The 72089-nt window shown below is 40.5% G+C and overlaps 2 protein-coding genes across 4 annotated transcripts; one reads left to right on the top strand and one right to left on the bottom strand.

Annotated features, from left to right (window-relative positions):
- Window positions 1-33419: 33419 nt before the first annotated feature.
- On the top strand, window positions 33420-41736 carry MRPS22 (mitochondrial ribosomal protein S22). Of its 3 annotated transcripts, none has more exons than XM_038415254.2 (8): window positions 33420-33712; window positions 34683-34846; window positions 36168-36332; window positions 36873-37016; window positions 37596-37679; window positions 39561-39706; window positions 41224-41332; window positions 41617-41736. In XM_038415254.2, the coding sequence occupies exons 1-8, from the start codon at window positions 33583-33585 to the stop codon at window positions 41707-41709; spliced, it is 1035 nt and encodes a 344-aa protein (XP_038271182.1). In that variant the 5' UTR covers window positions 33420-33582; the 3' UTR covers window positions 41710-41736. The 3 variants fall into 3 exon arrangements, with proteins under 3 accessions (XP_038271182.1, XP_043348783.1, XP_043348784.1); XM_043492849.1 differs by having other exon boundaries at window positions 33538-33683; XM_043492848.1 differs by lacking the exon at window positions 36873-37016 and having other exon boundaries at window positions 33533-33712.
- Window positions 41737-42671: 935 nt separating this feature from the next.
- Window positions 42672-68296, bottom strand: COPB2 (COPI coat complex subunit beta 2). The gene is made up of 22 exons (XM_038415251.2): window positions 67969-68296; window positions 65467-65604; window positions 64492-64578; window positions 59177-59303; window positions 56819-56967; window positions 55553-55699; window positions 54393-54492; window positions 53378-53520; window positions 52935-53134; window positions 52661-52771; window positions 52271-52359; window positions 52049-52155; window positions 51608-51751; window positions 50705-50835; window positions 50182-50389; window positions 49789-49899; window positions 47899-48113; window positions 45893-45985; window positions 45632-45812; window positions 45449-45517; window positions 43557-43655; window positions 42672-43026 (listed from the first exon to the last, which is right to left on the bottom strand). Exons 1-22 carry the CDS (start codon window positions 67969-67971, stop codon window positions 42934-42936), a joined length of 2745 nt encoding a protein of 914 aa, XP_038271179.1. The 5' UTR covers window positions 67972-68296; the 3' UTR covers window positions 42672-42933.
- Between the last annotated feature and the right edge of the window lie 3793 nt (window positions 68297-72089).

Here is a 72089-nt window from a genome sequence, read left to right as displayed (position 1 = left end):
CAGTACCTTACATCCTAAGTGGTCTCAAAGTCACTGGGTCCACTTGTGCAGTAAGGCACTGCTCAGCCTGAGTAAGGGATCACATCACACAGTGAGTAAATGGTAAAGTACTAGCAGACCTCATGAATACTGAGTCCTAGTCACTAAAAAACATTGTTTGCAGATGTACAATAAAATCCTGGAACTTCAAACTACACTATCTACCTAAAATAAAGCTGTGTCTTCATTCATGTCTAATACCATAGGATAATAGATAGAAAATACATTTCTATATTCAAAACCTTGGCTAAGGCTTATATGTTACCAGACCAAAAAGAAAATGTATTACTGTATCTCTTCCTATATTTTTTCAATTTTGTATGTAAAAGTACAAGGATGTAGCAAAACTTGTATAATGCTCTCTAGACCCAAATGGGAGGGAGTAGGTGCCTAAATATCTTTCAGGATTGGGGTCATAACTCTTGGATTCAATAAAATGAGAGACAGTGTGGTCAAGAGGAGGAAAGCCGAGTATCTCAGGGCCAAGGAACTTGGTGCAGACATTTGGCTCCACTGGTACTGTTACCTACACTCTTTGGGGCATTAGACAGCAGGATCAGGAAGCCAAATATTTCCACTTGTATTTATAGACCTGCCACTCCTTCTCCAGCACCATCACTAATATACCTGCTATGCTAGGGCTTCTTAGGAGATCCGTTGAAGACAGCCATATCACTGTCTTACCCAGTGCCTACATTAGGGGAATACTCCCCAAGCAAGCTATGATACTCTGGCCCTTTCATTTTTGCCTATATAACCTATAAACGTGGTTGGAGATCAAGGTTTGGTTGTTCAGGGCGGCGAAATGTGGTGGTAGAAAAGGAGGTAATTGAGGTTGAGAAGGGCAATAGGTGAGTGAATTGCAGATTGGGTTTTGAATGAGTTAATTGCTTATTTCCTTGCCTTTTATATTTTGCATTAATATCTTATGTAGTCAAGGAACTTTAACTCAAAGGTAACATAGTGTTTGTTAGAAACATGCATACATATGTACTCACACATGCACCCTTTGGCCTCTGATGTGATTTATTAAACAAATAATTTCTTAATATTTTTATCCTTGAAGAGGACTCATCAGAAGCTGACAGACAGGATCCCTCCCTCATCAACTCTAAAATTAATCAAGACACAATTCCTTATTCAAAAGGACACTCAAATTTAAATTATATCTTTTGTGAGATTACTTTCCCTAATGCTTTGTTGCAGTCTAAATTTGATAACCACCTGGTTTAGGAACCTTCAACTTTACACTGTTTTAAGCCTGTAGTTCCATATCTGGATTTCTGCCACTTCATTTCCACATTCATCAAAGCTTTGTGTGGGGGAACAAGATACACCATCTCCTCCAACTCTTCAGTCCAGTAAAAAGCAGATGGCTAATTAAGTAGACTGTCATTTTTTAAACATTTATTTTTTATCTTCTGAAGCATTAGGCCCTGATCCTGTGCAGGGATCAACCCTATGGAGCTCACTGAAGGATTGAAGCCTTCATTTTCTTTTTAATCTATGAGCAGGTAAGGTTAATCTCTTTCCCACGAGGCATCGGATAGTTCTATTCACTTACCTACATGGAACATATTTAACCCCTAAGAGAATGCATATAGTATAAAATATTTGCTATTCTAACTCTGAGAGAAAGGGTATCATCCTGCCTCCTGTCCACATGGAGAACACTGAAGTCAATGGGAATTCTGGGCACAAAGGGGTTGCAGGTTGGTGCCTACCGATTGCAATAAATGTACTGTAACAGGTGTATTTGGGTTTGTTATGGAGATTGCCAAATTCAGGTATCCCACTTAACATAATAGCAATCGCTGCCATTTATGACTAAGTATGTTAATAAGCAACTTAATTGGCCACATTCCCTAGACTTTAAGGCTAGGCGTTTCAAATGTGCCTAACTGCCACTGGAGTTGGTGTCAAATTCCTTTAGGCCCCTTTGAAAAATCCCAGTCTAAATACTGTTTTGTGCTACTTTCTAAAGTCTTTTCACACGTCAGTGCAATCTTTATTTAGCTGCAGGTCTGACTGACATTACAATGAGTACACTGAAAAGATGTATCTTCACTGTCCCATTCAGTTCTGGAATTTAGCAGTCAGGTTACTCTACTCTCAATGCTTCAATACCCTCCCGCTTTCTGAGCTGAGAGTTTTTGCATATCACCACTGCATTCCAATGAGTAAGCTCACAGTACAAGAGATTCAAAACTATTAAAAAAAACAAACCCAATTTATTTTTATAAAAAAACACAGTTTGTAAAATAAATTGGTTTTATAAACCTACTGCTATTCTATAGTTCTGTTTATTTTAGCCCCAGTGGTCTCCACTAAACAGTCAACTTTTACCAAAAGTGGTAACACCAAGTGGCTTCTGCAATACTGTACTTAGGTCCTGCTCAGCAAGAAACTTAATCACGTGCACAATTTTAAGCATGTCTGTATCTCACTGACTTTCAGGGAACTATACATGTGCTTAAAGTTCCATATATTCTTAACCATCTTGCTAAATCAGAGCCTTACTGATTTGATCCTGCTCCTCTCAAAGGCAATGGCAAAACTATTGTTGACTGCAGTGAGCACATGCAGCCCCTAAATTTTTACTTTAGTTATAGATACAGATATCACTGAGTGGTGATTGCTGGCCTTTTTTGGGGGGGAGGGGAGAGAGAGAGAGAGTCATCCTTGTATCTAGAAAATATTCTGGGTCTCATCTTCACTTCCTTAAATACCCTTAGAACCAAATCTTTCAAACGTTCAACCAAGGTTTATAAAGATTGTGCAGGCAAGAAGATTGCAGATTTGGTCCCAGATTTTTGTTTTATATATGCTTTAAGTATCATCCTTTATGCATATAAGTGGGTATTTAGCACAGCCCATTTCCCACGGAGTTACTAGAATATCTGTTAAGTTATTTGGGAGTAATTTAGAAAACAAAAAGGTAGAATGGAATTCCATAGGCTTCATTGCATTATAAATGCCATCAAGACAGGCTGAAAATTACTGATTCTGCTTCAGTTGGAATTTGTACAAGTAATGTTATCTAAAGAACAAACATATGATGGCAAATTGAGCAGTACAGAATGAAAGCTATGAAAGTTGAAGCTGGAGGAAAAGTACCTAAAAAATATCACACATTCAGCCATATACCTCAATGTCTTTCTAGATACCTTTTGAGTACACTACTATCTTATTTCCCTATGATAAATCACAGTAAGTATCCATAAAATGTTACCACTCAATTTTAGCTGCACAATGACATATGATGAAGAGTGCACCAGTCTTTCATGGTACAAAATGCCACATGTGCACAAGCAGATATATGTTGTATGAATCAAACAGGCACTGTAGAAGTATATTTATGATTGCAACTTAGCTATTTATAAGCTGATTCATACCAAATTTCTCCACAGTATGTTGTTTGGATTAGCAGAAGTATGAGCAACTGTGATGTTGGCAGGGAAATCAGGCAATGAATTTCTGTGTATCCAAACTATCCCTGGTTAATTCAAAATATCTGCTTTTATTTAGTACTACATTTGCTCAAAGCATGAACAGTATAGGTATTGAATGGTAACAGTATTTCATACAGTATCTATTGCATGTGTGTTGGACAGCACATCATAAAGTGTTTGTGATGGGGCTAACCTAACACAGAACAATATGATGTAATAGTAACTGTAATGAAAGACTATCAGAAAGAGAATATGCTGTGTAATGTCTTCCTCAGCAAACTAAGAGAGGATGGGAGGCCTTGTGGTTAACGTACAAGCCTGGGAGACAGGAAATCTGGGATTTATTCCTGGCTCTGTCATAGATTTCCTGTATGCCTTTGGGAAAGTCTCTTTGGGGTAAATTTCAGTCAGGTTGCCTGTCTTTGGATGGGGACAGGGGTGACACCCGCACCTCATTGTGGGCTGAAATATTCACACTTCAACAGATATCTACCTGATCTGCAAGCATTGTGAATGCAGCTTTTGGGCCCATAATCTCTGAAGCTAGCAGAACAAGTCTCACCAGCTTTGGCTTTTGAATGATTGTTTATGAAGAGCCAAATAAAACATTTTGAGCAATGGAAAATTTAGATTTAGGATTTTAATTGGCCTTGTAAAAAGAAGCATTCATTGAACTTCTGAAGTTAAAAAAATGCTAGTCCCTTTAATACCAGAACTAACTCCTCAGTTTCAAAATAACTATTCAATCTTTTACTTTTAGATGATGAGTACTTGTGGCACCTTAGAGACTAACAAATTTATTAGAGCATAAGCTTTCGTGAGCTACAGCTCACTTAGCTCACGAAAGCTTATGCTCTAATAAATTTGTTAGTCTCTAAGGTGCCACAAGTACTCCTTTTCTTTTTGCGAATACAGACTAACACGGCTGCTACTCTGAAACCTGTGATTTTAGATAATGAAAACTGGAATCTTATTCCAGCTTGAATCAATTCTCTTGGTTTCAGCTCAATGGGATTTGGATCTGGGAGATCTCCCTCTGCTCTAAAGCACTTATAAAGAGGCATATGTGAACTGGAATATCTAGGCACAATCTCTGGCTCCTTCTTTCTGGTCTAAAGCATTTTCACAACTGAGGAATCACATATTTTGTTTAATAAATATATTTACAGACTGGGATCAGGTTTTCAGAAGACCTTAGCACTCATTTAAAAATTTCTATGAAGTGTCCAGTTTCTCAAAAGTACTGATCATCACCCAACAGCTCCCATTGATCTCACTGGGAGCTGCTAGGTATGGATGAGTACTTTTGAAAATATGGACATTTATTTAGGTGTCTAAATGGGAGCTGTTAAGTGCTGAGCTCTTTTGAAAATCTGAACCATAAATGACTGCTCTAAGTAATGGCAGCTGGTTCCAGCAGCAGAGTTCTCCAGAATGTCCATAAAAATATATTCTGCACTCACACTCTTGGCACGTTCCATCTGGCCCCTGGCCCTAACCCTAAAACGTCCCCTGCACCAGGATTTGAAAAGGGACTGCACATAGTGCCTGTACTGGAGAGATCTTCCCCAGATGGCTAGGGTGGCATACAGGGACCATAGCAAAGATGACATTATCTATTGAAGTGAGCTGGGAAACATGTAGAAGGCCAGAGTTTATGCCAAATAGGTCAATATCTCATAGAATTTGTAGTAAAATTTTTCATGATTTTTTTAAAAGAAATGGACTTTAGCAATAACGTTTTTGTTGAGTGATAATAGGGCTAGTTTATCTCACTGCTGTAAGTCAAAAGAAACTATTGCCTACTATGGAGATTTGTAGCAGCACAGCAGAGCACAATGTGCCCATACAGAATGTCCAGATTAATGTCGTTCATAGAAAGAGGATATTGTATCTATGAATGGATCATATGAACAATAACTCTACAAATGTATCCTAGACATGTACAGCTCTTCAAAGTCTTCAAAACAGTTGCACTGGGATGGAGGCATGTAACTCAGCTGATATGTACAGTCCACACTGGTGGGTGTCTTGTGGGCTTGGGGTAGAAATACATTCAGAATAGCATTAATCCATGTAGGGAAGAGAAGCATGGTGGTAAGTAAGTGAAATTCCAACTTGGGTATTTACATTCTGCCTATCTAAGCTCCCTTCTGCAACTTCCATTGAATAAGGTGGTCCCAACAGTCATGTAGTTTTACACTGGACTTTTTACCCCAAAACTGTCTGCATTTTACCCAAGTGAAGTTATTTCTGCATACTGTCAATATTGCGTAAACTACTTTGACATCCTTCTAGATAAAATAAAATGTAAGATACTGTTATTACTTTGATACTACAAGGACCAGAAGTCTCATTTTGGGTCAGCCTGCTACTTTCTAATAAAAATAGAAAGTGAAAATGAAAAGCATATTTATATAATTTCCCCACTACAGGTACATCAACTATAGGCTCAAGAAATTCTAGGCCTTCATACTAAGACATTGTCAGCTTAATTTGACAACAATAAGCCCTGACATGTAGCAGCAGGCACATGTGCTAGTGGATGACCCAGCCACCCAACTGTTTTTTCCACTGCAGCCTGACCATAAAAAGATACTCAGTGTTTGTCTCCAGCAATTCTGCAGGACTTTCTTCAACAATGAAACATGAGGAAATTCCTCATAATCAAAGCAGACTTATGGAAAAATGAAATGCACAAGGACGTGACAGCCTAGCGGAAGACTAACCACTTATCAGCCCCAAAGGCTGTTCAATAGCTAACAGCCAACCTAAGACAGAGCGCTGCTGACCCCAAATGTATTTACTGAAGAGATGTGACCTGAAATGTGACATGTAGATTTGGAAGCTGACAAGGGCAAACCACCTGGAATAGGGTGCACACTGGCATAAAACAAACCTTTTTTAATCTTCTGAATGCTTTTAAACTCCCATGACTATTAACAAAAGACCATAGCCTCATTTTGATAAGCATCTATGTTGTATTTGAAAGGTGGTATGTTCAAATCCTATTAAGGATGAAGTGCTATTGACTTTTTCCATCAATTATAAATTAATTCTCATCACTTTTTAAGTGACTAAAAGAAGCAATGAGAGCTGATGAAAAAACCCTTCATGTTAAAAAAAACAAGTTGGAATATTAATGATTTGATTATGTCATGATGTGAGGCGAGAGACTTGGGTACATTACAGATGCTTTGCACATTTCAGTTGCAATAGCAAAGAAAATGGCCAAAAAGGTTGATCCCATTCATATGCCACTCATCTTCCTTGCTGCCAGTAGAGCAGAGAGTGCAAGGCACAGTTACTAAGTGGGCTTACTCAGGGTGCAATTCCACACCACACTGATCTTGAGCTAGGTGTTTGTCCCCTTATCTGGAACTAGCACTATTGTCATACAAATCACATTTGTAAATCTGCACCCACAAGCCATCTTTGTATTGCACATTTTGTGAAGGGCATCAGCTACAGACAGAGACCCAGATCCAGAAAAGTATTTAGAATCATAACTTCCACTGAAATCAATGTTTGCAGTGTTGTTGCAGCTGTGTTGGTCCCAGGATATGACAGATAAGGTGGGTGTGCGGAAATATCTTTTATTGGACTGTAACGGGGCGGGACTCACCGCTGTGGTACCTCCTGCTGGTTTCACAGGGAATTAGTGTTCCCAGCCTCTGGAGCACCCTCTGCAGGCCGGTATCCTGCTTGCCACTGGGCCCCGACTCCCTCCCAGACCATGGTGCCCCTTTCACACCAGAGTGCTGCCTCCTGGCAGTACCCCCACAGATCGGGGTCTACCCCCGGCCAGGGAACCCCCACCCTCTATTCCCACTTCACCTCAGTCTTTGACTACTGCCAGTCACCATCTAGCCCCCGCTCCCTGGGGCGGACTGCGGTATAATTGCCACTCATCATCGGCAAGGAGGGTCTGGACCTGCTGCTTCTGCCTACCCTTGGGCTGCCCTCTGAAACCTCAGTACCCTTTTCCTAGGCCTTCATCAAGGCCTGCAGCCTGGGGGTTTCTCAGGCCAGAGCTTCCCAGCTCCTCTGGCCTTTCCCCAGCCCTGCTCCACTTTAGGTAACCTGCTCAGCTCCCAGCAGTTAGGCCCCTCCTCTCAACATCTACAGTGAAGCTGTACCCTTCTGGCCCACTGTCCTCTTATAAAGGCCAGCTGGGCCCTGACTGCAGCATGGACGCAACTGTGGCTGTTTCCCCAGTCAGCCAAGGCTTGCTGCTTTCCCTAGCAGAAGCCCTCTTGCAGCCTCAGCCCTCTCCTAGGGCTGATTTCAAGCCCTTCAGGGCAGGAGCAGGTGACCACCTCACTACATGGACCAACTTCTGTTACTTCAGCAATTGATCCATTAAAAGATATTCCCTCACCCATCTTGTCTCTCTCTATTGAAATCAGTGGATGTTAGGAGCCTAAATACCTTTGTGGATCTGGTCCAAAGTGTCAAATTCACCACTTGCTTATACAGGGGAAATGTCTTGGACTTGGCCCAGAGTTGGATTTTCTGCTTAATAACTAGCACTACTGTAAAGTGACATACAGAAACTTACTTTATTTAATGTGCCCTTTCAAGCTCCTTTTATCATGTGGTATATGGCATAAGCCCTTTTTTATTATTCTGTAATTCACCTTTGACACTAGTTTTGCTGTTATAAAGGATATGAACAAGATCCTCAGCAGGTGTAAATCAGTCTGTCCCTCAGCTTCAATGAAACTATGTCAGTTTACACAAGCTGAGGATCTAGCTCTGGTTTTGTATTTAGAAAAGTGCAAATAATCTATCGTTTATTCTGAAAAGAGAAGATGACAATTTTCCCATTCTTTCTAATTACTGAACTTTGACATCCCTAGATGATTCCTTCAGCATCAGGGTTTGTTTATAATGCAGTCACTGTTACATTGGTTTAGTTTATTATTCATTCATTTGAATTTTGTGTTCCAAGGATGTTTCACTGAACATTCACTGTAAGACCTTCAACTATGACCACCCACATCCTGAAATTCTCTCTCACATAATCTGAGGTTCTTCCTTTTGTTGGGACAGAGTAAATAAGTAATAAATTCAAAAACTTTTACAAAAACAGACCACATACATTTTTTCCATCCAAGTATATTAATCCTACAGAATACCTTATGGTATTCTGAAAGTTTGTAGGCTTTTTTGTACTGAATACCTATATGTGGACCTATTGTTGAGAACTTTAGTTCAATCCACGTAGAGGAAATCCAGCTGCCACAGCTCAGGATGTCCTGTTGCTATGAAGGATGTTGGCCACTGCTTGGCCATTCTGCCATTGAAAATATAGCTATTTATGAGAGACACTTTTGTCATTTTACCACTACTAAAGAACAGCTATTTCTAAAATTCATTTTGAGAGGGGCTTTCTTTTAATAAGCTAAGAAGTATTGAAGGAGACTCAGGGGAGATACAGACCTTGAGGGTCTCAGTAGGAGAGCACCCTGTCCTGATTTTGACATTGTGTAGGGGGAAAATAAAACAAAAACAATTAGCTCTGTAAATAGCAAAGGGATGTTTTCAGGTCACCAGTGGTGATCCCAGAAACTTATTGCTGCTCCCATGGGATCTCTATGGACCAGGTTGTCTTCCAAACCAGATCCTAGCCCAGTCTTGTGTGATCCTGGTAACAGAATTCCTGTAGAGTGGGTGGGTTGGAGTTCTTACCTCCCCACCCTGGCCGGACTGAAGGGAAGCAGCTGTGCTTCTGACTAATCTACTCAGTCAGAACAGGTGGACCTCATTACTCTGATAACCCATCAAGGAATATAAACGGCTGGTCTCCTGTCAGAGGGGAGAAACAGAAGGTCTTTTGGGGGAGAGGCTCCTGATGAACAGCTGGCTTGTGAAGGCAATGTGGACATAGCTTGGGGTTTAAGGTCTCCTTAAACCCAGTCTTTTGCTTGTATTAAAAGGTTGGTTGCTACAGAAAGGATGAATGCAGTTCAGTAATTAATCTGGACATTGTTTGTTAAATGACTCAAAATGAAGTCAAATAAATACAACTCCTAAAAAGGGAAGATTCTCTTTCATGAGCAAATACTGCAGGGACTGTCTCTTCAGTGCTGTTGTCCCAGGCCTTCTACAGATATTCAATATTAACTTGAGTTGATTTAGGTCTGTACTAATCTTCCTTTAGGAGGGAGCTCTATTGCACTGATGTCTTTACTAACTATGTTCTTGGAAATAACAGCCCAGTTCATCAGGTTTAGCCTTATCTTGCCTGCAGACATCATAGGGTGATGTGATCTGTCACGTATGAGCACAAATCTGATGAGTGCCCCAAATAAGAGGCAGGGTTGCAGGCAGCAGTATGCTCTCTGGCTATGCCTCCCAAATTGGTTGTATCTTCAGAATAGAAAAACTGGGAAATTGTTCATATGTGTCACAGGGGAGAGTATTTGGGTGGGGGATAAAGAAGGATGGGGAAGGAGAAAGAAAGAGTGCCCTCTCCTACCCCTCCCTTGTAGAGTGAAAGACTAGGACATGCTAAAGTGAAGGGTAGGGTAGGACAAAGTTGTCTTTGTCCTTCTGTGACCTCTTTACTGTTCTCACCTATTCCCATCCTCTCCTCTACTATATCATCCTGCTATTTCTCTCTCGCACACACGGTCCTCGAAAGCTTGTATTTCCCAGTTTGTTTCCTCCGTCTATTGCCTGAGACAGATCTGAGGCAGGGCCAGAAGTCTCCTGATGTACTGTAGCCTGAAGATCATCCACCCCATATGTGCAGCTCTGACACAATGCATCCAATATCGTGCAGAGATACACATCCAAAGACACACAAAGTGCTCTTACATAAATGATTTCCCTCTACACCTCTTCAAAGCAGGACAATCCTAGCCAGAAGTCAAATAAGTTACAGCAAAATTTTCTGGAGAAACAGGAAAGATATTATATTTAGCCCATTTGGAAAAAAAATGGTGACATTTTATATTTATTTTAAAAGACATTTTATTTTTTGTGCAAAGTTATAATAGAAATTTCAAATAAAAAAAAGTGTTAGCCACCTCTATAAGCTTGTCAAAATCAGCCAAACTACTTTCAAAAAAACTTTCATCATAATTTTAATAAGTCCTAATTAAAATGAATAAAGCAACATGAAGAAGAAGTGATACCCATGGTGGAGTTGGAAGATCCATAAGCAAGATGGAGACAAAATATAGATGGGGAAAGGGTTCCGGGACAGCAGGAAAAGGGTGTATGTGAGTGACAGAGAGGTCCCCCTAATGAACTAAACCTACCTAATTAGGGCCTGATTCTGGATCCAGCCGTTGAGGAACTTTTATGTACTTCTGCATACAAATGAAGTGATTCTGAATACTCTGCTTTCTGTTTTAAGCCATCCAAAATAAAATGCTAATTAAATAGAAGTAATTGCACTCAGTTCTATACAACATATTTCACCACAGAATAATGTTTGTTTTCCAAACAACTTTTGTTTAAAATATTAACATTTTCTCCTCTCTTCAAAGCCTTGCATTGTGTTAAAGGTCATTTGAGGGAAGATGGGAGGTTGGCATACTGGCCACATTATTTCTTCCTGTTCTACAGTAAGGAACATTCTGATGATATCAGGAACTGAAAATTCCCCTTTTCTGTAGATTTGTCAACGTGATAGGCTTACAGTAGATGAAAGGAGAGCAAATGATGTACTCACTAGTCTGACAAAGAAATGTTCCCCATTAATCACACTGCAGGAAAAAAGCGTCTGCAATGCATTCGTACTTTTGGGAGTGCAGAAACAGAGCATTTCAATGTTTTAATTGTTTTCATAATAAAGACACAATATTACAAATATTTTTGGAGGATGGAGATTCTTTCACGTCTGAAAGTTCTGCTACTGTAGTTTTTGTGAGACAAAGCCGGACAGTGCCATCTAGCGTTCCTTTGTTGATAAAGGGAATTGTATTTGTGTTGAGGATTTAAGCTTTAAGATTGTAGCAATGAACGATGACCCAATTTGAATTGTCTGGTATATAGTACTACCAGTTACTACAATCCCAGCTATTAACAATAAGACCACGTACTATCAGGAACTGGTATTCTCATTTGCGAAACATGGGAGAAAATACGAGGTTTTGTTCTTTAGAAGAGTAACTGAATGTGAACTCGGCCTGATTTAACTATAATCCAACCAACAGCACAGCTGGTATAAGATGAACAAACCAGCTGTATCTACAGCACACAGCGCAGTACGTACGATTAAGTATTCTGAAAGAAGCCAGGATTTAGAAGAGGTTTGCATACGTGTGCAAGGAAAGAGCATGAAACAGGGACTGAAGAACTGCTACTCCCGGGGGGAGTCTGCACGACTGCGTGCCCGCAGAAAACGCCCCGTCCCCCACCGCAGAATTCCTGTGCTTCCCGGCAGAAAACAGCAGGGAAGCGCAGGGGCAGGTTTTTGGGGGGGAAAGCCCCCCTCCAAACAAAGGTGAGGCATGCAGGGGGGCACATGGGGTTATGTGCAACTGCCCGCACCCCTCATTTCTGCAAGTGCAGAGCTTCCCAGCTGAAGGAAGCTGTCTGGGCTCCGCTGACTCCGCAGCCGAACGCCGCCTCCTGGGTCCTAGTGCCGGTTGTGCTCCCCTTCTGTGTGCTGGGAGCCTTCCTTTTTGTGTGTGCAACAGCGTGTGCCCGCAGTGAAGCAGGTAAGGAGGGATGGAGAAATGGAGGGGGGGGAAGAGATGCGGAAGAGGAAGGGGGGTGGAATAGGGCAGAGGAGGGGAATGTGACAGTGAGGGGAGGGGGATGGAGCAGAAAAGAGGATGGGGAATTGCAGGGGGAAGCGGGAGCCTGGCATGAGGCATCCCCTCAGCAGCAGCTGGGGCTCCCCCGTTAAGCAGGCCCATGGAACCCTCACCCTGACAAGCCCTACCTCCCTACACATGGGCCCCTTGACAAGCCCCGCCCACACCCCACTGATCCCCAACCAGCTGCACCTGGACCTCCTCCGAATCAAGCCCCACTCCCCCAGCACCCAGACCCACACACACCCAGCCAAATTCCCCTGTCGAGCCCCAACTCCCCACACCCAGACCCCACCGAGCCCTAACCACTTACACCTGGATCCCCTGCAGAGTCCCATTGTCTCTGCAGCCGGAACTCCTCAATGAGCCTCTGTGCATCCAGATCTCTCACTGAGCTGCCTGCATCCAGATTGCTCTACACAGAAACCTCACCCCTCACACCTGGATCTCCCCATACTAAGCCCCTCCACACTTGGATCCTGCTGGGCTGAGCCTGTCCACCTACACCTGGTATAGAGGGGCAGGACCCCCAGGTGTTTCTGGGGCAGGCCCGGCCCTTGCACTGTGTCAGGGTCAGGTACAGCCTTACTGCCGAGTGGGGAGGTAGGGGCTTTAGGGTGATCTCCCACCTCTGTGCAGCCAGTGGCCTGTGCTCTACACTGCCATGCTGGAGCCACATTTATTTATTAACAAATACAATTTGCAGAATTTTAAAATATTGTGCATATAATTTTTAATTTTTTGACATAGAATTCCCTCAGGAGTAAACTGCTGAGCAATACCAATACTAAGTAATAGGGGGCAGTGGAGGGAGGGAAGTGAAAAACTGGTTTTGATAAGATAGTCACTTTAGACCAGATTCTCATCTGTGATGTCCCCTTTGTGCTGCTGTGGTGCTTCAAAGGGGATGGAATCTGGCTTTCTCCCTCTTGCTGGGGATTAAAGTTATTTAAACTTTAAGTCTTTGTAGGATCAGGGCCTGAGTTTATAGATGGTACTGTCATGCTTTTACTGCAAATTGAGAGAGGAAATTTTGAGCTCTATTTAATGGCTGTCATGGGAACATACTGTTCCAGTTGTAGAAAAAGTTATCTAAACTAGACAGCATGTGAAACATTAAAACTGTATCCAGGCAGAGTCCAGCACTTCCAACTTTGAAATTTAACTTGGGTCTACCAGCTACAGCATATGAAATATCTCAGGTTCTGCACATCTCCAGAATTATGCTTGCCTTAGGGATGCCTTCCATCCCCTAAATAAATATATCCCAAACTTGGACTCCTCACCTTGTACATTCATCTCTGACAAGTGGGGGCAGCCAGTGTGGAGTGTGTGAGGCAGACCTGGGCCTGCAATTTTTACATTCCTGTAAGTGATATTTCTTCTGGAGTACTGGCAGGGGCTTTGTTTGTTTGGATTTTTTATTATACTTTTTTTTTTTTTTTTAGAAACTCACTGCCACATCTCCCCAACTGCTCCAGCTGTGTTATTTATTTTATTTAAATATGTAGAATGTCTATACTGAGCACTAGGCATTTACGCTAGTCCAAGTTTAAAAACAGACATGTTAATGATCATATTGTGCACTGTATAGCAGAATGTTTAAGCAATAGAAAAAAAATCACAGATATACTGGATGAGACAATAGATTAGCTAACAGATTGACTAGTTTGATTACAGATGTCTAGCTACACACTTGCTTTCACAGAATTAAAGCCACCTATGATTCTTTAATAGCCAGTTTTAAAAATGGGCTTTGCAGTATATCTATAGATCAGATTCTCACCAGTATAAGCTGAAGTAGTTTTCTCCTGATATGGCTCTCCTGGAATCAGCTACTGACATCTTATCTCTGTACTATGTGAAATTCTGCTTTCAGGGCTTGATCCAAAGATACTGGAAAGAAAGACTTCCATCCAGCTTTGGATCAGGTCATTAGCTACACCTAGCAATTCACCTGATATCAAAAGAGTTACATGGCTGTAACTGTAAGCAAAAAACTCTGCCCAATAATTATGTTTGGTTAAAACAATTATATGTTTATTGTATTTTTTATTTCTAATATTTTGACTTGCTGGGTTGGAGTAAAATAAGCACAGTGAACATAGCCAGGGGACTGATATTGTAACATGAAGACTGAAACAAGTAGCTGACTATTTCATTTAATTTTGGGAATAAAGGCAACCTTTAGTTCTGAGTAGTAGACTCAAAAATACATTCTGCTTAAAAGAAAATGGAAGCAAGTTATACAATCACTCTTTAAAACAAAAAACACAAAGTTGGCTGAGAATTTAAACTGATGCTGTATCTTCTGCTTCTATGTGATAAAAATATCTGACTGCATGAGCAGTTTCTTTCATTTGAGTATGGAGGGAAGATAGTGTAGATTTATTTGTTGTTTGTACTGGAGAGCGCAGCTGGTTTAACTTCCCTGGCAGCACCCAGAATCCTGACTTCATAATGACATTTTGAATTTGGATTGTATTAAGTTTTGGATCAGACCAAGACATTAGCACTGGGATCCTTTTTAAAAAAAGGAGATACTCAAAATTGGGGGGGGGAGTATCCTTTAGCCTCATCATGGAGGCTATTTAAGCATACATTAACAGTCACAAAATACTATTATAGCCCTGAACAAAATACAAAAATAAAACAAAAAAAAGGCTCCAGAAGGCAAGGGAAAAAATTCACTGTGGTTAAATGGCAAAATACAAAAGTTCATTTGAGCCAAAGAAGGTAGGGGGGAGAGGGGGGGGGAAAGGAACAAAATTCCAGACCAATAGAAGCCAATATAAAATGGAAATTAGGAAGGCTAAGAGGGAATGTGAAGAACAATTAATCAAAGACATTGGAAAAATGCATCAAGGATAGTAGAAGCAAGAAGTGTGTGAAATCAAAAATTACTGTTTGATGGAGCATCAGAAGGTAAAGGGAGCAATTGAGAAGGATAGTGCAGAGAAACTAAGTTTCTTTGCATCAGTCTACAAGGAGGATGTTGGAGAGATATTTGTTCTTTTCAAGTGAAAAAAGGGAAGTACTGTCAGACACAAAAAGAAAAGGAATACTTGTCGCACCTTAGAGACTAACAAATTTGTTAGTCTCTAAGGTGCCACAAGTACTCCTTTTCTTTTTGCGAATACAGACTAACACAGCTGCTACTCTGAAACCTGTCAGAGGTGGGGTTGGAAGAAATTGGTAAATTAAGCAGCAACAAGTCACCAGGAGCCGAGGGTATTCCTCTGAGGTCTGAAGGAATTGAAGAATGAAGTGATTGAGCTCGCTAACAAGATTACACAATCTCTTATTAAATTCAGCGAACTTCAGGATAACAAATATTGCACCTAACAAAGAGGTGGTAGAGTGATTCTGGGAATTCCTGACTAGTAAGTTATAGTCTAATATTGGGTGAACTGGTTGAAACAATTATAAAACACCTAGATGAACTGGGACAAACCAGCACAGCTTCTTTAAAATAAAATCATACCTCTCCAGTCTACCAGAGTACTTTGAGAGTGTCAACAAAATAATGGCTAAAGGAGAACAAGTAGATAAAATTGATTTGGGTTTTCACAAGACCTTTGGCAGAGTCGTTCACAAGAGGTTCATAGTGCAAGAGGATAAGGTCAGAAAATGGGCTATGAGAGAAGACAAAAAGTAGGGTTAAATAGCTAATATATATTGTAGTAAAGTTACTCTGCGACTGAGCTCCAGCTTATTTTGAATGATACTGAATCATAGAATCATAGGACTGGAAGGGACCTTGAGAGGTCATCTAGTCCAGTCCCATGCCTCCTAGCAGGACTAAGTATTATCTAGACCAACCCTGACAGGTCTTTGACTAACCTGCTCTTAAAAATCTCCAATGGCAGAGATTCCACAACCTCCCTACACAATTTATTCCAGTGCTTAACCATCCTGACAGTGAGGAATTTTTTCCTGATGTCCAACCTAAACCACCCTAGCTGCATTTGAATCCATTGCTTCTTGTCCTATCCTCAGAGGTTAACAAGAACGTTTTTTCTCCCTCCTCCTTGTAATAATCTTTTATGTAGTAGAGAAGTATTATGTCCCCTTCCCCGTCTCCTCTTCTCCAGACAAACAAACAAACAAACCCGTGGCTCCGCGCGGCTGCTGGAAGCAGCAGCATGTCCCCACTCTGGCTCCTACGTGTAGGGGCAGCCAGGGGGCTATGCATGCTGTCCCTGCCCCAAGCGCATCCCCTGCCACTCCCATTGACTGGGAACCTCAGCCAATAAGAGCTGCAGGTGTGGCGCCTGCGGACAGAGCAGTGTGCAGAGTCACCTAGCTGCGCAGGAGCTGGAGAGGGGACATGCCATTGCTTCTGGGAGCTGCTTGAGGTAATCACTGCCAGAACACCCTCCTGCACCCCCAACCCTTCATCCCCAGCCCTACCCAAGAGCTCACATCCCCAGCTGGAGCCCTCCCCCCCCGCACCCCAAGCCCCGGCGGAGCCCCCTCCCATATTCTGAATTCCTAATTTCTGGCCCCACCCCAGAACCCTCACCCCCTCCCCAACCCCCAATTTCATGAGCATTCATGGCCCACCATACAATTTCCATACCCAGATATGGCCCTCGGGCCAAAAGGTTTGCCCACCCCTGATCTAGTGCAAACATTTTACATTATTTCAGTTGTTGGGAGTCAATATTTGTATATAAATGTATAATTATTAATGTGAGATAATGGAAGCTTTGTGAGGGACAAAGACAAATTGAGGTCATTAATGTCAGTAGTTAATAAATTTACATTAACATCCATTAATTTTAATTCTCAATAGATCTTTGAAAACTCAATCATGCCCTCTTGTGGCCCAGAAATATAATAAAAGAGCCAAACGTTTTTAAATCGAAGAGTGCATACATTTTTTCTTAATGTGTTTTGCTTTTCTTTCAGCTTTCAGTGTAAATTACAAACAAGTATTATAATTTAGGCACAAGTAAAATACTAAGGCATATTTTCTCGTCTATGTTTACTAATAATCCTTGTCAGAGAGCAGCAGATAAGGAAAACTTAGAAAACCATTTTGTGTATTTCACCGTTTTTCATCACTAACAATGTATACATAGATTATAGGAGACAGATGAGAGAGACCTGTTAGATCACTGATGCCATCCACAGGACAGAATGATGCACTTGATATCAGGGTCATTTAATTTCTTCAGACATCTCCATCACTCCTGCAGTCTAACACTGGTGAATAATCTCTAGTCTGGCATGAGTGAAGCAGTAGTGAAATGGTTATTTGTCCTGCTGTTGGGATAGTCACAGTTCAGTTTGGTAATGTAAACAGACAATTCCACATTTGCCTTGGGGTCTCTGTTTCAAGTTACATCTGAGCAGGCTCTGGGTGCAGATAGCATTCCTTCCCTTCTGTATCCAGGCTGTCAAGTCCCAAAATTCAGAAGCTGGACCATGGAGCAGCTTCAGTGCCAGTGAAGTCTCCAGGATGCAAAATGGCCACTGTTACTCCCCAAAACAGGAGATTATGGGGTTTTTTTTTGTTTTTTTAAAAAAAGAGAGTCTATAATCCTCAGTGGAAGTGGGACAAAAATTGCCTTTGGCACAGTCATCTGCTGCTGTGTGACTGTGGGACAGCTGCCTAGAACGTTTCCAAGAGCAATGCTAAAAGATGGTTAGGCAGAGTGAGAGGTGAATTTTGGGCAAATCAGCAATAATTTTCCTTAAACTGAAGTGACAGATATGTAGTAATTTATTTGGTACTATTGTCCACTTTCAAATACTGATCCAGTTAGTTCAGCAAGTAAAACAAAATTCAGCAATCAAACCTGTACCATAGATGGAGTCCATATGGGGGAAAAATGCAGGCAATTAAATGTACTATTTTACCACTGAACTATATTATTTCATTCAAGACATTTTTCACAAGATTATTAACCTTTGTAAATGCCATCTCCATCACACTTGAGTACTCTGTCTCCTTAATAAGAAATAACTTCTCATCAGACTAATGTATGCAGATCTGATGGAAACAACTTCCAACCCAGTCCAATGTGTCCCTCGGAAAAATGTTCCACACAACTGCCAGATTCTCTCTTATCAGGAACAAGCAAAACAAATTAATTTTTCAAAAGTTATGCCATCAAACGCAGACACACAGCACACTTGCATTGGGCCTGGTCTGTTTCCTCTTAAAGAGCAGCTGAAAATACAACTATAAAGCATTACATTTTGCATTTTCCAGTGTTTATGCCAGAGAAGAATCCTTCCTTTCCTGAAGTTATTTCTCTTGGTGATTTTAGTGTTCACAAAAGATGTCAAATTGAAGCCTTGTAAATTGAAGACCTCAATTTATCTATCTATCTATCTATCTACAAAGCAGGGGGTTGGACTAGATGACCTCCTGAGGTCCCTTCCAACCCTGCTATTCTATGACACTAAAGAGAGCAGCAACGCAGAGTTTTTGTCCACACTCTTCCTCAATGAGACTCCAACCAACCCAGGAGAGACAATTCAGTCTCCATGACATTTAATCCATTTCCCCTCCTGAAAATGCCAACAAAAAGGCCAATTAACACGAACTGTTGAGGTAATTTTGTGTTGTTGACACTTCAAAGTTTGGATTCTCTTGACCACCAATGTGTTTCACGTGGCACACCAAGCAGCCATCAGTTGGTTATAACTTTTTGTCAGCAACTCTCCTGGGCAGAATTCAGAACACCAACAGTCCATATCCCATTACTAATTGTTAGACTATTCAGTATCCCATCCTGGTGAAATACTTTAAGTGTGACAGAGCCAGAAGAGTACCCAGAAGTCACCTTCTACAGGACAGGCCCAACAAAGAAAATAACAGAACACCACTAGCCATCACCTTCAGCCCCCAACTAAAACCTCTCCAATGCATCATCAAGGATCTACAACCTATCCTGAAGGACGACCCATCACTCTCACAGATCTTGGGAGACAGGCCAGTCCTTGCTTACAGACAGCCCCCCAACCTGAAGCAAATACTCACCAGCAACCACACACCACACTACAGAACCACTAACCCAGGAATCTATCCTTGCAACAAAGCCCGTTGCCAACTGTGTCCACATATCTATTCAGGGGACACCATCATAGGGCCTAATCACATCAGCCACACTATCAGAGGCTCGTTCACCTGTGCATCTACCAATGTGATATATGCCATCATGTGCCAGCAATGCCCCTCTGCCATGTACATTGGCCAAACTGGACAGTCTCTATGTAAAAGAATAAATGGACACAAATCATATGTCAAGAATTATAACATTCAAAAACCAGTCGGAGAACACTTCAATCTCTCTGGTCACTCGATTACAGACCTAAGAGTAGCTATTCTTCAACAAAAAAACTTCAAAACCATACTCCAACGAGAGACTGCTGAATTGGAATTAATTTGCAAACTGGATACAATTAACTTAGGCTTGAATAGAGACTGGGAGTGGATGTGTCATTACACAAAGTAAAACTATTTCCCCAGGTTATTTCCCCCCACCCCCACCGTTCTTCAGACGTTCTTGTCAACTGCTGGAAATGGCCCACCTTGATTATCACTACAAAAGGTTTTCTTCCTCCCTCCCCTCCTGCTGGTAATAGCTCATGTGTATGATAACACCCATTGTTTCATGTTCTCTGTGTATATAAATCTCCCCACTGTATTTTCCACTGAATGCATCCAATGAAGTGAGCTCACGAAAGCTTATGCTCAAATAAATTTGCTAGTCTCTAAGGTGCCACAAGTACTCCTTTTCTTTTTATAAACCAACACTGGCTACTACACACATTTTCTCAAAATCATTGCCTTACTCTGCCTCTGAACTAAACAAAAATCCAATCCACCAACCTGGTATAATCACTTATAAAAAAAAAAACCCATAAGGTATAGTAACTAGCTATACCTCCATCTATAGTATTTGGTATTTTCTTTATCCAACTGGCCCAAAGGCTAATCCTCACAGCAGCTGTTACTACTCCAGAATGAATACAGAATGAATGTGAATTTAACTTCTCATGGATCTAGTCTAATAAATTCTGTTGTTGTTTCAAGCACTTCTGTGAATTAAAATGAACGTTGGGTTGCCATCCAAATGCATGAACAGGTCTGAAGTGGCTTTTAGGCATGTAGCCAAATAACTTCCCAATTCCCTTATAGGGTATAGCTGTCACTCCAGATATCTTCCTAGCAAAAGTTGAAAGAGAACCTCTTTTCCATTTCCTCAAAATTATTTTTTAATTTTCTTAACATCATTCAAATAAATTAAACACAATAATTACATTATAACAACAGTAAAAACCAAGTTCTCTACTGTTACACTCTCCTAACCCGAGTGATTTCACTAGATTTGTACTAGTGTAACTGAAGAGAATGTGTTCTTTTGGGTCTGTCTTGCAATGAAAAAAAAGCCATGATACACAAGTCTAAGGCTGAAACTCAAACATATTGTGTCCAAGTATTGAACAGGACTGTGCAAACCAACTTGAATAAAATAATAACATCCCAATACAATCACAACCCATTATTACAACCAAAATATATTTTATGATGTTGCTTAACTTCAGCCTAACTACAATCAAGACATGCTTTAAAACTTTTTCTCCCAAAATTTTAATTCCCATTTTCCAGGAGGCAAACAACAGAATTTAGGCAGAATTAACAAAGCACTTAAGCATATGCTAATTTTAAGCCACTTGGAAATTAATGAGAATTAAGCATATGCTTAATTTTAATCATGCGCTTGGGTATTTTGCTGAATTGTGCTTTAATCTGTGACTGAAAGAAAGAAAGAAAAGAGGAATTAGGAAGATTGGCTGTCACATTTGGGGGCATGCAGTTTGTCTATTTCCATCTCTACTCTGGCTGAGTGTGCAGTGATTATCAGCAGAGAACAGGAGTGCGAACCCACATACCTGAGAAAAAAGCTTGTGCAGAGCTTTAAGATCTACAGATAAAGAGCACTATGTTAGAGAAGTTAGTAATGCTATACTAGTTTAGCTAATAGGGAGTTCTCTTTAGTTCAGGTGATAGAGGCCTATAATTTTGGAGCAGACAGTATTTCTAGTATAGTATAAATTGACCATACTAAGTAAGGAGACCATAGCAACATTGGTAGAAGTAGGCAATGAAATGTGCTGTCCCTTTAAAATGGACTGCAAAGGTTGGATGGCGGGTCATTGGCTTCTTACTGATATTCCAGCAAGGAGAAACCTAGCAACAAGTGGAAGAGTACTTCAGTAAATCTAGTGTGAGATGGAAGTTGAAGAGAAAAATAATGGTATACCAAGGAAAACCAAGATAGATAGAAAAATGACATGGAGATTGAGAGAAGCAGATATAAAGTTCCAGAGTTCAGGGCACTTAGAAGTAAAGGTAGAAACAACAACATTTTATCAAGAAGTGGTTTTAATCAAAGCACAGAGGGAGGAGTTGAAATATAAAATTGCTTCTCACAACAAATTTTTTGGTGGCCTCAGAATGTGGCCACCAACTTTTGCTGGTGGACACTCTGACAATTTTTTCTAAAATACTTTAGGAAAAACAAATAAATATGCACATATACATATCCAAAGGCCAACCCGTCTCTCTGTCCCTGCCTCCCGTGGCCCTTCAGCCAGAGCCTGCCCCAGAGAAGGTGGGTTGGGAACTCACCAGAGGCCATCAGAGTCCCAGGCTCCCTGTGCCACAGCCAGGTGGGAGCAGGGGAGCATCCTGGCGACCGAATGCCACCTCCACTCACAAGACCCACCTATGCCTCCATGCACACCGGCCCCCGGTGTCTCCAGAGGTGCTGTCCGGAGCCCCGGAGGAGGCGGCATGGTTCAGGGCACCAATCCCTGCTGGCGGCACCAGCACAAACACCATGGTGGGCGCATCTTACTGCCCTTAGTAACAGCTGTTCAGGAGCAATAGCTGGATAATACCGGGAGGGGCTGCTGCTTTCCAGGAGGGGGATGTGACTCGAGCTGTTCATGGGTGGCCAAACTTTTCAATTGTGCCCTTCCACTCTCAATGTATGCAGATTAGGGGAGACAGTACCCACCTGTGTTCCTCCCAATCTCTACCCATGCTTTGGAGGCTGTTGTGGCCACATTTGAGAAACACTGAGTGTTTAAGATATTTAAGCAATAAGGAGGGGGAATTAGGGCAGATACCTGAAGATCTTCAAGAAGTGACATCTTTAGGAATCATTGGCAAGGCTGCAGACTGAAACAGCTACCACACCACCACTTCAGCATTATGAGAATTAAATTGTTACCATTTAAAGAACTGGCCAGGCAACAAAAGCAAACTAAGTTTAAAAAAATGGATTTAACATGAAGCCCAAGGGATAATTTCTAATTCAATCTAATGTTAATTTATTATGCTGTGCCTCACAGTTTCAGAGGAGCTTACGGTGACCGGACAGCAAATGTGAAAAATCGGGACGGGGGGGAGGCAATAGGAGCCTATATAAGAAAAAGACCCAAAAATCGGGATTGTCCCTATAGAACTGGGACATCTGATCACCCTAGAGGAACTATGCTCCTCAGCAGATCTGACCTTAGCTCAGCACCTGCAGTTTTGCTTTCTCCCAGGACTGTGACAGGGTTATCAGAGACCAGCCAGCCCTTACAGAGCAGGATAGATTTATTTTTAGGACAAAAGCATTAGAGAAATGTAGCATATAGGTGTAGGTATTTGCTAGGTAAGATATAAGTAAGGCACAGGTATAAGTTAGAACCCTAATGCAATAACCCTACAGGCCTCAAAGCCTATAAGGCAATAGCTTAGTCAAATTGAAGCATAAGACCCAAAAACCTTAGCGTAAGTAGCAAAAAGAAATAACCCTGGGCCATAAGAGAGAGTGCTGTAATAAACACATATGACTGCCGATAGGTAATTGCAGAATATCAGTTTCTGCTAGTTTTGGATATTTTAGGATAGGAACACCAGCAGATGTTCAACCTCAAGAGTGTTATGGTAACAACTGACATATATGATAATGACCTAGAGGTAAATGCCATATTAACCTATAAGAAAAGAGCACTCCAACATTATGAGGGTAAAGAAGTTTAGATAAAGACTGAGGAGGCTTATCATCCTTATGAATATTAATGGCAGCCACAGAACCTTATAGTTCAGCTATCCATGGCTTCAGCCATTGGGATCTTCTTGGCTTGCCAGAGATAGGACTACTTGGGGATCACCTGTCTCATCGATCCTAGGAATGGTGTCAGTATACAAATGCTCCAAGAGGAGATGTATTGACCATTTTGTACTACCTCTACCCTACTTTGCTGGGTTACAGTGTTTGTAATTTGGCTGACTATGCTAATACAAATATTACAAGGACAGAAGACCTTTCTCTAGTGTGACTGTCTCTCTCATGCACACTTGAATCCTTGTAATAACTAATACAGGCAGAACCCTGTCAAAATTTCAGAGTGTCATTTGGAATTCCTAACTGATCAATATAATTAATTGGACATCACTAGATTAGGCAACAGAAGACATATCATAAAACAATAAAAGGTCTATATACTTGCTAAGACTTACCTGTCTTCCACACACAGACTCTGCAAGGTTCTAAAGTCCTTCAAACCCTTCCAGTAGGGTTTTCCCTTGTGGTTAATTCAAGTTAGTTCATGTCAGTTTGTTCAAGCTGTCCTCTTTATTTGTCTCTGTGGCCTTGAACCAGGTCTGAGTCAGTAAATGTACTTCATCCCAGGTAGTGCTACTTGTCTGGAGTTGTTTACCTGTCCCGGGTTCTGTGGTAAGTACCCTCTACTAATATTAGTTCCCAGAGGGAGATCAGTAATTCATCTCAGGAACCCAGCATACATTCTCTGGATCACAGACATACAAACCTTTATGAAGTATCTCAGAAGATATTGTATGTGTCTGTAATATGTGAGAGATAAAATGCGTGAGGTTGCATCTGTTGCTGGACTAACTTCCCTTTGTGAAAGAGACACGCTTTCAAGCTACAGAGACCTGAAGAAGAGCTCTGTGTAGCTCAAAAGCTTGTCCCTTTCACCAACAGAATCTGGTCCAATAAAAGTTATTACCTCACCCACCTCGTCTCTTCAATATCCTGGAACCAACATGGCTACAACAACTTCATAATATGTCACATTTTGCACTGCCATTAGAAGAGGAGGGAGTGGCATTTGGTATGTTATTTTTAAGTTCTGGGGAAAGTCCTAAATTGTTAACGCTTTTGTTTTCTCCCTTTCTTTTCCTTAATAAAATTTTTTTATCCTCCGACTGAACAATTCTTGAGTACATCCATTCACGTTCTCTCATTTCATTGGTGTTGTAAGTGAAAGAGAGGAAGATGTGTCCGCCACACTATTCCTTATTTCTTGAGTCATGAGATGTCAAAGTTAAAAGGAGTAAAGCAAACCTGGTGCTAGAATATGCTTTGTTCAAGAAGTGGGTTCCCAAGATCATGGGTTAAGATGATTGGAGGTTGGCAGATATCTCTGTTCAATTTACAGAAGATAAAGACTGCTAGTCACCTGCTCTGGAAAGGAGGGATAGTACTTTTTAGCTGCTGAGTGTCTAATGCCAAGGATAGCTATTTCTGGAGAAAAGACTCATCTTTTCTTAGTGTAGGATTCAGTTTTTTAAAAAAATTGAATGGGATGTGCAAGAGCCCACACTCTAGACTGCACAAACTTGTCTGTGTTCTGCTGCCAGAAGTGCATGCATTTTGATAGTGGATTGGGGCCTAAAGATAAAAGGCAGTTAGACATTTCTCTATGGACATTAAGGTCCAGTTTTATGTCCATGTGTATTTTTAACTGCTCTAGTATAGCAGTGTTTTGGGGACATGTCGGGTGGAAGCAGACATGGTCACAGTGCAGTGCACTCTGATGATCACAAATTGGTGAAATGTAGAAAAACTCTGAAGCTCCATAAGAAAAACAGTAGAAAAAAATCAGTGCAACCAGCTCTACTCCATAAGAAGGAAACCAATGCTGCAGAACTTTCAAAGTTAGTCAATAATTATATTTTAAAGGAAATAATTTTAAGACCTATTAATATACATATTTTGATTTTTTTCTAGTAGATCATAATATTTGATATGCTAGACAAAGAACCTACCATCTAGTAGAGAGACTGCACCCCTGACATATCATGTAAAGAGGGAAATAAAGTGGTTAAAGCAATAGTGCCTTCTTAATTTTATGAATACCACCTCAAATTTTCTTCTCTGATACATGGTCAAACTCAGAAGCCAATGAGGAAGGCATCAAACCAGCTAGTCAGATGGAAATTGTACCATATTATACATTCCACAAATACGATTTATAGTAGAATATAAATTAATAACAGAAACCTGTAAATTTCCTCTCCTATTTTCATTTTTCCTTTAAGACGCTCCACTACATAAGCCAGAAAAGTAGACAGACAGTGGCTCTAGCCTGGTCATTTAAGTATGAAATTAAGATAGAAGACAGTACTTCTATATATTTATAATTTTTATGGATACTTGCGTTCTTCTTTGTCACACATAGTTAAGAAGCCGGGATAACAAGAGGCCACAGCATAAAATGACCAAGCAGCTACACAAGGTAAAAACTATGCCAAGTCCTATTCTTTAGGAATAAGGTAGGATGTGTAGAAGATGGATTATTTTGTGACAATAAAATCCATGTTTTGTCTTCTCTCTCCTTTTCTTTTACCTACCTAAACTCATCAGCCTGCCAATCATGAAACAAATTCTGCCATCACACCTACTGTAAGCATACTACCAAAAACATAATGCTCCCTTTTTCTTCCCCATCCCCCTCCGAGATGATGCAATTCCTGCTGTGACATGATGCCAACAAGAGATAGCAAAAGATTGTTCAGGAAGGACAGGCAGGACAGGCAGGGCAGAAAAGGTGGGGGAGTAGCACTGTATGTAAGGGAGCAGTATGACTGCTCAGAGCTCCGGTACGAAACTGTGGAAAAACCTGAGTGTCTCTGGATTAAGTTTAGAAGTGTGTGCAACAAGAGTGATGTCATGGTGGGAGTCTGCTATAGACCACCGGACCAGGGGGATGAGGTGGATGAGGCTTTCTTCCGGCAACTCACGGAAGCTACTAGATCGCATGCCCTGATTCTCATGGGTGACTTTAATTTTCCTGATATCTGCTGGGAGAGCAATACAGCGGTGCATAGACAATCCAGGAAGTTTTTGGAAAGCGTAGGGGACAATTTCCTGGTGCAAGTGCTAGGGGAGCCAACTAGGGGGAGCGCTTTTCTTGACCTGCTGCTCACAAACCGGGTAGAATTAGTGGGGGAAGCAAAAGTGGATGGGAATCTGGGAGGCAGTGACCATGAGTTGGTTGAGTTCAGGATCCTGACGCAGGGAAGAAAGGTAAGCAGCAGGATACGGACCCTGGACTTCAGGAAAGCAGACTTTGACTCCCTCAGGGAACAGATGGCCAGGATCCCCTGGGGGACTAACATGAAAGGGAAGGGAGTCCAGGAGAGCTGGCTGTATTTCAAGGAATCCCTGTTGAGGTTACAGGGACAAACCATCCCGATGAGTCGAAAGAATAGTAAATATGGCAGGCGACCAGCTTGGCTTAATGGTGAAATCCTAGCGGATCTTAAACATAAAAAAGAAGCTTACAAGAAGTGGAAGGTTGGACATATGACCAGGGAAGAGTATAAAAATATTGCTCGGGCATGTAGGAAAGATATCAGGAGGGCCAAATCGCACCTGGAGCTGCAGCTAGCAAGAGATGTCAAGAGTAACAAGAAGGGTTTCTTCAGGTATGTTGGCAACAAGAAGAAAGCCAAGGAAAGTGTGGGCCCCTTACTGAATGAGGGAGGCAAGCTAGTGACAGAGGATGTGGAAAAAGCTAATGTACTCAATGCTTTTTTTGCTTCTGTTTTCACTAACAAGGTCAGCTCCCAGACTGCTGTGCTGGGCAACACAAAATGGGGAAGAGATGGCCAGCCCTCTGTAGAGATAGAGGTGGTTAGGGACTATTTAGAAAAGCTGGACGTGCACAAGTCCATGGGGCCGGACGAATTGCATCCGAGAGTGCTGAAGGAATTGGCGGCTGTGATTGCAGAGCCCTTGGCCATTATCTTTGAAAACTCGTGGCGAACGGGGGAAGTCCCGGATGACTGGAAAAAGGCTAATGTAGTGCCCATCTTTAAAAAAGGGAAGAAGGAGGATCCTGGGAACTACAGGCCAGTCAGCCTCACCTCAGTCCCTGGAAAAATCATGGAGCAGGTCCTCAAAGAATCAATCCTGAAGCACTTAGAGGAGAGGAAAGTGATCAGGAACAGTCAGCATGGATTCACCAAGGGAAGGTCATGCCTGACTAATCTAATCGCCTTTTATGATGAGATTACTGGTTCTGTGGATGAAGGGAAAGCAGTGGATGTATTGTTTCTTGACTTTAGCAAAGCTTTTGACACGGTCTCCCACAGCATTCTTGTCAGCAAGTTAAGGAAGTATGGGCTGGATGAATGCACTATAAGGTGGGTAGAAAGCTGGCTAGATTGTCGGGCTCAACGGGTAGTGATCAATGGCTCCATGTCTAGTTGGCAGCCGGTGTCAAGTGGAGTGCCCCAGGGGTCGGTCCTGGGGCCCGTTTTGTTCAATATCTTCATAAATGATCTGGAGGATGGTGTGGATTGCACTCTCAGCAAATTTGCGGATGATACTAAACTGGGAGGAGTGGTAGATACGCTGGAGGGGAGGGATAGGATACAGAAGGACCTAGACAAATTGGAGGATTGGGCCAAAAGAAATCTAATGAGGTTCAATAAGGATAAGTGCAGGACCCTGCACTTAGGATGGAAGAATCCAATGCACCGCTACAGACTAGGGACCGAATGGCTCGGCAGCAGTTCTGCGGAAAAGGACCTAGGGGTGACAGTGGACGAGAAGCTGGATATGAGTCAGCAGTGTGCCCTTGTTGCCAAGAAGGCCAATGGCATTTTGGGATGTATAAGTAGGGGCATAGCGAGCAGATCGAGGGACGTGATCGTTCCCCTCTATTCGACACTGGTGAGGCCTCATCTGGAGTACTGTGTCCAGTTTTGGGCCCCACACTACAGGAAGGATGTGGATAAATTGGAAAGAGTACAACGAAGGGCAACGAAAATGATTAGGGGTCTAGAGCACATGACTTATGAGGAGAGGCTGAGGGAGCTGGGATTGTTTAGTCTGCAGAAGAGAAGAATGAGGGGGGATTTGATAGCTGCTTTCAACTACCTGAAAGGGGGTTTCAAAGAGGATGGCTCTAGACTGTTCTCAATGGTAGCAGATGACAGAACGAGGAGTAATGGTCTCAAGTTGCAATGGGGGAGGTTTAGATTGGATATTAGGAAAAACTTTTTCACTAAGAGGGTGGTGAAACACTGGAATGCGTTACCTAGGGAGGTGGTAGAATCTCCTTCCTTAGAGGTTTTTAAGGTCAGGCTTGACAAAGCCCTGGCTGGGATGATTTAACTGGGACTTGGTCCTGCTTTGAGCAGGGGGTTGGACTAGATGACCTTCTGGGGTCCCTTCCAACCCTGATATTCTATGATTCTATGATCCATCAAACCAGTAGTAGAAGACCTAAGCCAGCTGATAAAAATAGAACCTATTCAAATAACATTTTGTGTAAGTCACAGGATGCTGGTTGTGTTAAAATGAAAACACCACACATGTTTTAACAGTTTTTCCACTGTTTCACATCTTTTAATCCTCCAGTCAATTGTCCCTCTAGGAGACAGGATCTGCCACATAAAGAGTTCTGATATTTGATATTATTGAGGGATACAATTTTATTTGTTTTTAAATATGCTTGGCACTTATTTTATTACTTTAGCCTTCTAAAGACTAAATACCACAGGCTTTATGGAGGGCGTGAGACTAAAACCATCACAAGTCAGATAGCTAGTCCTTCCAGAAAAGGGAAGGAAACTGGTATCTCAAGAGACATTCTTTCCTTAGGAAATTGATTTTTAAGTCATTAACATGTATGATTAATTTGCCCATTTCTTTGCAATTATCCCTTCTTATGTACCAGACAGAGAACTTGCCATTTAGGATATGGATTTATCCCCTGATAGGTCATGCAAGTCTCAAATTCATAAAGAAAACAATAGTATCTTAATATTATGCAAAATTACTACAGAATTTCCCCCTCTCAGGCAGATAGTCAAGCTCAGAACAAGATAAATACCCATACCAGAAGCTGATTATAAGGAAACCAGATGAAATAGCCAGCAAGAAAATTATGCCACATCATATTTTCTGTTTATATGCTAGTAGTTATAGAATACGGATTAGTTAGTGACAGCAACATTCAAGTTTTAGTCACCTTCTCTTTTCCCTTTTAACCATTCCACTGCACCTGCTAACAAACCTACCAAGTAGGAGACACCCTCCATCTCTTTAATAGGATATGTCATGTGATTAGGAAAGAAAATAGCCAGGCACATCATTCATTAACTTTTAGACAAAGTCCCTATTGAAAGATATGTGGCACTTTGCTTAAAAATAAATGGGGCATGATGTTGTTAACATTTTTTAATTTTATTTGAATTTTAGGTTTTTCCCTGCCTCTCACAGTCATGCTCCCAACTTAGGAAGCCAGAAACTCAACTTCTCAAACCAACTGCACAAGATCTCAACCAGCTAGTCAGCAAGAGAAACCCTTCAACATTTCCAAATCAAAAGGAGAATTTTTGAAATTTGTGTTCTGTGAAGTTCTGATATTGTGGCTTTTTTGTCTGAATGAAAACAAATTTCAAAATATTGGAGTTTCCCAGAGTGTGGAAATTCTGTCCGTTGATCAGCTCTGTAAGGTATGATTTGTAGAATGCCGATTATTTTTAATAAAATAATTGATACTTTAATTGACTTTTTTTTTCTTATTTTTTTCCATCCTAGTTTATCAAACAAGCAAGTCTGCTATCCATATGAGACCGCCATATCAGATTTGGTAAGTAATGCATCCGATGAAGTGAGCTGTAGCTCATGAAAGCTTATGCTCTAATAAATTTGTTAGTCTCTAAGGTGCCACAAGTACTCCTTTTCTTTTTGCGAATACAGACTAACACGGCTGCTACTCTGAAATATGTTATTACTGTAAACACAATGCATCTACAATTTCTGTTGTAACATTTTCTTTGAATTTTTTAAAACAAATTCAGTTGAAGCATTTTCCTTTTTTCCTAGTGTAACCCATGGGCCTAATAGGGAGATATCTCTTTAAGAGACCCACTGGGGGAGGTAGAAGTGAATTGTGTCTGGGTCATTGTAGCTAGGCTGATTAAGCATGCCACATCCAGAAGCTTCTGGAATTGGGTATGGTAGTTTTGCTCCAATGGTTCCTTGTTGCTGGGTTCAGACTCCATGAGGGCAAGCAGTCAGGGCAGCTGCTTTGTAGAAGGCTGTGTGAGCTGGGAGAAGCTGAGCCCAGGAGCAGAAAGCAGGCTGTTGTCCCTAACTCTGAAACATTTTGCAGCAAGTTAGTGACATTGTTAACCCTCTAACAGGGAAGTATGGAGAATGCTAATTATAGTAAGGGGAAATTGGGAGGGGAAAGTAACTTATTTTTTAAATTGTATGCTTTGAATGTTGTTTTGATTTTAACTAAACTGTTCTAGTTAAATTGTCTCAACTAGTTTGAGTCACAAACTTTTCTTTAAATGTAGTAATGGGGAAAGAGTCGTTTATATTTTGCTATTCTCAGTTTTGTATTTTCTTGTAACCGGGTTTTCTTTAAATCTGTACACTTAACTGAGTGTTTGGTTAATTAGTTAGCTGACTAGCTAGCAGTGATTTCAGCAGAGGAAGAATACGTATGGATTCCAACTGCAGATTCCTACAAGCAAGTGGAGCAAAGGTGTTGTTTTAGACTCAGCAGACTATAGATGTGGTGATCAAAGCCTCTTAACTGAGACATAGGTGAACAAAACCTTAGCTTTTTGGAACTTTCAGTTTCTTCTCACTGAATTTCGGTGGGGACTGAACTGTTCAGATTTAAATTTTTTTTCCTTTATGTTTAACTGACAGTAATGTCTATGGATTATAAAATAGCCATGTCATGCTGTAAAAATTAGGTTTCTTTATCATAAGATTTTACAAAGTTATTTAATTACATTCATTTCTTTAGTTCCTTTTGGGACTCAAATGTGGGGAGGTTGACCCTATGCAATCTTTGCCGAAAATCCTTAGAGATGAAGTCTGGATCTCCGGCTACTTTCTATGGGAGTTGGGTTTTTTTTTTTTTAAGGCACTGGAGATGGGAATTGAAGTGAACTGTAGCCCACCCCCAAAGGTTACACTAGCACTACTGTAATTCCTGCTTTGACAATAAGTTATCAATCCATTTAGCCAGTGGTCCATACTAGCTAATCAAAAGAGAACCTGTGCTAAATAACATTCCCTGTAAGACCAAACCCCAGAATGCTGGTAAGTGTGTTGGTGAAAACATGCACATTTTATTAGTTATTTTTCTTTTCTGTATCTGATGAGTCCACAGGCTCTGCCACAAACAAGTTTCTGTAAGTATGACATTATTGGGGATACAAGGTGTAGAAGTGTGACTCACTGGCCAGCACAACCCATCATAGCTGGGGATAGTATAGCAGGGTCTTCTCTTCCACCACACCCTGCAAACAGTTGCTGCAGCCCTGCAGTGGTGTACTACTTCTTGTGATTCAGTCCTCCAGCTAGGTCATGTACAGTCCCACCCCTTCAGGGGCAACAGAGAGTCCTACAGAACAAAGTCCACCAGTCTTACATTAAGTCTTCAGCCTGAGCTCAGACCTGCAAAAGGATCTTCAGACCATCTTCCTTGGGGCACTTGTAGGGGAACCCAAGCCCTCCCTTTACTCTAGCTTTCAGCCCAGGGACCCTGTAGCAAGCAGCTAAGATCTGTCTAGTCAAGCCCTCTGGGTTACCTCTTACTTTAGTCTGTCTCTAGGTTTTTCCCATAGCCCCTTCCCAGGTTCATATCTCCATAGATACCAGAGGAAAAGCAGACTAATCAAGAACAAAGCAAGCATAAAAGTCCTGCACTAGGCCTATCTACCAGCCCCCCACCCCCAGAAGATTCTGGACTCCAAGAGCAGTTGGAAAGGTCCTAGCCCCAGCCAGGCTTTTTTTCCAGTAGTCTCTGGACGTCTACTGAGACCTAACTAGTTGAATCACACAAAAGGTTCATTCCTTTTCTAAACCAGCTATCGCTGCACAGAGCTTTCCTGCTTTCAGACCCCTCTTTCCAGGCTTATCACCTCTCACAGGTGTAGCAGAGCAGGTCTGATTGAGCCCACACTTTCTCATTAACCCCTTTTTGGCAAGGGTGGTGTCTGTATACCCTAACACACAAGATATTGGGGGCTTTTTGTTGTTTTCAGAAAATATATTTTACATACTTATTTTTGATACTAGTTTATATAGCAGACCCAGCTCCCAAAACTGCAGAGAAAAGCATGGGGAGAAACAACCAGCAGTGGTCAGCTAATGAATGACCATAGCAGACAGAAGTAAACTGCTGCTTAGAGCTGGTCAAAAATTTTCTGACAAAACATTTTTCCATTGGACAACATCAATTTGTTGAAATAAAAACACTCCACGGGAATGGGTCTGTTTGACCAAATTTTGTTTCGATAACAAAATTTAAAAAATAAGCATTTCAATAAGAGTCAACTCAAGACTCAATAAGAGTCGGAACGGCATATTTTGATTTTTTTCATTTAGAAATCTATTTATTTGTTTCAGAGTAGCAGCCGTGTTTAGTCTGTATTCGCAAAAAGAAAAGGAGGACTTGGGGCACCTTAGCAATTTCCACCAAATGCATCCGATGAAGTGAGCTGTAGCTCACGAAAGCTTATGCTCAGATAAATTTGTTAGTCTCTAAGGTGCCACAAGTCCTCCTTTTCTTTATTTGTTGGGTCTATATTATTTGTCTATTGCATTTCAGCCACTGCTCTGACCTGGAATCTTTTTTTTTTTTTTTTTCTTTTGAAAATTTTTTTTCTCAGGAAACTTCCAAAGTTTTGATTTTTTTTTTTTTTTTTGTTCCAATCCAGAGGTCCCCGGCCCCCCAAACCTTGCATTTCCTCCAGCCTCCTGGTGACACCTGTCTGGCCTTAGGACACTGACCGCAATGAATATTAATATTCTCAATGGCTCCGCCTCTGCCAGTCTCCCAGGGCAGACATGGACCCGCCCCCTCTCAGGCTCTTCCCTTCCCGCCGCCCCTCGGGGCCCAGGACTGGCGGTGTGTCCCAGGGACTACACGTCCCAGCGTGCCTAGCGCGGTCACCCGGAAGCCGCGTTGTGAGAGCGAGGCGGGCTGAGTAGCGCAGCAGCATGGCGGCCCTCGGAGTGCCCAGGTGGCGGTGCTTGTGGCGCCGCGCGGCAGCTCCCCTCGGGGTGCAGCGCCCAGGGCGCGCCCTGCTGGGGAGCCGCAGGTACGGCCAGGACGCGGGCTCAGAGGCCGGTAGGTTGCCGGGCGCGCCGCGAGCCCACGGCCTGAGGAAGGGACAGGGAGCGGGGCGGGAAGCGAGCTGCTGGGTGCAGCCCCGCGTCCTGCAGCGGGGTGAGGGCTGCGCTGCTCGCCGCAGCTCTCCTCCGTCCGCGTCCGCTTGGGCTCTTGGCCCTCGGGCAGCAGCCAAGTCCCCGCCCCCTGCGCGCCCACTCCCCGCCCTGGGCAGGAAAGGCCTGGCTCGCCCTGCGGGCTGACTCTGGAGAGCCTGCAGTGACAGAGCTGTGCCACCCCTTCAAGGGTGCTGAGAGCCATTGAACCAAACGGGAAACCCTGTACATGATGCAAAAAGAGGAGGAGGACTTGTGGCACCTTAGAGACTAACAAACTTATTAGAGCATAAGCTTTCGTGAGCTACAGCTCACTTCATCGGATGCGTTTGGTGGAAAAAACAGAGCATCCGATGAACTGAGCTGAAGCTCACGAAAGCTTATGCTCTAATAAATTTGTTAGTCTCTAAAGTGCCATAAGTACTCCTTTTCTTTTTGCGAATACAGACTAACACGGCTGCTACTCTGAAACCTGTACGTGATGGGAACCACTTCAGCCCCGGGGGTGCGGCAGCACTAGTTCCAGCACCTATACACTCCTTTATCTTCTGAACTCTTGGAGACATGGGGTGGAACAGGATCCTCTAAACACAAACTCAGCATGTTTGAGACCTGAAAATGCTCCAGAGTGGTTCTTTCCTGAGCACCGCCTAACTTGCGAACAGTCAGTATGTTTTGGAGTTTTACCCTCCAGACTAATGCCTTGAATTTTGAAAGTATTGAAGGAACTTGTCACTTGCACATTTCACTTCTTGGTCCGTTTCATTCTTGACTGGCATATGCCTAAATTACACAGGTCTGGTATTCAGAACTTTGAGCCTATTGGATGTTAATCTAAGCAAGAGAAAATCTAATTTTTATAAAATCTCTTTCAGACAAAAAGAAGTCAGATGTCACAAAGCCTTGTTTTACGGATGAACTTGTTCAGAGTTTACTCTCTAAGATGACAGGGTTGGATTTGCAGAAGATTTTTAGACCCATTAAACAGGAGCTTAAACCACCCACTTACAAGTTAATGACAGAAAAACAGCTAGCAGAGGTATGATGCCATTCTTTTTTTAAAATATATATATATAATTTGTTTAATCAAAAGGTTTACAACAGATAAAGTTCTTGTATACTTTCATGAACACAGCTGTCCTACTGACAGACCTGTATTAAGCACTATATAAAATATATTTGAAATTCTGTCCCCTACTACACCATTCCATCCCATTTTGTAAATAACATATATTTTACTGGTACTCTAAGTGATGGTCAATTTCCTTTTGATTACTTTTTTTTGTGTGAGGAGTTGAATGTCAGTAGGCATACATTTTTCAAAAGATTAATGGGAAATGTTACCAGGAAAACACAATTTAAGAACAAAATTGTTTTAAATCTGTTTAATGTCTTTGAAATTCAATACCAACTCTACTCAAGCAGTGTGAATCAAACTCCTGATTTCTTTGTCGTTAGAAGTCAGTCTTTGTTTAGTAAAAGGCTGTAGTAGGTTGATGACTTCACAATCATTAAGGCCTGTGCAAAAGTTGAGATTCAGCATAACTGCAGGGGTGAAATGCTTTTTTTTTTTTTTTTTTTAAAAGGAAAATGAAACCTAGAGTAAACTAACAAAAAGGCAGGGCAACTTGGGCACAGATGTATTAACTTTAAGTGACTAGATTTCAATGTAGTGATGTCCTCCTAAGTATCTTGGAAGATATTTTACCTTGAAGTCTTTCTTTCTCCTTTTCTCTTGGGTTTTGGTTTATTGTGTATGGAAGAGAGTAAACTGCATATAGTTCTGTCTCTCTAGAATGATGATTTTTTTTTAATTAAACTTCATTTTTTTTTTTCTTTGCTGTTCTGTGTGTGTGTTTTCTATGTATGTTTGTTTCATGTCCAACTACCTAAAATCCTGGAAGTCTTTTGTCCACAGCATCTTCTCTGTTCCCTGGCTGAACCTCTAGATGGTTGAGATTCCTAACTTAAGCCAGTTTGGTAACTACCACAGTCCTGGGTCTCTCCTAAGCAGGTGATGATGTTTTAATGAACCTAGGGACTAGCTGAAATATATTAGGTGACTTAAGCATCTTCAGTATTCTCTTTGAATCTATTGTCCACCTTTCCCAATTTCCAGTCTTCCTTCAGGAGAAGTAATCAAGAGTATGACAAAGCCATGTTTTTAAGTCAGGACTAGTGGTATATCATTTATATAAGAATCACCTGCATTATATTTTAGCCAGCCGGTGTCTCTCTCTGGAATATATTTCAGTGTAGTAAAAGTTGAGGGAAGTTTATTTTTTAACATCCCGGTACTGAATGACTCTTCAATCCAGTGTGATATTTCACTGTACAGTTATTGGATTTTCTCTTTTTAGGCCACAAGAAAAGCCATTGAGGAAGCTAAAGAACGATTAAAAATGCCCCCTGTTCTGAGTGAGCGAGAGCCAATTGATGATGTGTTAGCAGAAGACAGGATTCTGGAAGGAACTGAAACTGTCAAATATGTATTTACTGATGTAACTTATAGCACTCCACACCGTGTGAGTAACTTACTAATATATTCTGCAAGAGAGCTTCTTGACTATTACCTGATTTTTTACTTGTAACTTCAAAGGAACAATCTTGGGTTTCACTAAAATATGTTATCACAGTTCAACCTCAGGTAAGTACAGAATAAAATTGAGGAAACATTTATTGCCAGCAGAACTAAAAATTACATTCTGATGCTGTAATGCAGGAATTTCTCTTGAAAGGAAAGGAGGGGAGTCAGATCTCATTTTTGGGTGTTCAGAAGAAAGCCAGATATTTGCAATTTTTCAGTAAGTGTTCAGTGAATTTCCCTTGTTGTAACTAGTTTTTCCATCTCTAGAACATGAGTAACAAGCATAAATATGAAGGACATTGGACGAGTTTACAGTTAAGTGAATAGGAAAGCCCGTTTCTAGAATTTCTGCTTATCCTGAGCTGCTGCGTAGTAGGATTTTTCCAGCCAGATTTCCCCCACCTCACCTCAGAATACTAAGGGAAAAATATGGTGATAAAATGTGCAAAAAAAATTTTTTTCCCCCCCTTGATTTCAGGAGCGTTTCATTGTAGTTAGAGAACCAAGTGGTGTATTACGTAAGGCCACCTGGGAAGAACGGGACAGGATGATTCAGGTGTACTTCCCGAGAGAGGGACGCAAACTTGTTCCACCACCAACATTCAAGGATAAAAACCTTACGGTAATTTTGTTTTTGGCTTTGTGGAGATTCATCACTAGTGTTGCTCTTCTGGTATAGAGTGTTACTGAAATTGAAAGTTTAAAAGTGTGTTGTAAAGGCCTTGTTTTTTTTCCACTTCAGTGATACTGGTTTAGAAACCTGTAGTGTGCATTCAGTTAGTCTTGTATAAAGATACTTATCAGCATAGCTCATTTTCATAAATTTACAGGTCTGGTAGTCAGGAACAAACAAATTTTGTGCAGATGAATCAGATGGAATGAGTTGTCTATGTTACAGGCCCAAACTTAACTACTCTGTGTATTGATAAGACTACGTGCCTGACCTGAAAATGCAGTGTGGCTTCCGGCAAACAAATTGTTTGTTTTTTCTTTACTTTTATATATTTCATTCCATTATTGCAGTAAGGAATCTAAGGGCAATTATTGCACTCAGGTGGCTTGTCATTCTTGGCCTTGTATCTGTTGACACTTCCTGAGAGGTGTCATTACCTAAAATAGAAAAGTAGTGACTGTTTAATTTTTTCATTTTAGAATAAGGGGTAATATAAAATTCATTCCTGAATTACAACTGTCATTTTAGACTGTGTTTCGTGAAGACCGTCATGAAGATGTACTTAACCTGTGCATTGCACAGTTTGAGCCAGATTCAGCTAACTATATCAGAGTAAGTCCATTTTATTATTTCTAATAGGAAGGCTTAATGCTGATGACAACTTGTATGTTTTCATTTGTATGAGAATATGAGTTCTCTGTGGACCATAGTGATTGAAAAATCGTATTGCCTTTTAATAGCTGCATAGATATAAAAATGCTGCTGGAAATTTAGTGAAAATGTATGTGCGGTTCTTTTAATATACATTTTTCTATGAGACCAGCATGTTATGAAAACAAAAAAAATCACTGTCCAGTTGTATCTACCTCTGATTCTATATTTTCATTTAGTAAATTATCTGTGCAACTGTTCCTTTTTTGTAACACTATCAATATGTTTACCATTTCAAAACAAATTCAACTTTAGTGAACAATACATACTAGAATTTTGTACATATTATATAGTTTTGTAAGTTAAAGGTACGGTACCAACTTGATATTGAGTGAATGTAATGTGTTAAAAATGGCTTCAGCTACTACACTTACCCCAGCTATAGACTGTCAATATTTTTCTCTCCGTTGTGGCAGTGTGAAAGACCCACACAAACAGATTATGTACAGTGCTGTCAATTGCGCAAAGTAAGCAGGCTAAAAATCTCGTTATTGTGAAAAGAGTAGCTAAAAGAATTTTCTGGAAAAGTATAAGTTTTAGTGTTAAAGATAAGCTTTGAAATATGAATGTTTTTAATTTTATACTGTTAACATTAAGAAATACTCTCCTACATACAATTAGGCATGTGTGTAATTTTACTTATTTAGATAGTCCCATTGACTTCAGTAAGACTACTCAAATGAGTAGTTATTTGTTTACAAAATCTGACTGGAGCAGATGCAAATAGACCTTAAGATTCCAAGTGAAAAAAGTAAATAGTTCTTTTGTTAGTACTAGCTACTTGAAATTATTTAGGGGCACTAGCTAAGATTTATAAAAATTGGCTCCTAACTTTAAACCATGCCAGTGGCTTGATTTTCAAAAGTGCCAAGTGCTCCTAATTGGAATAAAGAAGAATTTAATGTTTTACTTATCCATTTTGTTTAACTCTTGGAACCTGTATTCTTAATTCAAGTACACGATATAGTTGTAAAACTTCTTAGTGTTTATTGAAAATGTATGAGAACATAGTTCCATATTTAGCAATTAGTTTCCCTTAACTTTTTCTTAATAACCTTTCCTATACTCTACCCTAAGATGTCATTTTGAGCCTGATTGTCACCCTTACTCATGCTGAATAGTATCTTACTACAGCAGTTCCTTGAAATCAACGTTAAACCATTCCCATAACCCAAACACTGAAGCTTCCTGCTGTGTCAGAACTTGAAAGTGAAACTGATTTACAAACCAAAGAGCAATTGTGTTTTTATTGTTCGAACTGGGACACTATAGTGTGAAAAATAAGTTTAAGTAGATATTGTTGAAAAGGCAAATTTAGACTTCTAAAATTTTTTTTCATAAACTATTAACACATTTTACCTCACAGCATCTATTGAAATTGAGGTGTGAGACTGCAGGTGTTCTGCTGGTTCCTTGCATACACCACCTGCTTCCTTCCTGCTTTCTTTTTTCCTCAAAGCTTTGGGTGAAGATCCTGTCACTTGAGCATAGCTACGGAGTAGGCTGAAGGCTTCAGACTAACATTTTCCCAAAATAATGAAAGTGTTAGCTGTGACTGTCAGTATTTCCCTCTAATTTACCCCCTAGAATTGAGATATCCCAATGTGATGTCCTGTTATCTAAAATTAAGATTTTTACATACAACCATCTAGGTTTGACATTATTCTGAGGCCATCTGTGTGCTGTCAGCACTATTTTAGACCTTTTGCAGGTGTTGCAAAGGTAAATCTGTTACTCTTCTGGCAGTTTCAGGACTGTAAACTAAAATCTCATTTTGGGTAGGTTCATCATCAGACGTACGAGGACATTGATAAACATGCCAAATATGATCTTCTGCGTTCAACAAGACACTTTGGAGGAATGGTGTGGTATTTGGTAAATAGGAAGAAGACAGATGGCTTATTGATCGATATGATCCAGAGAAATTTGTAAGTGCTGTTTAGACACTAGCTTTGCTTTGTTTTCCTAGCATCTAAACATAGTTAAAATCAAATCTGATTTCAAATAGTCATGAAAATACTACTGCAAAATTTTTCCTAAAAGATGCTGTGATTTTTGGCTTATGCAAAGGGATATACATGCAAAAAAGTTATGGGTTGTATTGAGGCAATACTGACCTGTGCCTCTTAGTTCCTGCAGAATTTAACTTAACAAAAATAATCATAATTGCAGTTTATAACCTTTTTTTACTCAGTGAAGTATTGAGACTCAATCTTAAATTATGTGTATACTTTGTAAACTGATCACTTCATGATTTTAAGTGGAATTCTAGGATTGGCCTTATCCTTTAGGAGGACAGGGTGAAAATGAAGCATCATTAGTCCTTATTGTATACATACTCAAATTGGGGAAATGACTGCATTTTTGGGCAGTTTGTGGTTTTTGCCCTGGAGTTTCCAGGGCCTCAGTGAGGTACTTTACTTGTGTAAGAGCACCTTCACTAAAAATGTCTCATTCCAGCCACTTTGAGACTTCTCTTTCTTGAACACTAGCAAAAACCAGAAATTATTCCAGCAGAGCTGTTTCAGCTACCACTAGACTATTGTATGGCTTTTAAGTAGCTAATAAAGATACTATTAATTTACAAATCAATCTTTAATAGCTCCAAAACAACCTTGATTGAAATGTTGGTGCAAGACCAGGGGTAGCTGATGCATGTTCTTAAATGTCATGTCATGACTGATACTTGATTATAACTGACAAGTGAAACAGTGGGAACTGGAGAGTATGTTTTGTACCCTATAAAATCTTAAATCCTAGGTTTAAACGGGAGATGGGATTCTTGTAATAGTGGCTACCACATTCACTGAAGTTCATCTTAGGGAAAAATATTAACTTTTTAAAAAGGTTCAGTAGTGGGTGATGCTTAAAATCAAATATTATGTAGGACTGGGAAACATTTAAAGGGAATTTGAGGAACTCCAGTTACTGAAAAAAACTTCCCTTTCTGCTGCTTTTTTGTGAGATAAGTAACCATGTCATCTACATTTAGGACTAATTCTCATTTGCTTTTCAGTTAAATTTTGGGAGATGTGATTCAATGTTTTTAGGAGGGAAAACAACATTAGATCAGAGAAAGCTCTGGAAACTGGCCAGATAGTTAGCAATTTTACACTCCAGGATTGGTGAAGATAAATATTCCCATTTGGCAGAAGAGAGAGCCATTGTATATTTTGAAATGTATGCTAGGGAGGGACTAATAGCACAGGCCTTAAACAAGACATGCATGGGTCAGCTTCTCTACACCCTTAGCATTCTTATTCTGCATATAGCATAAAGAGTGCCAAGATGTGACACCTTTGATATAGAAGCTCACTTACAATTTGGAGATGTGTTCAAAGTGTTGCTTGGATCTTAGTTATGGGCTGGTGTACCTACATACTTTCATATACTTGTACTATGGTATTTCCAAAAAACTGTAAAATGAGTCTTAACTTGTTTTTAGAATGGAGGATGCTACATACTTAATCAAGCTCTATCATATGCTCCATCCTGACTGTCAATCCGCAAAAGCAGCAAAAGAACAGGAAGTTCATGGAGTAGATTTAATCAAGGTATAGTACACTTTTCCTGCTTTGGATATAATAATGGAAAGGTGAGGTTCACATTGATACCTACTTTTATATCTAGCCACACAGCCTCTTAGTTCTGTAAGGAACCCTCTTTAACTATCAAATGACTGTACAAATATTAGCAGGTATGTATAAGAAACCACTACACCCAACTTAAAGTAAGGGGTATGCTGAGATGCCACAAGGAATAGTCGGTCTATAAATCAGAAATTGTAGAATAAATTCTGCTGTACTGTCACCATTTTAATAGCTGTTATCTTTAACAGGTGTTCATGAAAACAGAATCAAAGAAGGTAGGATATATAGAGCTGGCTCTTCAGGGTTATCAAGAAGCACTGGCTAGTTCAGCAGCTTTGTGAAATAAAAGCCTGAAATTTAACACTTGATTAAATGATCCTATCATTTTAACATGTGGGAAGTACAAAATGTGGCTACAGCTGTATAGAACTCTAAAAGAAACACAAGTGACTGAGGTATGTGGTTCAGACTCTTCATAAAATAGCAAACTGTAGATACCAATAAATCTCGGTTTTTACAAGAATTCTGCAACTATAAAACTGGAAGATGTCACCCTTGCTAAACAGATCAGTACTAAAAACAAGCAGTCTGTTTTTATTCATGAAAACTGGCCTTTAGAGAAGAGCACTAGAACACAAGTGGAAGAGGTGAATGTAGTCACTAAGTATTAGAGGATGACTACTATACAATGTATGTATATAGTTGAAAAGGGACACTGCTGTAGGCAACTTCATGTTAAACATGTTCAATTTAACTTATTTCAAGATAAGATAAGCACCAGAACACCAGTTTTAATTCTTTGCACAGGTTAGTGTAAGTAGTAAGAGGGTGACAACTAACCTGAATTAAGTATCAGCCCCTTATGTCTAAGCCTTAATGCAGTGAAGCTACACATGATCTGATGTAAGTTGACAAAGTTTATTTAATTAAGAGTATTAAGTCACTTAGGAGCAGCTGGGGTAACTAATCCAGTTTTACCAGATACCTGTCACTTTAGAAAGTGTGTTACTGTTGTCTAACAGCATAGCTGCCCATCTGAACATAAGTAGGGCCTAAATTTTAGGTGGATATGCTGTAGTTAGAGATGCTCGCCTCCCCTGAAAAAGTAGGATCTTGCACACCTGATAGATGTAGGCTAAATTGCATTACAAGGAAATGGTATCCTGGCTTTCTTGCCTTTCATTCCACTCAGACTGTAGGGTCACAGGTGCTTTACTACCTCATAGTTAAATGGTTATAGTGAACATTGTATATATTTCCCTAGAAGGGGGGTAAGCAAAAATAAAAATAGCATTCTTTAGTGTCTCTTTTAAACACTTTATTTTGAATTTCTCTTGATAAATGCGACAGCTTATGGAGAGCTGCTTTGTTGCTACACTAAATGAATTTCAAAATGTTGCAATCTGAAAATTTTCTATTGCAAGAGGCCCTGTTAATAGACCTACATGGTCCAGCTTCAGTATAAAAATCAAGCTAGTTTCCAATTGGCATAGTCCATATAACTGTAATTCCTCTCAGTGTAGCAATTATGAATTAAAGGATTTAGTCACAAATAGAAATCAAGTTCAGTCATCCAAGATCTCTTCGTCCAGATTGATATCTGTAGTATCTATATCCTCCAGATCCAAGTTATCCAAATCATCCAAGTCTAGTAGTGCCTGAGAGAAGGAAAACATTTAGGGTTAGGTGCCAGGAAGAAATTTACTATACCTATATATGCTAATCCTTTAGTGGATTATGTTTGCAAACAAACTTTGATGCAGCTCTTTAGACCTAGCCACAAACAGTACTTCAATTTAAAACTACAAACGAACTACTTAGCTCTTGGGAGTAGATGTCTTCAGTTAAACATATACTGCTACTGCATGTGCAGCTGTTCCATAAGGAACTGGCCTCTGGGCATATAAACAAGCAAAGGCCAGCAGCTGGATTAGGTGGGACCTAGTTTTGACTGAGAATATATACATACATCCCTTTCTTAGCTAGGTATTTTATAAATGTCAGCCCTGACTAGTGGTAAGTTAGTATCCTCAAAGTAAAGTGAAACTTTACAGTACTTAGTCCAGATATGCTAATGTATTGCTTTTTCCCCAGTGGAAATTATAAAATATCAAAACTTGTAAATTTCAGGTTAGCTTTCCTTCCCATCTCAGAGCTATTGAAACTGACTTTTGAAACTGAAGTATACCTTTTCATCTTTTGTCATTGGAAGATGATCAGAGTTTCCTGGAACTGGAGGCGCCACTACTGGTTTAGGAGATGGAACTAGTTCTTCCTCTTCAGATTCCTTAGGAGATGAAAATGAGATTTCATATTCACAGGTCTTTTAATATTGACTTAAAGCTCTGCCTAAAAGTCCAAATTAAGGATGCTAGCAGATCATGCTTTCTCGCAAGGTTTGTTTCTTCCACTTAAAGTCCCCAAGTAGCTTTTGAACAGCACTTTCCAGTTGCTGACATTTGAATTTAGGTTTCTCTTGTTACAGTGGAAGTCACAACTGAGACCACAAAGTAATGCAATTTCTCTTATGCAACAGCAGCATGAAAGCTGCTCAGATTTTCAATTTAAGAACTTCAGTTCACTTTGAAAATATATATGGAGAACAAAATTCCAAAGTGAGTTTTTTAGGGTTTACTAAATAGGGCCCTTTGTTTTCAGTTTTTATTTTATTTAATTTTTCCTGGGACTTTCAGTGTTTGTTACTACAACAAAAACAGCTGAAAATCAGTGCAAAAATCTTAATTTTTCTGGGTAAATATCAGGGTTTATTTTGGTGAACAGCAGGATGGGAAAAAAGTATTCAGTAGATTAATGCTTTGTACAGCATTCAATATGGTTTGCTGTAGAACTCAAAATACATCACCTCTGAGTTTAAGAAAATACCTCTAATCCCTAAATAAAACTTTTAATTTGAATAAAGTTTATTGTTGTAAACTGAGTTATAAACCATTAGCTGCTAACCACTTAATGTGTATATGGGCATAAGATTCATCAGTACATTCAGATGCACATGCACTTCAGAGCTTGCATACGTGCCTGTTGGTTTGTGTGCATCTTCTAGATTAACGCATAACCTTACTTCAACAGGCATCTTTTCATATACAGATTAATGTATTATCTTAATACATATATTGTGTAGTGTATTTTCCTAAATTTAATATATTTGAATGATAAAGTAGGGTGAAGCAAATTTTTTGTAAAACTGGCGATTTTTAAAGTAAAAATCGGTTTAAACTGAAAATGAAGGGGCTTAAAGATAAAGAATGTGCATATAGGAGCAGGTTCAGTTTACTCCCTGGGCCTTCTACAAGATGTTTGAAAGAGGGAATATTTAATGGCTTACATCTGAAGAACAAAGCAGGACTAGGTCATCCTTTTACTTCTCATTAAGCGTTAAAGTACAGGGTTGGTTGGTTGATCGTGTGTTTTAAAGCTTGAAGGTACTACATGCTTAAAACGCAGGTCTTCCAATTTCAGGAGAAATGGAAACAGATTTCCCCAGCTGGCAATTTGTGCCATTTTATAGTAGTACACTGGCTATTAGAGGTTAAGCTATCTAGTCATGATTAAAAATGTGTTTTCATCACTTCTTAGACCACTTAAGTTTTAGAATGTTGGAAACAGCTGAAGCTATTTGTATTAAATAGCACCACAAAGGAAGACCTAGCTTTGAGTGATTCACCCTGCTGAAAATTTAGATATTTGCGCTTGTACTCACAGCAACCATACAAGATGTACCTCTAAGAATTTCTCACCCATCTTTTAGAAATCAAAGAACCATAGTTTAACTCAATACCAAAACTTGACATCAAAAACTGACTATGTACTTACTTTTAGTGCCCCAATTGAAGTACAGCAACTCATGCTAGTGGAACAATCTGTCAGTAATAGCTCAAGAGGTCATTAAAACTTGTGAAAGTATATTTTGATGGGGCAAGAGAAGTGACTCCAAGTAGTAACAAAAGCCAACTAAAGCAGTTTGTCCACTAAAGGTGGGTGTAGTGTCCCCAGAACAGCTGCTACTGCACACCACCAGATCCTCCTCATCCTGTAACTTTCTTGTATAGTTGTATTACTGACCTGGGATACTACTATTCCTGAAGGTTCAAAACCTTTCGCTTCTTCCAGTAAATTTCTTTCTTCATTTGGCTAACAAAACAGCAGAGAAAAATACACTTACATGAAAGGTCCTGGCAGTAAAAATTGTAAAATCAAAACTCCAAGCATGGATTTATATTAATGAAAACAAAATATTTTATTTACAGTGACAAGTGGGTATTCCTTAGCTGGCCGCAGGTCAGTATGAGTTTCCTTTACATAGTCTTCAACAACAAAAGCTTCTTTTAATCCAGGAAACAGGTTTTCATACTCTGTTGGATCAGCCAGGGACTCTGCAGCTTTCTGATTGACTTTAGAGAGACTGTCTCGCCACATTTTTACAACCCTGTTGATCGAACAGATATATGCTGTAAGCAAAAGTTTTTAAAGGAACATATTTCTACTTTAAATAGATTAAAAAGTTACCTTGAAACTTGGCTTGGCAAATATGTACGTGCTAAGAAGGCAGCTTCTGGCAAACGTCCAGTTTTAATCAAGAGTTCTAAACAACAGTCAACCCTGGAAGGTTAAATATTGAAGTTGTCAATACAGTAATGTTATTTCTTTTAAAATACAGAAAAGCAAGTATTGCATTTAATTTATACTTTATCAAAGTTGCTGAAGTAATGAAAACCAAATGTTAAGTCTTTCTGCTCAAACCTGAAGTACTACATTTTATTGTGAGATGTAGGATCAGTAGTCTTTCTGAAAGGTCACATGCAGTAACTGTTAGGCACTCCAGAGTAAGCAAAATGTAGCACGGAACTTTAATCCTGAATTTCATTTTGAGAGAGAAAGTTATGGTCAAATACAATCCTAGTATAACATTATAACCAATAGATCTGCCAGGGATTAATTTGGCATTAATCTAATTTATTGGTGTTTTTAGTCTCAAATATGATTGAGAAAGATACTAGGTAAACCTTATATTCAAAGTAATACCAAGTTGACAGAACAAAAATAAGTTACCAATCCACTAGCCAAAAATTTTATATACATGCTTTATGACCCTTTGGAACTTGAAGTCAACAGGGGTTTTGCCATTGGCTGCAATGACAGACATCTTTCCTTTTCTCATTGGAAGAGGAATTCTGTGTGGTCTAACATCTCTGCACCATGAATTAAGATTTATAATCTTGTTCTGGGGGTACAGGGATTTGAGTGAAGTGTTCTGACAAGGCCAAAAATTTCAAATGTCTTCATAATTTTACCAAAACAAAATAGCTCTTAGTAAGACTTAGTTTTAGCAGACAGCAGAACTGTCAAAAAGATTTTTCTTCTAATACAAGTGGGGTGGGCAGGCTGCCCCACCCCATGAGAAAAAGGGCTGGAACAGGCCAGAGAGGCTTTGCAGACCAGCAGCCAATCAGGGTCCTATATAAAGGCTACCTAGCAGAGGAGAGGGCAGTCTCTCCCTGGCTGGCTAGGGAGAAGGACTGGCTCCTGAGGGAAGGATCTAGCACCTTGGACAGAAGAGGCTGCCATTAGAGGGGCCCTGGATTGGGACCCAGAGTAGCAGGTGGGCCTAGGTCTCCCCCTTTATACAGTATCTGGCCACCGAGAGGTGTGGCGAGACAGACTGCAACTTGCCCCTGAGCTGAAGGGCTAGACTTTGGGGTTGGGGTTGTGGTTGGCCACTGAGGCAGGTGCAAACCGAAAGACTGCTGCTAACACCCCCTTCCCCCAGAAGAGGGTGAGACTGGAGTAGGGGGCACTGCCAGAGGACAGTGTCCTGAAGAGGAGGCCGCCAAGCAGTGAGCAACGCACCAAGAGCACTCCACAGCTGACAGGAGCTAATTCCTGGAGCAACCAGTGGGAGGCGCTAGCAGTGGGGAGGTGTGACCCCATTAGAAGAAGTTATTTCAAAATATCAAGCTTGTCACATTAAAAATTGAGCACTTTTGAATTTGTTTAAAATAAAGCAATTGAAAGCTCCAGAACACAGCAAATTGTCTAGAGCAACAAGTCTCTCGCCATTCTTTAATTGAGATGATGCCCTACCTGCTCTCCCCCATCTTACATTTTTGGGCAAACAGTTTATATCAAGGCTTCCATACCTGTATTACCATGAGAGATTTCAGTCTTTTGTAGAAAAAAGGAAAAGGGGAGGGGGTGTCACTTGCTAAACTTCTCCGTAAAATGGAATGGGCAGATCCTCCACTGTAGCCATGCTGGTGAGCACTAATACAGCATATCCAATTACAACACAACTCCTCCCAATTCAATACTGTCCATTGGTCACAAGGTGCTGGCTTTCTTTTTCATCTCGTAAGGGATAGCTCAACAACAGGAAAATATTCTGTTTCTACGTAGCAATTGTAGCATACCTCTGGCAGCTATCTGACTGAGAATTTGAGGTGTGGTCCACCTCAGTCTGAGTATTATAAAAATAGTGAAAATGAACACAATTCAAGCCTTTGTTTGCTACTTACTTTCCCTGCAAAAAGTAGCTCATAAAAGCTACATTGTTCTTGCCATCTTTTTCTGCTCCTTCTGCTAGCTTGTTCACCATGTTAGCATTTCCTGAAGCAGTGGCCAGTAGCAATAAACCTCCATAGTCCTGTGCATGGTGCAGACACTCCTGGGCTAAGCCAAACTGGCATTTACTGATGGCAAGCTCAGCAAGTTGCTTCCACTTCTGTTCTGACTGTAAGAGATTTTCCATATTTAAAAGTGTTTTAAATTAAACAGCACATTTTCACTTTTTTTTTTTTTTTTTTTTTTTTAAAAAAGACTTTGAAAATTGCAGATTAGCAGGAGTATAAATTCAGTCAAGTTCAGGTCTCCTATCCCAACTTCACTTATATGTAAGGCTAAGATTTTGTCATGGTTATTTTTAATAAAAGTCACAGTCAAGTCACAGGCAATAAAAAAATTCACAGAAGCCTGGGACCTGTCCATGACTTTTACTAAAAATAACTGACAAAATAGAGAGTAGGGGAGTCCAGCACTGCAGACCAGGCTCGCAGTGGCTGGGAGAGAGGGGGCCCTGCCGCCTGTGGCGGCCGGGAACTATAGGGCCAGAAATGCAGAGCAACAGCGTTCCCCAGCCGCCCACAACAGCTGAGAGCTCTGGGGCCCACAGCTGAAGTAGCAAAATGTCATGGAGATCTCTGGAAGTCACAAATTCCATGACCTCCATAATATAATTGTAGCTTACTTATACATATTTTCCCCTGCACTAGGGATGTTGGAGTCAGATACCCTCACAACGCCAATGTAACAGCTATAGATTAACAAGGTTGTAGCATTACACAGACTGCATTTTATACACAAAGTTTCAGTGACTTTCATGTGACAATTGGTAGGATCTTCCATTTAGTAAGGGGAGGAAAGCAAGATGAAGAAGGCACATTAGTATTCCTGGTGTTCAGGAATTTTGTGTTTTAAAACCAAGACTTACAAAATGTTTTTAATAATAAAAAAGCATATTGTAACTTAATTATCTGTCCATCCTTAACTTTAAGATGGACACTTTGTTCCTATTACAAAATAACAACTAACAAGGCAGGTGATAGATCTTAGAATCATAGATTATCAGGGTTGGAAGGGATCTCAGGAGGTCATCTAGTGAGTCCAACCCCCTGCTCAAAGCAGGACTAATCCCCAATTTTTGCCCTAGATCCCTAAATGGCCCCCTCAAGGATTGAACTCACAACCCTGGGTTTAGCAGGCCAATGCTCACACTACTGAGGGACAAATTTTTAAGCTTACACAAAGCTCCTCTTCAGGTCTCGGAAAGATAACCAGAATGTCGATCAAAATTGGTGCAGATTGCTAAGCATAAAAGGTTCACACATACTGTAGGGGACCAGACTTGAAGTGGGCAATTAACGAGACCATCCTCAAAATTAGTTATGAGCCAGATCATCTATGTTGGGCACTAGAAGTGGAGTTTGGGTCTTGGTGTTCGGCACCTGAAACTGGCAGGTCTTTGGAGTAAGTGCCCATCCATGCAAAAGTCCTATCCCCCTGGTCTCCACTGTAGCTCCAATAACAGTGCACAAAGTTGGAAGGTAAGGTTATGACCCTGATCCAGTATGTATTCTCAGGGAATTCAGGTAGGTTTCCAGAGGGATAGCAAAAGAACATCCTCCCTCCCTCCCCACCCACAGAGCTCAATATTCTATAGAGCACCTCCGGGAAAGTTTCCTCTGGTTGCTGCGGACGGCAGTGCAGGTAGGGGAGCAGGCTCAAGGATCTGATCTCCATCCCCAGATCCCCTCCCTTCACATGAGGCCTAGCCCTCTGTTAAATTCATCCCAAAATGTGCAGGTTTTCCAGTATGAGTTTGACTTTGTTTAAATTAATCTTATGTTTACCTCTGCTTCCACTGCAAGCTGGTATGCAATCTTTAATTCTCCAAGCTGAAGAGCAAGCTCGAAGCGATGTTCAGGATCTGTGGATACTGCAAGAGCTTGTTGCTTGAAGCCCTAAACAGATTTTTCAAGAGTCAAATTGTAGTCTACCAAGTTCATCAGCAATCCTTGAAATTTAATTCTGAACACCAAATCATCTCCCTTTACCCAAGCCAAATTGACTGTTGTAACAAACAGAAAAGACTGCTTTATTCTTAAATGTGAACATACGTTTAGCAACAATTTTTTTTTAAAATAAGTGTTTGGTTTATGTATGCAGTAATGTGAGAGTAAACTGAAAAAGGTTAAACTGGAATTACAAGTTTACATTTACACTTGGAAAAATAGTTCTCTTGCCTGTTTTTCAAGAAAATGTGCAACTCTAGTCCTCTGTTCCTTTGGAATTGTAGGAAGAACTTTGTCAGCCATACCAAAGTCTCTCCTCATTACCGCTGTCTGGTACTCGAGCACTGAGACCAACAAGGAGTAACTGACTATGTTTAGCTCTTTATCACCGAGATAAAGCCTGTTGTCCTTGGGGATGTACCCTAATAGATACATTGTCCTATAACAAAAACAATGAATTTTAATCTACTTATAGGTATCCAACCAAAGATGCAGTAGATTTTATGATAGCAAGACAGTACTTACTATCTAAAAGCTTATTTCAGTTTTACTAGTGATATACATACTATTAGACAATTATTATTCTGTGCAATATTGCAGTTACAATGTTACTCAATATACATTAAACTAACGTAGTTAGAAAAAAGTAGTGCATGCTAATAAGTCAAACAACTTAGTGACAAGTTGAAATGTTTGACACATTTTAAAAAGCATTACAAAATATGTAACAGATTAATATAAACTAGATACTTACCTATCCAAATGGGCAATAGTAACAATTTCTCCTCCAACATAATAGTTCAGTCTGTTCACAGAACTGGTGTAAATAAAACAGTCGCCTACCCACAACCCTGTTTTCACAATCTCCTGAATCTCACCAAGAACCTGCCCAAAAAATAAAGAACAAAAAAAAGCGCTTTTGGTGATTAAAAAACCCCAATTACATGTAAACATTAGGACTGGGACAGTCATGAAAAACTACCCCCAAGTTGAGTTTAAACACTTCATCCTCCACAACAGGGCAAGTTAAAGATGGAATTCTAGATACAAACTGGAAACATGCACATTTGTTTTAACATTTACAAATATATTCAGTAAAAAGCTTTCAGGGAGGATTATTAAAATCCAGGTTAATGATTCCATTTTTGACCTGGACTGTGTACATCTATAGCTAGAAACAAGACTCTGTTAATACGGCTGTCTGATTTACTTGTTAGACAAGGGCCCAGCCTTTTCTTCTGAAGTGCTTGTTAAGAACATTATTCAGCATATGCCCACTAACCAAGTCTTGAACTTCAATTTTCAAATGCTGAATTTAATTAAAGGAGAATTTACACTATTATTTTACCCAGTTTTATGTTCTTTTTTTAAGACATCTTTACGTTTGTTATAAGGCCAAGATCTTTTATCCAAAGTTTCAACTGGATGCATTTTTTCTCCATTAGCTCCCAACACCTCAAAATACAATTTCTAACAGATGTTAGGGCAAGTTTATAGTAATCATCATTCTGCATCATAGCTAACTTTTAGTCTTTAAAAGGTGAGTGTGTTACAGTACTCAAGGCTTGATCCAAAGCCTACTGAAGGCAGTGGAAAGATTCCCATTGACTTCACTGGGCACTGACCTAACTGTATTCCCACTTTTAACAGCAGTTACCTCAAAAGCATCTTCAATACCATCTTCAGTGACTCCCTCATGAGTTTCCTGCGCCACTGCAACTTTTTCAGACAGATACTTCAGAATGAAGAAGGATTCCTCTGTGGCAATACAAACCAGCTCACCAGAGTCAGACCAGAAAATCTAAATAAAAACAAGAAATAGCATTTAGGTTTTAGGGTGCTATGATGAGAAAGGTGGATACACACGTTTTATCAAAATATTTGTTCATTTGCACATCCAGTGTAGGGGTTTAAAACAGTGTCTATGTAAGAGAGTCTTTCTAGTACAAAAAAGTATAAAAAATTAAAATATAATTTTTATCTTCAACAGCTTCATGAGATTGACAAATTCAAAAAAGCCTGTAATATATTCTAAATACACCCCTGGTATGACAAGTTATACACATATACTCAAAAAGTGCCACCTGGCAAAACTCACATGTTTGGGCTGAATTTCAATTCTGCGTATCAATTCTGTGTTATCCCAGTCATAAAATGCCAAGCCATTAACAGATCTGACACCCAGTAAGAAACCTCCATAGATACCTGCAAACAACAGCAAATGTCGAAGAAATTAGTATTTCACTAGCAAACAATTTTTTCCAGCAAGGAAGTTAAGATCTATGATCTAACAGATTTAGGAAACACAAATAAAACCCACCCTCTGCACCAAAATCAGGTTTAAAGGACTTCTTCTCTTTGAAGTTCTTAAATATCTTTACAACACTGTTGCTCTCCCTGATTGCATACCTAAATACACAGAGAAAAATACACTATTACAAAACAATTATCCAGACAACATGATAGCAAAATGTTATACCGTACAGCCATAAAGAACTGCTATAAAATACTAGATATGTAGGCTACTATATTTGATATTTCTTCAAAATTAAAAGTGCATTCAATATATAAATTTCATGTAATCTGAACTACAGAATGCTTGTTACCCAATCCAGCTTTTAACTTTCAGATCAGTTTATAGTTTGGGTAGTCTGGAAATTAGCAGAAATACATTTGTTTAAACACATCGCAAAATAAAAACCACACTTACTCTGAAGAATCATGTGCCCATACAAACTCCTGTGCAGAACCAAAACTCTTGTTCCTCAAAGCCATAGCTGTGTAAATGATGTATTCACCATCCCCACATACCACTACAAACCTAAAGATTGAGAAAAAAAAGTGTTGGCGTGGAAATTCTGTGCACAGACTAATGGGCATCACCAGAAGCAGATCAGTCATCTAGAAGGTATATTTTTCTGGTATGGCATATTTCTAAATTTTAAAGTGTCAAGAATTCTGTTCTGAAATTAAAAATCTATTACCGTCCATTAGGGTTGTGCTGAATGGTCTGGGGATAGATTTCGCAGCTCCCCATATCTTTTACAGCCAATGGCAATCTTTCTCCATCTTTAATTTCAGCATCTCCCATAGCTTTCAAGTTAGCCTGTTGCACTTCTGAGTGTTTAGCCCAAATAATTTTTCCATTCGAATCCATAGACATAGCAGGTTCTTCACGGCCAAGCTAATAAAGGCAGCATATAAAGATAGTGAAAAATAAGCATCCTCAGCCCATTAAGTTCAAATTTCATTTCATTCACTTTAATACTTATATATGACTCTTTTGGAATATGCCAATAAACTGAAGTGCCCATTTTTTTAAATCACTTCAGAGGCTGTCTCAGTATTAAAGAATAGTTTAGTAACAGAAGTTTGTGGCCATGGGTCACCATTTTCATGTATACTTTCCAATTTAATATTAAGATACCTTAACAATGATGCTGCCCTCATCATAACCCAAAGCTACATTATTAGATCCTCTCAGACTGGCCACGCACCACACCCTCTCCATGCCGTAGTTGAGAGTACTTTCCAAGCGATACGTGCTCGAATGCCAAATGCGGACAGTTCCTGGAGAAAAAGATATATGCAATTTCAGTCTCCTCTCTCAGTAGTAGGGCTATTAAACATTATGGCATTCAATAACAAGAATCTAAAGACCACATATGAAACTAACACCTGTAATTTAAACTTTAGTGAAATAGAACCGTAATCTTTCAATCCAAGCAGTCTCACTGATGTTTGGGGGGATATTTGGTATCTATCACATACTGTCACACAGGCCAAAGGAGGGAAATCAGCACAAAAGAATCTCTTGGTGGGAGCTTGAGGGATCACAGGGAGGACAAATTAGGATCTCTGAGCTGGCAGGCAGTTCTCACATATCTGTGCAGAGATAGTGAGATGGAGTTGAACTTACTGGGGCCTCACTGCTTGCAGATGCCCTAGGCTTCTCAGCAGCAGTTCTCCAGCCTTCCTCTCAGCTATGTCCTTCCACCCCTCCGTGAGTTAGATTCACCTTTATTTGGGGTTTCCAAAAGGACTACTCAAGGATATGAATGTGGAGGAAGACTGGAATTATTTTAAGTCAAAGCTGCAGAAACTGAAGCCTGCATCTCAAGCAAGGGGAAAAATTCATAGGGAAGGACTGCAGACCAACCTGGATGAACAAACATCTCAAACAAGTGATTAAGAGAAAGCAGAAAGCCTACCTACATGGGACGGATCAAGGAAAGCCAGCTCTTGGGAGGTCGTAAAGTGTAGGGATGAAGTGAACTACTAAAAGCCAAGCAGAGCTGGACCTTGCAAAGGGAATTAAAACCAATAGTAACCAGTTCTATAGCCATATAAATAAAAAAGAAACAAGGCTTCCAAGCCTACAAAAGGATATGTAACCCACCCTATTGTTAATATACATGAAGTGTCAGAAAACTCAAAGTTACCATCTTCTGAGCCTGTGATTATGATTGGCAGCTCAGGGTGGAAGCTGACACAGGATACATTCTGAGCATGTCCCTCCAGTGTTTGCACACAGGTTTTATTCTGTAAGAAGAGTTAAGATACAAGAAAAAACAAAACATTAACACTAATTTTCTCAGATCACTATCTTCAAAGAAATTTAATGTAAGAATTATGTAAGCATGTCTCTAGTTTTCTTCTGTAACCTTTACTTCTGCTTCAATTTGTTCGAAGAACAGCATACCCTAGAGTCTTTGTCTTAAGACAAAACCCCCAACCACCAAAAATAAATTTGTTCCGATTAGTGTAGCTGCTTCTTTGTTTCCTAAGCTAACTGGGTTCCTATCTACAAAACACTTTGTTGAGAGCAAGGTGACTCAATGTATTAATACAAGACTCATTAGTGCCTGTACTTTTTGCTTCAAATCCTGAAAGCCAAACATGGTTTTCCCTTGTGATTCTGTGCAGATCTAAGCCTAGTGCTATCTTTGTCCCACAGGCCCAACCTTTTCTTCTCTGCTCCTATAGCATTCAGCTCAGGCCACAGACTTATGAATGGATAACTCCCCCATCAATACCCAAACAACACATACCTAGCTAGTGGGGGGAGAGGGAGAAGGAAATCACAGATGGATAGGACAAGGAACATAAGCAAGAACAGAAAACAACAAGGAGGAAGAAGAAGACAACAGACGAAATGATTGGAGAGTACAAGTGAATACAAAAGGAGACAATTATTCTCTGGACATACAGTAAAGGGATACAGAGAGCAGGTGGGTGCCCAAGGTGATTGGTCACAAAAAAAAAAAAAAAAAAAAAAAAAAAAAAAGGATGCACTACTCTACAAGAAAATAAACCGTTACTATTCAAGACAAAGTTAACTTTTAACATTTAGATTTAAGGCGATTTCTGTATTTCACAGCCGGTAAATTTGAATGTTACTAAATTTTTAACGTACTAGTTTTAGTTCAGTTTTTCTGGAAAATACATCACAAAAATCTCTCTATTTTCTATTCAAAGTCATGAAAACTCCAGAATATTTTTCTCCTTCATCCCCTTCCCTTGATTTCCATGCCTTTGCTCCTGATGGTGCCCAACCAAATTCATCTACTAAAGTGTTCACGAAGAGGTGAACACACTGTACCTGGTAATCCCAAATCTTGACAAGGCGATCATCTGCTCCTGAAATGAGGTAAGGCTTGTCTCCTCCACTATAATAATCAATGCAGTTCACTCCTTTTTCATGGCCTTCCAAAGTGAAGTTGGGTGAAGAAGAACCAAGCTGCCACACCTTGCAAAGAAAAAGATCAACCATACCTAAATATTGATCTTACCCTCATGGGCCAGCACCACCAGATAGAATGAGCTCTGACTAGTGCATTTTTAAAATTCTAGAGACAGGAAAGATACAGCTAATAAGTCTGTACCACTGCATCCCGGTTTCTTAAAATGTAGTGGGGGGGGGGAAATCAAATTACATATGGGCTAATATTTCAAAGCAATAAAATAGCTTTATCCTTCAATGGTCTCTCTTACATGTTAAACCCCTCTGCATGTATGTAGACTGAAAAACTTGCACATGTATATATCACGTTTACACACCATACGTCACCTTATATGTACTAAGCTTACTATTGTTTCAGAAATCTGCAGTTGGAGTCAGAATTATACATATATCCTTTAGCTGTTAGTGTGGATTTTAGAATCACAAATCTAAAATACTAAATGACTTTGTTAAACAGATCAGGGCAGGGTTTAGGTACATTGAGGCCCTAGGTGAAAACTTGGCCTCCTCACTAACATACCAAATCCCACTCACACATACCCTTTAATCATAACAGCTGAAAGAGTCTTGAAGTATAGGTGACCTTTTTTACAGTCCTAACACGTAACGAAGGTTCCAAAGGAACGTGGGGAAATCTCAGTGCCCAGATGGCTCCATGAGCCCAGTAATGCTCCACTGTGCATGAGAACCTTCAGGGTCTATTGCAGGAAGTAAGACTCTCAATGTAGGTACTCTTATCTTGCATTTCCCTAAATCAGACTCTGAAAGTGGATGATTATAAAAGTAAAGTTACACCCACCCCCATACTTATTGGTAATCCAAATGGAATCACAAGAGTCCATAAATTTCTGCCAGTGATTCACATTTCAAAGATCATATACAATAACTAATCTTGACATTTCACAGATATATAGTCTTTATCCAGGTTCTGATAATTGTTCAACTATAACTTGACTGAGGTCATTCCAATTTATATATGTCCTTGTATGTAGCATACAGTCTATTACTGCACATATACTTGTTTTATGAATTTAAATTTTTCCATTGTCTGTACTGCTATATTGTTGTATTTCTTATGTCTGGTAATTATTTAATGAAGTTTTTGAAAGGGTATATTTTCTGTACCTTAATCGTCCTATCCAAAGAGGCACTGGCAAACTGGTTATTATCCTTTGGGTTTATGACAATCTGCATAACATAATGAGTGTGTCCTTCAAACACCTGAGAACAAGACCATTTTTTATCCCAGTCCCAGAGTTTAATAAGCATGTCATCTGGAAAAAAAAAAATTCAGATTAGGTATTATGAATATTTAAAACTACCTTTTTAAAACAAAATCCTCAGTAACCCAATTTTCAAGGCTTGTCCATCCTAAAGGGAAGTGTTGCTATTATCAAAATAATTTATGGACTTTACTCAGAAGACTGTTTACCCTGAGAGGCGGGGGATGACTACAGGGAATGCAAGGGTTTGTTTTTGTTCCCTCCCCTCATGCCCCAAAAAAAGAAATAGTGATCTATATTAAACTGAAGCCTGGGTATCTACCTTGCCAGAAGTGAGAACCTAGTAATAGTCTAGACTGGTTAGCACAGCTAAACATTTGGTTCCCATTTCAGGGCCATTCGGTGTTCTCTTAAAGAGGACATTGGTGTTGGGAAATTGGACTGTTCTACTTTTTGTTTTATTAAAGTCTGAAAGATTTCTTTAAAAAAGGTAGCAGTGGTGTGAAAACACTTTGGCAATTTCGTGAGACATCACAAAAGTCAGAGTGAAAGCTGAACAATTGAGAGGAAAGTGATTTTAAATTACTGTTTCAAATGTTGGGATTTTTGTTAACGCTTCTAACTTCAGGCACTAGTTAATATTTTGGAGAAAGGAATGTGTGTTAAAACCTCAACACACTATCCCTTCAATTAGGAGGGTGTACATTATCAGCTGTCATATCCAAGACTTCCCCCAGGACTGCCAACCACTGTTTTTAAACAGTTTGCTTTATGTTTTGAAAAAGTGAAATCTAAAGGGAATTTGTAAGCAACATATCCCATAGCTCCTGTACAGCTCCAGAGACCTACGAACATCTTGGAGGAACCTAGTCTGAAACTCTGAAAAGTGAGTAGTTGTGGAAAGGGTCAAGTTTCAAAGACACAAGCATCAAAAACAAACATTGGAATCCTGAAGAGAATTTCTTCTGTTGTTAGTATAACGATTTAGGGCTTGTTTACATGATCAGTTAGTCTGCAGAAAGCTGGGATGTAAATCTACCCGCACTAGTCTGCCGCAAATTAACTGTCCATGTCAACTTTAAGCAGACTAACAGTTCCTTACTATGCTTTGATCCAGTCCCTCCATGGACCGATAGTGCATGGCAGGCTAGTATGGAGTAGATTCACACCCCAGCTTGCCGCAGACTAATTGTTCATACAGACAAGCCCTTAGATTGCCAGTTTTGTTTCTCTCACTGTTTTCTGCTGTTTTCTACGTGATTTAGTCTCTTGCTTTATTGGTTATGGACTTCCTTGAAAATAAAAAGGTATAAAAAAGGGATGAACTGCCTAATTTGGCGCACAATGAATTAAGCAAAAACTGTTTGTAGGCAGATCCTTGACTCTGCATGAAGCCTCCATTCCATCTAGAGCGTAATCCAGCTATTCTTCTCACTGTTCTTGCAACACAGTCAGTTCAGCCATACCGCTGATTTTGTTTTCAGGAGACAACTCGGTTTGTTCTCTTAAACCCTGGTTCTGTAATGCATGCAGCATTTCTTTTTTGCTTCTAGGCATCTGGAAAACTAGCTCTTCCCTTTAACTTCCTAAAGAAAAGCTGACAGGCCAGTGCCTAATTTTTTTCCCTTTACGGAAGATGATGAGTCTCAGGCTCAGAGCACTAATTCGTCTCAGACACTTCTAAGGACTGCACATCAATACTAAAGGATTAAGATAACAGCTAAATTTGCTTACTAGGGAATCTAGATTGAATGTTGTGGGCACAACATGAAACCAACAATTCCGTTTCATAAAAGGACATTTTTAAAGTGTAAAACAATAGGACAACTCCAATATCACTCATGTTACAATCTTACTATGAAAACACTACAATGCTTCTAGTTTTAACCAGCAGAATGAAATTAATCTTGACATACATCAAACCCAAGTATGGCATGTCAGTATGCCAAACAGCAGATCATTAGCATGTAAATGAACTTCTTGTTTGGCAGACATTAAGCAACTAGACCTTCAGGTCTTCTTTGACAAGAGCTTAACCTATTACATTTCAGATCCGAAGTAAAGTTGAGATTCCATTAAAAACCTGAAACTAGCTTGGAAAGAAGTAATTTGAGATGACAAATGAGAAGTAAGCTACTTGCTCAAGAATTCTTATTTCAGCAACAACAGTACAGGCCATGTAGTTTCTCATTGTTCGGACTGTTATCTTATAAACAGAGTTGTGTGAGAAAGATCAAATTATACCGAAAATATCTCTTACCACTGCTGGTTAGAATGAAAGGCTGAGTAGGATGTACAGCAATGCAACGAATATAATCGGAGTGTGCTTCAAACATGTGAACTCTTTCCAAGGTATTGTAATTGAAAACTCTAATTTGCATGTCATCCTACAGATGAGAAGAAAATAAAGACACTAAGATCAGCTTCTGTATAAAAGTATTTCACATTAAATAAAGACTAACATTCCATCTTCAAAGATTCTTCATCCATAAAAGTTCTTTAAGAACTGCATTAGAAGTCTGAAGAAAGGAAACAATGCCTGCTAGCATAATTATTCTGACATAGTTTTGGTTCAGAAACTTACATTACATGATCCTATTTTAAGGCATTTATAACTACGAAGAATTCATCTATGATCAAAAGTTTCTTAAAGATGGTCTTAGCCCAAAAGGTCACTTATTTAATTTAAGGAAAGTATAAAGTTCCCTTAGACTTTTTCACATTATAGGAGCACGAAAAAGTGTTTTCTATGCATTAAGGGCTTTGTTCTCCTCCCATTGAAGTCAATGGCGAAACTTACATTGATATCAATGATGCAACATCATGCCACAAGAAAAACAGATGCTATACCACACTCAAATAACTGAAAAAAGCAACTTGGATTTATTTTGAACTGACAATTTAAGAAATAATGGCCCCCCAAAAAACAACCACCACCACTATTTTAAAGCTTTTAAATATGATGTCCTGAAATCTTTACTTTTTTAATCAATTTTTAAACTGTTACCTTGGGAGCATAAAAATATGTAGGGTAAAGTTTTCAAAAGAGGTTTAGATGCAAAAGGCAGGGCAGCAAGCCTCCCATCCCAGGTCAACAGACTTGGGCTCATGCTACCAGGCTAAAAATACCTGTGTAGAGAGCACTGCAAAGTTGCAGCTTGCATTGCAGCTCGGGCTCTGAAACCCATTCTCCTTCCTAGATTTCAAAGCACAAGTTCCAGCCTGAGCCAAACCGGTACACAGCAGTTTTTGATACGGTAGCGTGAACCCTGCAAACCCAAGTCTGTCAACCCAGGATGGAAGGCTTGCAGCCGCAGGCTCTGTAGACATACTCTTAGGGTCTGAATGGCTTAATACAAGAATGGCCATACAGGATGAGACCAAAGGTCCTTCCAGCCCACTGTCTACTGACAGTGACCAATGCCAGGTGTCCCAGAGGGAGTGAACCTAACAGGTTAACAGTAACAAATGGAGGCTAGGGACACCATTCCTTATCCATCCTGGATGATAGCCATTAATGGACTTAACCTCCATGAATTTATCCAGTTCTCTTTTAAACCCTGTTATAGTGCTAGCCTTCACAACCTCCTCAGGCAAGGAGTTCCACAGGTTGACTGTGCTGTGTGAAGAAGAACTTCCTTTTATTTGTTTTAAACCTGCTGCCATTAATTTCATTTGGTGGCCCCTAGTTCTTATATTATGGGAACGAGTAAATAACTTTTCCTTATTCACTTTCTCCACACCAATCTTTTGTATACCTCTATCATATCCCCCCTTAGTCTCCTCTTTTCTGAGATGAAAAGTCCTAGCCTCTTTAATCTCTCCTTATATGGGACCCATTCCAAATCCCTAATCATTTTAGTTGCCCCTTTTTTTAAACCTTTTCTAATGCCAGCATATCTTTTTTGAGATGAGGAGACCACATCTCTATGTAGTATTCAAGATGTGGGCGTACCATGGATTTATATAAGGGCAATAAGATATTCTCCATCTTATTCTCTATCCCTTTTTTAATGATTCCTAACATCCCGTTTGCTTTTTTGACTGCCGCTGCATGGACATCTTCAGAGAACTATCCATGACGACTCCAAGATCTCTTTCCTGATTAGTTGTAGCTAAATTAGCCCCCATCATATTGTATGTATAGTTGGGGTTATTTTTTCCAACGTGCATTACTTTACATTTTTCCACATTACATTTCATTTGCCATTTTGTTGCCCAATCACTTAGTTTTGTGAGATCTTTTTGAAGTTCTTCACAGTCTGCTTTGGTCTTAACTATCTTGAGAAGTTTAGTATCATTTGCAAACTTTGCCACGTCACTGTTTACCCCTTTCTCCAGATCATTTATGAATAAGTTGAATAGGACTGACCCTGGGAGAACACACTAGTTACCCTTCTCTATTCTGAAAATTTACCATTTATTCCTACCCTGTTCCCTGCCTTTTAACCAGTTCTCAATCCATGAAAGGATCTTCCCTCTTATCCCATGGGAGCTTAATTTACATAAGAGCCTTTAGTGAGGGACCCTGTCAAAGGCTTTCTGGAAAAAAGCCATCCACTGGATCCCCTTTGTCCACATGTTTGTTGACCCCTTCAAAGAACTCTAATTAGATTAGTAAGACACGATTTCCCTTTACAGAAACCATGCCGACTTTTGCCCAACAATTTATGTTCTTCTATGTGTCCGACAATTTTATTCTTTACTATTGTTTCACCTAATTTGCCCTGTACTGACATTAGACTTACCGGTCTGTAATTGCCGGGATCACCTCTCGAGCCCTTTTTAAGTATTGGCGTTACATTAGCTATCTTCCAGTCATTGGGAACAGAAGCTGATTTAAAGGACAGGTTACAAACCATAGTCAATAGTTCCACAATTTCACAATTGAGTTCTTTCAGAACTCTTGGGTGAATGCCATCTAGTCCCGGTGACTTGTTACTGTTAAATTTATCAATTAATTCCAAAACCACCTCTAGTGACACTTCAATCTGTCACAATTCCTCAGATTTGTCCCCTACAAAAGACGGCTCAGGTTTGGGAATCTCCCTAACATCCTCAACCGTGAAGACTGATGCAAATAATTCATTTACTTTAATCGCTATGACTTTATTGTCTTTAAGTACTCCTTCCATATTTCGATCGTCTAGGGGCCCCACTGGTTGTTTAGCAGGCTTCCTGCTTCTGATGTACTTAAACATTTTGTTATTACCTTTTGAGTTTTTGGCTAGCTGTTCTTCCAACTCCTTTTTGGCTTTTCTTATTATATTTTTACACTTAATTGGCACGGTTTACGCTCCTTTCTATTTACCTCACTAGGATTTGACTTCCACTTTTTTATCTCTCACTGCTTCTTTTACATGGTTGTTAAGCCACAGTGGCTCTTTAGTTCTTTTAATGTGTTTTTTAATTTGGGATATACATTTAAGTTGGGCCTCTATTATGGTGTCTTTGAAAAGTGTCCATTCAGCTTGCAGGGATTTAACTCTTGTCACTGTACCTTTTAATTTCTGTTTAACTAACCTCCTCTTTTTTGCATAGTTCCCCTTTCTGAAATTAAATGCCACAGTGTTGGGTAGTATTGAGGTGTTCTTCCCACCACAGGAATCTTAAATGTTGTTATATTATGGTCACTATTTCCAAGTGGTCCTGTTATAGTTACCTCTTGGACCAGATCCTGCGCTCCACTCAGGACTAAATTGAGAGTTGCCTCTCCCCTTGTGGGTTCCTGTACCAGCTGCTCCAAGAAGCAGTCGTTTAAAGTATCGCGAAATTTTGTCTCCGCATTTCGTCCTGAGGTGACATGTACCCAGTCAATATGGAGATAACGGAAATCCCCCATTATTGAGTTCTTTATTTTGATAGCCTCTCTAATCTCTAGCATTTCATCATCACTATCACTGTCCTGGTCAGGTAGTCGATAACAGATCCCTACTGTTATATTCTAGAGGGATTTCTAAAGTGCACTGGCTTGCATAGACTCTGCTGGCAAAAACTAAGAGTCTGCATGGGCCAGTTAGTGTGGAACACATTGGTGCAGTTCAGAAATCACACCCCTCTACTGCATATTGTTGCTCTATATAGACAAGTCCTAAATCTCACTGAGTCACTGGGACTAGGTACTTTTGAAAATTTTATCCTAAATGTTTTGAAGAAAGCAACATGATATATGCTGGCATGGGCCTACTCCCTTCTTCCATACACATGCCTATTTGCTACCTCTTCAGTATCAGCTTTCTAACTTCTGTCACTAGCAGGCAACATCTTTCAGAGCTAGAAAAAAGCTTGCAAGTGAGCTTCCCCCCAGAGATGAGTCATTATGCCAATGCATGGAACAGAGAGCGTAGATGATGAACAAGACAACAAAGTGACAAGTAACTAAGTATTTGATAGCAAACAAAGTAAGAGTACTAATTTTTCCACTAAATTTTTTTTATAGAAATTTTAACTTTTACTTGTTTCTGTAGTAAACACAAAATTTTCAGACAAAAAAAGTGATTTTCAAGTTGACTGTCCATTTAATAAATGTATTTAAAAAATAGAAATGCATCATGGACAATTTTCCATGAGATCAAATGCCTTTGACCCACTTGAAAACTTATTCAGAAATTGTAACAGATTGGAAACATGTTGGGTATACAAAATATCTACTTTAATTACCAATTCAGACACACATTGCATGCACATCTGGATGCATATTAAAACAACTTCATTTCAGTGATTGGATATGAGGGCAATATGATTTAAATGACAGTTTAAAAATATAACATGGAAAATGTTTATTTCAGTGGTTACAAATAGAGATAAGTACACTGACACATGCTTGTACCTGCAACTCTGCTTCTGTAAATATTAAAAAGGCTGACAGAAATATGCATGCAAAATTAATTCAGACTTTCTTCCTTAGTAATGCAATGCTAAGGTTGAAAATGTAAACACAAACGATTATATACGAGATATATAAACACACACATTTTACAGCCTGGAAGGTGTATACTTTGCGACGTCAACTGTTACACTTTGCTGACTTTTCTTAACTGCAAGAGTAGGATGGATTTATTAAGCATATTTTAGTATGAAGTACATTCAATGGATAAAAGTGACTTTAGTGTTCTAAAAGTGAACAAAAATTTCTCTAAAGATTCTGTATTAAAAATAATTGAGGAAAAGCATAGAAAACAGGTAAACTTTTAAAATTGTATTACCTTGAATAGTTGAAGTTCTTTAGCTTAATTACAGGGACATTGTTAAAGTACTGTGCATACTACATCTTTTAAACAAAATGAAAGGTGCCAGAAGTTATTCGAGTTGGTAATATAGATTGGGCCTAAATGTAAAGTCAACCACCACTTTGTATTTTTCGGTTTTTAAAATGAAAGTTTGAGCTTTAAAGTGCCCTTCTATTCAATGAATTTTAGGAGAATGTTTTGGGGAAACAAACAGCTACAATCTGTTATCTTCTTCCATTGTACAAGTTAATATCAAACCACACTTCTGGATGGTGTGTAAGGGTGCAACGAAGTAAAGAGAAAAGCAGGGGAATGTATATGAAACAAACAAAAAATGACAACTTACAGCTCCTGTCACAACCCAGTTTTTTCTTGCCACAAATTTTGCAGCTCTGACTGGCAGGTCACATACTTCAAAGGTCTTCACTAGAGTCTAAAATTAGAAATATTGGGGTATATTACAAAGAAAATGTCAGTTTCAAAATCTGTTCAGCTTTTCTTAAAAACAGCCCACTTTTAAATAGTTGCAAGTTTAAGAATGGTCAAGGAGCTCCTAGAGAAAGGGATCTGTACTCCTTTTTAACAGATGTGAGTATAAACATAAGGAAGTCAGGTAAGGGGAGATATTTACACTATGGTGCAGTTTTGCAAAGTCTTAAAACATTTAATACCTTCTGGAATAAACAAAAATGAAAATAATTTACAAAAAATAAATCTCACTCAACAAACCCTGGGATTTATGTGATCTTTCTTTAGATTGTTTCTTAATGTTTGTGATATCACCTGAACAACATATGCTGAGGCATCACACAGATTGCAAACAAATGAGCATCAAGTTCAGGGAGATTAAACAGAAAAAAATAAGTTTAAGATCAATTTTGTGCATCACATCCCTACTACTCTTAATATTCAAAGCATTTAGCTTATAAACAGAAAGCTCAGTGCTGGGTTAACATCCTAATCTATCTGCTTTATATCACAGTACTTATTCGTCTCTAAGGCTACAATTTGAAAATGCACCACCCTTAGGTACGTTGATCTTCAATGGGACTAAACTGTAAGTGGCATGAAACACATGAGTTTCTTGAGGACACTCTGCTGACTCCACAAATTATAGGTTTTTTGCTTTGCTTTTTAAACAAAAAACACAGTGATTTTATTATATTATTATTATTTAAAGTTCTTTCCATACATTTGATGCAGAAGAATGCACTTTATATACAATTATCATCAGGATACACATATCAATGAATTACCATATTGCTATACGGAACACACTCCTGTTTCTAATTAGAAATAGAATACAGCACAAAAAGTTTACCTGTGTTTCATGATTCCAAACACAGACACTGCCATTGTACAGGCTAGCTAACATCCATGGCTCGGTAGGGTGCAAGTCCACACTCTTTACTCGGTCAGACCGAGCTGTTAGTTTTCGCTTAATATCGAGTCGGAGAGGCTAGAGATCAGAAAAATTAAGAATACTACGTTATTCTTCAACGTAAAAATGGCACAGAACTGTTTTAACATATTTGCAGTGTAAATAAGAAAAACCTGAAGGTTAGACCTAAAATAAAACAGGCAGCTCTGTTTGAGGGCACACATCCCACACACTCCTTATCCTAGCTACCTGTTTCCTTTGTTCTTCTAAGAGAGTCTTTGGAATATAAACAAATACTGGTTCTGAGTGGCATCATTCTCACTGAGTTTTCTGGAGCAGGACAGGGTTCCAGTAGAGCACAGAGAATTGTTCTTGTGCATTTTTTCTTTAATCCACATGAATATATTGCTTGTGAAGAGGTCCTGAACTGCATAACTGGAAAATGTATCTACAGAATAAGCTCAAGAAAAGGAAGGGCAGTGCATGCTTCCACACAACATCCTGCCCAATATGCCCATAAACCATTTTCTCCTTTGTACTTCTGTTGTGAATGAAGTGAGGGAGCCAGTTATCACAAACTGTGATATGTAATGGAGACACCTGTCCATTAGGAATTGATGGAAGTCTAACAACTCCTTTAAAAATCAGACAAACACAGAAGCCAATGGTATTTTTAAAAGAAGCACTACAAAGTAAAATAGAACTTTAAACATTCAATTATACCCCGATTTTGACTTCACCTATAACTCTAGCAATACAAAATAAAACTACCTAAAATTTCACTGGTTGAATTCATGCCAAGGTAATTTTTCTAGAATGAGGCATTTCAAAATGTGAAGGTTCTAAAAATGATGATCTTATTTACTGCTCCACAATACCTACTTCTGCTGGTGAGAGACACAAGCTTTCAAGTCACACAGAGCAGATATGAAGTTGGTCCTATAAGAGCTATTACCTCACCCACTTTTTGTCTCCAATACCAGTGAGTTACACCTTTAACTGTCCATCTACTGTACCCCTTTCAGGAAACCGATTGATCTTGCATACCTCAAATTTCACCTTACTTTGTTTGCTTACAAAATCACACATAAAAATACAAGTATCACAGCCACACTATTACTGAAAAACTGATTTCATTTTTACCATATAATTATGAAATAAATCACAAGCCCTCTCTCCCCGTCAAGGTTCCTTCCCTACTCTGAACTCTAGGGTACAGATGTGGGGACCTGCATGAAAAAACCCCTACGCTTATTTTTACCAGCTTAGGTTAAAACTTCCCCAAGGTTCAAACTATTTTACCTTTTGTCCCTGGACTTTATTGCTGCCACCACCAAGCATCAAACAAATATAACAGGGAAAGAGCCCGCTTGGAAACGTCTTTCCCCCCCAAAATCCCCCCAAGCCCTACACCCCCTTTCCTGGGGAAGGCTTGATAAAAATCCTCACCAATTTGCATAGTTGAACACAGACCTAAACCCTTGGATCTTAAGAACAATGAAAAAGCAATCAGGTTCTTAAAAGAAAAATTTTAATGAAAGAAAAAGTAAAAGAATCACCTCTGTAAAATCAGGATGGCAAATACCTTACAGGGTAATCAGATTCAAAACATAGAGAATCCCTCTAGACTAAACCTTAAGTTGCAAGAAGACAAAAACAGGAATCTGCATCCCATTCAGCACAGCTTATTTTATCAGCCATTTAAACAAAACAGAATCTAACGCATATCTCGCTAGATTGCTAATTAGTCCTTTACAGGAGACCTGACCTGCATTCCTGCTCTGGTCCCGGCAAAAGCCAACACAGACAGAGAGAAGGCTTTGAAAGTATCTTGTCTCCTCATTGGTCACTGTGGTCAGGTGCCAGTGAGGTTATCCTAGCTTCTTATCCCTTTACAGGTGAAAGGGTTTTTCCTCTGGCCAGGAGGGATTTTAAAGGTTTTTACCCTTCCCTCACCGCCACTGAGAAACACTGATATGGTACGTAGAGCAGGACAAACAAGTCTTCATTTGTACGAAATTTTAATATGTAGCTGTCATAAACAGCGGTAAAGGAACCAGACTCCCCACCCCCACGCAAACAGATAGGGGAGTTGATGTAATCACTGGTCTGACACCCTGACCTGGTCCCCTCAGCACATCCGCTCCCAGCATCTCACCAGGGATTAATTCCTGCCACGCACCGTCCGCACAGCCTCAGGGACAGCGCTGGCCTGCAGAAGCGGGGAGGGGGAGGGGGGTCTGGTTCCTTTACAGCCCCCAGGAGAAGGGAACCCTGTACGCCCCTCACCACCTGTATGTCCCGGCCCACTCACCCTCCCCTCCCCTCGCCTCGCCTCGCCTCGCCCTCCCAGCCCGGCGGGCAGCTCCTCAATCCGCCCCTGCGCCAGCCAGCCGCGAGGAGACAAGGCCCGGCCCCGGCTGGCCCCGCGGCCGGACTCACCATGGCTCCGCAGCCCCCAACTCAGCGGCAGCTGAGACGTCGCTCTCTGAGCCCAACTGAGCGACGTGGAGCTTCCGGCCCCGCCGCTCTCGCGACAGGTAAGGTGAAAACGAGAACACCGTACACAAGCGCTTCCGCTCTCAAACATCGCGGGAACGAGACTCCTTGTTCCTATGGAGTCTGAGGGGGCCGGACGCACCTACCTACGGAAACCAACGTACGACGCAGTATCAGCTTCCCCCAGAGGGAGGGGGTGCGGCTATCAAACCCAGGACCGGGGCCTGATGGGAATTATAGTCCGTTTGTGCCGTAAAGCATGCTGGGACATGTAGTCTTTGCACCGTGAACCGAGAACAGCGTCATGGGGCCGTTGCGCCGCGGTGCATGCTGGGAAGGATAGTTTCCATGCGGGAGGAAAAGGCGGGGTTGTCATGGCCACGGCCGCCTGCCGGAGAAGGATTAGGGCCTCCCTTCAGCCGTGGCCTGTTTGTTCACATAGTGAGCGCGACCCTCTGCCCCACCCCGGCGCAGGAGATAGGCCGTGGCGCGGCCAGGGCAGGCGGGGTCTGCGCCGTGTTCCCCCAGGCCTTGGCTTGCCAGCGCTCTCATCGCACAAACCGAACACCTGAGCCCCGCCCCCTGCTCGCGACATTCCCTCCCTCAGTGGCTCGCGGCCCCGGGCTGGGAGGGGGGTTCTAACTGAGGGTACGTGCTCTGGGGTGGGGCTGGGGATGAGGGGTTCAGGCTCTGGGGTGGGGCTCAGGGGTTTGGGGTGCAGGAGAAGGCTCCAGGCTGGGGAGTGGGGCTGAGGGATTTGGGAGGGGGCTATGGGGGAGGTAGGGGGTTGAGGCATAGGAGGGGTGAGGGCTTTGGGCTGGGGGTGCAGGCTCGAGGGTGGGGCTACAGATGAGCTGTTTGGGGTGTAGAAGGAGGCACCAGGCTGCGGGTTGGGGTGCAGGGGGTATGGGCTCTGGGCTGGGGATGAGCGGTTTGGGGTGCAGGGGGGGGCTCCAGGCTCAGAGGGCTCAGGGCTAGGGCAGAGGGTGGGAGCGCAAAGCTTACCTTGGGCAGCTGCTGATCAGCAGGGCTAAGGAAGGCTCCCTGCCTGTCCTGACTCTGCATTGCATGCCGTAAGGGGTCCGGTTCCTAAGCGGGGGTTGGGGGTGCAGGAGGCTCCACACACTGCTCTCACTAGGGGCACCCCCTCTTCCCAGCCAATGGGAGTGCGGAGCTGGTGCTCAGGGCAGGGGCAGCATGCAGAGCTCCATGGCCCCCCTGCCTAGGAACCGGACCTGCTCACTGCTTTCAGGGCACAATGCAGTGCTGGGACAGGTAGGGACTAGCCTGCCTTAGACCCACAGCACCGCCGACCAGACTTTTAACAGCCTGACCGGAGCCACCAAGGTCCCTTTTCAACCAGGCATTGCAGTCAAAAAACAAACACCTGGCAACCCTACACAGGCCATGGTGCCTCAGGTTGCCCCCAAGAACAAAGTCGTGCAAGCTCCCTCACCTTTGCCCCTTGTTGGGGTGCCTCTGAGACCTTGTCCACCCACTTCCCTAAAGAACTTAGTGGGGATCTAGTCTCATCACTCAGGTTCCTTTATTTGGCATACAGCATAGCAATGCTGAGCTGATCAGACTCAAACTTAATGGGTAGGTATAGGGTTTAACACACACTCAAGCGCTACGATATAACCGCATTTGCTCCAACCCCTCAGACAGAGACAAACACCTACAAGATCTCTATCATGCATTCCTACAACTACAATACCCACCTGCTGAAGTGAAGAAACAGATTGACAGAGCCAGAAGAGTACCCAGAAGTCACCTACTACAGGACAGGCCCAACAAAGAAAACAACAGAACGCCACTAGCCATCACCTTCAGCCCCCAACTAAAACCTCTCCAACGCATCATCAAGGATCTACAACCTATCCTGAAGGACGAGCCATCGCTCTCTCAGATCTTGGGAGACAGACCAGTCCTTGCTTACAGACAGCCCCCCAATCTGAAGCAAATACTCACCAGCAACCACACACCACACAACAGAACCACTAACCCAGGAACCTATCCTTGCAACAAAGCCCGTTGCCAACTCTGTCCACATATCTATTCAGGGGACACCATCATAGGGCCTAATCACATCAGCCACACTATCAGAGGCTCGTTCACCTGCGCATCTACCAATGTGATATATGCCATCATGTGCCAGCAATGCCCCTCTGCCATGTACATTGGCCAAACTGGACAGTCTCTACGTAAAAGAATGAATGGACACAAATCAGACGTCAAGAATTATAACATTCAAAAACCAGTTGGAGAACACTTCAATCTCTCTGGTCACTCGATCACAGACCTAAGAGTGGCTATACTTCAACAAAAAAGCTTCAAAAACAGACTCCAACGAGAGCCTGCTGAATTGGAATTAATTTGCAAACTGGATACAATTAACTTAGGCTTGAATAGAGACTGGGAATGGATGAGTCATTACACAAAGTAAAACTATTTCCCCATGGTATTTCTCCCTCCCACCCCACGCCCCACCGTTCCTCTGATATTCTTGTTAACTGCTGGAATTAGCCTACCTGCTTGTCACCAAGAAAGATTTTCCTCCTTTCCCCCCCCTGCTGTTGGTGTTGGCTTATCTTAAGTGATCACTCTCCTTACAGTGTGTATGATAAACCCATTGTTTCATGTTCTCTGTGTGTGTGTATATAAATCTCACCTCTGTTTTTTCCACCAAATGCATCCGATGAAGTGAGCTGTAGCTCACGAAAGCTTATGCTCTAATAAATTTGTTAGTCTCTAAGGTGCCACAAGTACTCCTTTTCTTTTTGCGAATACAGACTAACACGGCTGCTACTCTGAAATCAAAGTCACACAGTAAATCTCTTCCTTTACAACAGTGGTTCCCAAACTTTAACAACCGATGAACCCCTTTCACTGAAATGTCAAGTCTTGTGAACCCCCTCCTAAAACTTAATATTTCCAGGGATTGTCTCTCTTACCTCAGCATAAATTATAAAAGCAGTGATCTTGGACATACAAACTTTGTTTTTATGATATGCTTATTACACGCAATTAATTTTTATTTACCATTACAGTATTTTTATTGCATTATGAAAATGGCAACACTCTTCCAAGATCTCACTTTTGTAGCTTGTATCGCTTTTGATTAAGCCTGTTATAAGACAAGGCTCCTATCAGAGGCGCCAGTAGAAAAAAGGGGTGCGGGGCAAAGCCTCTGGGACTAGGGGGTCACCGCCAGAAAAGTGGGGGGGCACCAAGGGGACCGCCGGAAAAAAAAGGGGAGGGACCCATGGGGGAAAGGGCACGCTGACGTACTGGCACCCCCCGAACTGGTGGCTCTGGCTCTTGATGTTTCATCAAGGAGTATCAGATGTGAAACAGCATGAAGGTATTTAAGAAGCCAACTCAAAAGAGTTCCTCCTACACAAGGATTCAGCTCTTTAGCAGTCCAGACAAACAATGCACGTTACAACAAAGCTTAAACTTGATCTTCATAATAATTTTAAAAACAACACTAGCAGCCTATTTAATTTTAAAAACAGCAAAAAAAAAAATCTACCTCCCTTTCTAGTTCGTATAAGGATTCTTGAAGTTTAAATCTCCTCAGTGTGATAGATATGTTTGCTTTGATCTGCTTAGCTTTTGGAAGTCCCCAAGGCTCCGGGATGCTAGCCCATGCTGCCCGGGGTCCCTATGGACAGCTCTGTCTGCCATTAGGGAATTCCCACCGAGAGCCCCCTGTAACATTTCATGAACCCCAGTTTGGGAACCACTGCTTTATAACATTACATTTGCTTCACTTTGTAGGAACCAATCTCAGTACATCCGATGAAGTGAGCTGTAGCTCACGAAAGCTTATGCTCAAATAAATTTGTTAGTCTCTAAGGTGCCACATGTCCTCCTTTTCTTTTTGCGAATACAGACTAACACGGCTGCTACTCTGAAATCTCAGTACAGAATGCACTGTCCCTGCATATCTTGTATCTCATCTTATGTTCCAGGCTTATTTTATCCCTTGTTGTCTTGTCCACTATAAATGGTTCCCTGAGCATTCACCCCTATCTGAGCTAGTATAAATATTATGTTTC

The sequence above is a fragment of the Dermochelys coriacea genome, chromosome 9 (genome assembly GCF_009764565.3).
Source record: "Dermochelys coriacea isolate rDerCor1 chromosome 9, rDerCor1.pri.v4, whole genome shotgun sequence".
In the NCBI taxonomy this organism is placed as follows: Eukaryota; Metazoa; Chordata; order Testudines; family Dermochelyidae; genus Dermochelys; species Dermochelys coriacea.
This window is presented reverse-complemented; position numbering and strand designations above follow the sequence as displayed.

Excerpts from the sequence above, each read along its gene's own strand:
- MRPS22 (XM_038415254.2), top strand. The coding sequence starts at position 33,583 with ATGGCGGCCCTCGGAGTGCCCAGGTGGCGGTGCTTGTGGCGCCGCGCG. Across the intron at positions 34,847-36,167 it reads CAGAAAAACAGCTAGCAGAG|GCCACAAGAAAAGCCATTGA; the intron begins GTATGATGCCAT and ends TTCTCTTTTTAG. Across the intron at positions 39,707-41,223 it reads GATATGATCCAGAGAAATTT|AATGGAGGATGCTACATACT; the intron begins GTAAGTGCTGTT and ends ACTTGTTTTTAG.
- COPB2 (XM_038415251.2), bottom strand. Across the intron at positions 64,579-65,466 it reads TTTGGAATCATGAAACACAG|ACTCTAGTGAAGACCTTTGA; the intron begins GTAAACTTTTTG and ends TTCTAATTTTAG. Across the intron at positions 52,156-52,270 it reads ACCTGATTTTGGTGCAGAGG|GTATCTATGGAGGTTTCTTA; the intron begins GTGGGTTTTATT and ends TGTTGTTTGCAG.